This window comes from Salmo salar, chromosome 07 (genome assembly GCF_965601325.2).
Source record: "Salmo salar chromosome 07, fSalSal1, whole genome shotgun sequence".
Classification (NCBI taxonomy): domain Eukaryota; kingdom Metazoa; phylum Chordata; class Actinopteri; order Salmoniformes; family Salmonidae; genus Salmo; species Salmo salar.
In genome coordinates this window covers 73,342,731-73,403,678 of record NC_138297.1, presented here as the reverse complement: position 1 = coordinate 73,403,678, position 60,948 = coordinate 73,342,731, and the positions used below count along the sequence as shown (strand labels likewise).

The 60,948-nt window shown below is 40.2% G+C and overlaps 3 protein-coding genes and 1 long non-coding RNA gene across 8 annotated transcripts in view; 1 reads left to right on the top strand and 3 right to left on the bottom strand.

Moving 5' to 3' along the window:
- Positions 1-4,361: 4,361 nt before the first annotated feature.
- LOC145879971 (uncharacterized) lies at positions 4,362-6,822 on the bottom strand. The gene is made up of 3 exons (XR_014392844.1): positions 6,703-6,822; positions 4,979-5,050; positions 4,362-4,606 (listed from the first exon to the last, which is right to left on the bottom strand). It is a non-coding gene; the product is annotated as an uncharacterized LOC145879971 (long non-coding RNA).
- Positions 6,823-6,938: 116 nt separating this feature from the next.
- LOC145879959 (uncharacterized) lies at positions 6,939-27,191 on the bottom strand. Its single transcript, XM_082977240.1, has 11 exons — positions 27,058-27,191; positions 20,101-20,233; positions 19,673-19,734; positions 18,984-19,132; positions 18,661-18,789; positions 18,421-18,532; positions 18,274-18,340; positions 18,139-18,185; positions 13,598-13,779; positions 13,344-13,457; positions 6,939-7,220 (listed from the first exon to the last, which is right to left on the bottom strand). Exons 2-11 carry the CDS (start codon positions 20,106-20,108, stop codon positions 6,939-6,941), a joined length of 1,152 nt encoding a protein of 383 aa, XP_082833366.1. The 5' UTR covers positions 20,109-20,233; positions 27,058-27,191.
- On the bottom strand, positions 25,244-30,633 carry LOC145879958 (globoside alpha-1,3-N-acetylgalactosaminyltransferase 1-like). The gene is made up of 3 exons (XM_082977239.1): positions 30,560-30,633; positions 27,058-27,192; positions 25,244-25,934 (listed from the first exon to the last, which is right to left on the bottom strand). The coding sequence occupies exons 1-3, from the start codon at positions 30,631-30,633 to the stop codon at positions 25,244-25,246; spliced, it is 900 nt and encodes a 299-aa protein (XP_082833365.1).
- Positions 30,634-53,964: 23,331 nt separating this feature from the next.
- Positions 53,965-60,948, top strand: part of LOC123728302 (small ribosomal subunit protein mS33) — a 9,407-nt gene continuing 2,423 nt past the window's right edge. The window contains exons 1-2 of one of the 5 annotated variants that reach the window (XM_082978055.1): positions 53,965-54,081; positions 60,308-60,510. In XM_082978055.1, coding sequence (XP_082834181.1) covers positions 60,314-60,510 — 197 coding nt within the window. In that variant the 5' untranslated portion in view covers positions 53,965-54,081; positions 60,308-60,313. Of the gene's footprint in view, positions 54,249-60,307; positions 60,529-60,948 lie in introns of all 5 variants that reach the window. The other 4 variants (XM_082978054.1, XM_082978058.1, XM_082978056.1 and 1 more) reach the window with 4 other exon arrangements.

The window sequence follows — 60,948 nt, the reverse complement described above, 5'->3', positions numbered from 1 at the left end:
TAACCTTTGATGATCTTCATCAGATGACACACCTAGGACATTATGTTATACAATACATGCATGTTTTGTTCAATCAAGTTCATATTTATATAAAAAAACAGCTTTTTACATTAGCATGTGACGTTCAGAACAAGCATACCCCCCGCAAACTTCCGGAGGAATTCGCTAACAATTTACTAAATTACTCACGATAAAAGTTCACAAAAAGCATAACAATTATTTTAAGAATTATAGATACAGAACTCCTCTATGCACTCGATATGTCCGATTTTAAAATAGCTTTTTGGTGAAAGCACATTTTGCAATATTCTAAGTACATAGCCCAGCCATCACAGGCTAGCTATTTAGACACCCGGCAAGTTTAGCACTCACCAATATCAGATTTACTATTATAAAAGTTTGATTACCTTTTGTTGTCTTCGTCAGAATGCACTCCCAGGACTGCTACTTCAATAACAAATGTTGGTTTGGTCCAAAATAATCCATCGTTATATCCGAATAGCGTCGTTTTGTTCGTGCGTCCCAGACACTATCCAAAATGGTAAATCAGGGTCGTGCGCATGGCGCAATTCGTGACAAAAAAAATCTAAATATTCCATTACCGTACCTCGAAGCATGTCAACCGCTGTTTAAAATCCATTTTTATGCCATTTTTATCGTAAAAAAGCGATAATATTCCGACCGGGAATGTCCATTTAGCTAAACAGAGGAAAGTAAACAAAGCTTTCGGTCGACGCGGGCACGAGCCTGAGTCTCACAGTACTGTAACCAGCCACTACCCAAACGCGCTACTTTGTTTCAGCCAGAGCCTGCAAAGCCACGATTCATTATTTTGCTGCCTTCTGAGAGCCTATGGCAGCCGTAGGAAGTGTCACGGGACAGCTAAGATCCTCACTCTTCAATAAACAGAGACAAGAAGAACGACACCTTGTCAGACAGGCCACTTCCTGCATGAAATCTTCTCAGGTTTTTGCCTGCCATATGAGTTCTGTTATACTCACAGACACCATTCAAACAGTTTTAGAAACTTTGGAGTGTTTTCTATCCAAAGCCAATAATTATATGCATATTGTAGTTACTGGGCAGGAGTAGTAACCAGATTAAATCGGGTACGTTTTTTATCCAGCCGTGAAAATACTGCCCCCTAGCCATAACAGGTTAAGTCATACCACATATTCTCAATTGGATTGAGGTCTGGGCTTTGACTAGGCCATTCCAAGACATTTAAATGTTTCCCCTTAACTTCTATGGGCTAGGTGGGACGCTAGACCTGCGGGACACAGCCAGTGTAATATCAGGGCGGCAAATTCAAAAACAACAAAATGTCATAATTCAACTTTCTCAAACATACAACTATTTTACACCATTTTAAAGATACACTTCTCCTTGATGTAACCACATTGTCCGATTTCAAAAAGGCGTTACAGCGAAAGCAAAACATTAGATTATGTTAGGAGAGTACATAGACAAAAATAATCACAAAGCCATTTTCCAAGCAAGGACATGTGTCAATAAAACACAAAACACAGTTAAATGCAGCACTAACCTTTGATCTTCATCAGATGACACTCCTAGGACATTATGTTATACAATACATGCATGTTTTGTTCAATCAAGTTCATACTTATATCAAAAACCAGCTTTTTACATTAGCATGTGATGTTCAGAACTAGCATACCCACCGAAAACTTCCGGTGAATTTATTAAATTACTCATGATAAACGTTGACAAAAAACATAATTCTTAAAATAATTATAGATACAGAACTCCTTTATGCAATCGCGGTGTCAGATTTTAAAATAGCTTTTCGGTGAAAGCACATTTTGCAATATTCTGAGTACATAGCCCGGCCATCATGGCTAGCTAATTTGACACCCACCAAGTTTGGCCCTCACCAAACTCAGATTTACTATGAGAAATATTGGATTACCTTTGCTGTTCTTCATCAGAATGCACTCCCAGGACTTCTACTTCAACAACAAATGTTGTTTTGGTTCGAAATAATCCATAGTTATATCCAAATAGCTCCGTTTTGTTCGTGCGTTCAAGTCACTATCCGAAGGGTGACGCGCCTGCACATTTCGTGACAACATTTTTTAAAATATTCCATTACCGTATTTTGAATCATGTTAAACGCTGTTTAAAATAAATTTGTATGCTATTTTTCTCGTAAAATAGCGATAATATTCCAACCGGGCGACGTTGTATTCGTTCAAATACTGAAAGAAAAAAATGGAGTACTCTCGTGCACGCGCGCTCCATTGTCATTGTTCTCAGCAGAACCACTCACAAAAACTCCTGCTGTTTTTCGCCCTGAGACTGGAGAGCTCTCATTCCACTTTCAGGCGCCTTCTGAGAGCCAATGAAAGCCTTAGAAAATGTCACGTTACAGCAGAGATTCTGTATTTTTGATAGAGATGCCCTAGAAGGAGAACAAATTGACAGACAGGACACATCCTGTATAGAATCTTCTCAGGTTTTGGCCTGCCATATGAGTTCTGTTATACTCACAGACACCATTCAAACAGTTTTAGAAACTTTAGAATGTTTTCTATCCAAATCTACTAATTATATGCATATTCTAGTTTCTGGGCAGGAGTAGTAACCAGATTAATTCGGGTACGTTTTTTATCCGGGCGTGAAAATACTGACCCCTATACCATAACAGGTTAACATGTTTTTATGAAAAAATATTAAATCCTACTATCACCAGTCTTGGAGAGAGAGAGAGAGAGAGAGAGAGAGAGAGAGAGAGAGAGATAGGGAAACAGAGAGGACTGTCCATCTACCACTCAGTAATACAGGAGCAGGTAAGAAGTCACTGGTAGAGCCACTCACACGCACACACACACACACACACACACACACACACACACACACACACACACACGTTTGGAGGTAGTGGTTGCGCTACCAATAATTAATCATTGGAGCGAATTCGGGGCTCATGTTCTACCAACATTGACACACTCACAGACACAGACCTGGTATGGAATCCTGACATCAGCTGCTGTATTCACTCTAGAACCATTGATTTTCTGCTTATTTTTTCTTACCGTGCAAATTTTATGGGAGAAACCATCGGGCTTCTAACTATCCTCTGTCACGCCCTGACATGAGAGAGACGTTTTTCTCTGTTTGGTTAGGTCAGGGTGTGACATGGGGTGGGCATTCTATGTGTTATATTTCTATGTTGTCTTTTTCTTTGATTGGCCTAGTATGGTTTCCAATCAGAGGCAGCTGTCTATTGTTGTCTCTGATTGGGAATCATACTTAAACAGCCTTTTTCCCCACCTGTGTTTGTGGGTAGTTTTCTGTTTAGTTTTCTGTACATAACAGAACTGTTGGCTTGTTTTCTTTTTGTTCAAGTGTTTCATAGTGGAATAAATCATGAGCACTTACCAAGCTGCGCTTTGGTCCTCTCATTCTGAAGAAAGCCATGACAACAGCTTTGTGGAAGTTACTTGTGGCGCTGATGTTTAGGCCGAAGTATGTATAGTTTTTGTGTGCTCTAGAGCAACAGTGTCTAGATGGAATTTGTACTGGTTGTCTTGGCAACTGGACTTTTTTTGATCTACGTTTTGAATAGATAACTCTTCCTTTTGCTTGTTTAGTGTTTTTTTTTCCCCACAGTCAGTTGTGGGATCTTGTCTTGGTGTTGCATGTGTTTACACGCATAGCTTTTCGTTCGTTGTATTGTTTGTTTTTGCTGGTTCACATTGAAAATAAAATAATGAACCCAACTCGCGCAGCGCCTTCGTCTACCCTTAATGACGAACGTCACATCCTCGCTCCTCGCCATGTAAATCTGTCATTGTCATCCAGACCATAAATTCTGATTTAAAACCCTCTATTTTTCTCAATCCACTCGTCAGGATTGGAACTTCACACGTTATACCCAGAAGGGTGAAAGTGTTAACAGGAGTTACGTTTGGTATTTCCCAAAGAGAAAGGGTTTGATCTATTCATTTAAGAACAGGTTTACATAGAAACCATAATGTTAGCCAAGTTGTTTTGATTGTAAATCCAGGAAATAATTAAAGACACAGAAATTAGGCGTGATAAGGACAACTATTGTCTAATTGTTTGAAATCAGTGGATCCAACATGAATATAAAACATGAACACAGGAAAAATACAACAGTTTATACAATGGAGAATTCAAATATTGGCCAAGTGCCAGTCGGGCAACCTTAGCTTTTTCTGATTGGTCAATTCTTGGAAGCAATACCATCTGTTTATTGGCTAGCCAGAGCAATTCTTCTGATTGTGGAAGAGAACAGCAATGTGATTGGCTGTATAATATTCATATTGCAACACCCATAAGAAAATACCATTTTACAGTTCACACAGTTTGATTGATTTTATCTAAATGTTTTTTATTTTATTGTAGCTCCTTTGTTGACATTTATTAGATGTGTACATTCATTGTGTTATTGCATTAATACAGTTTAAACAGTAGTTGTTGGGGAGAAGTTTCAAACATAAAAGTGGAATATTGGAATATGTCTGACAAGAGGAACAGTCCTGCCCAGTGTGAAAACCAACACACACAGCCAAACACACACAGCTCCCTGTATTATACAGCTGCACTGCTACAGCTTCACCTAGAGAAGAGAGACAGAAACAACCAGATTTAAGGGACAGGACAAACAAGACCAATGAACGATAACACATCTTATCTGAAAGGCTCTCCTGACATAGCTGTCCCTAGAGTCACTATAAACCAGAAACGAACTGGCCATAAGACAGTTTGGGGCCAGATGGGCCGGTCCATCTTTAAGCACAGTGGGCTGGTCTAAATTGGGAGTTTTGCAAAGAATAACTGTTTTGGGAGGGGGGAGGGGGGGGAGGGGGGACCGTGTGTTAGAAAATAAATGTGAAAGTTAAAAAGAAAAACAGTCACATTATCAGTTGTACACAATCCTCGACTGATTTCAATACAAGATAAACATGTCATAAGTAAATACGTCACTCACGCTAACGTCAGGTCCAGACTCCACAGGTTGGGTTGGTCTTCCACTTCCTCCTCGTCACCAGTGGGAAACCAACTAGGATAATATTACACAGACGGATTAGATTACATCAGATATTCATTGATTTATAGAATTGATTTGATATTTAAAAGTATTAGGACGCTCCAGCCAGAGACAACATTATATATGACCTCAGTTATATTACGCTGCCAGCTAGTAATACAGAGATGAACATCACAGAGATATTTAACATTAATACAGAGATCACCAGGTTAATGTGATACACGTGTTCTACTGTAGTGTTTCACTGAGACCCTGAAATCCAGACCTGTTTTGTGCTAACATCCCAGCTAGCTCATAAAGTTGCGGCCCTTGTCCTATTTGTGCTTGGACTTTAAAAAAGTTAAGCCAAAAAAAGCTAAAACTTTTGTTAAAAGTATTATTGAAACATTCAGTGAACGTTTTAAGGAACAAAAAAAAATAACTCCAAATAACCAATAATTCCGTTTCTCTGAGCGTTAAAATAAAACCTCCCAGGAAAATGTTCGGGGAACCATAGTAAGACGTTCTCAGAACCTCCCTGGAACCATAGTAAGACGTTCTCAGAACCTCCTTGGAACTATAGTAAGACATTCTCAGAAACCTCCCTGGAACCATAGTAAGACGTTCTCAGAACCTCCCTAGAACCATAGTAAGACATTCTCAGAAACCTCCCTGGAACCATAGTAAGACGTTCTCAGAACCTCCCTGGAACCATAGTAAGACATTCTCAGAACCTCCCTGGAACCATAGTAAGACGTTCTCAGAACCTCCCTGGAACCATAGTAAGACATTCTCAGAACCTCCCTGGAACCATAGTAAGACGTTCTCAGAAACCTCCCTGGAACCATAGTAAGACGTTCTCAGAACCTCCCTGGAACCATAGTAAGACATTCTCAGAAACGTCACTGGAACCATAGTAAGACGTTCTCAGAAACCTCCCTGGACACCATAGTAAGACGTTCTCAGAACCTCCCTGGAACCATAGTAAGACGTTCTCAGAAACGTCACTGGAACCATAGTAAGATGTTCTCAGAAACCTCCCTGCAACCTAAAACTTAACGTTCCCAGAACAGGCTAAGTTTTCAGAATTCCGTTTTACCGTTCAGTAAAGTTATTGCTTCCTCCCCAGAACCAATGGTAAACCAAAAATGTACGTTCCCACAACTTCAACATACCAAATTCCCTGGTTGGGATTCCACTTCCTGTACTCCATGTCATATGCCAAATTATGTTGACAAGGAGTAGAATGATATCACAAATTAGACTGGCACCCAGGCTATGGAGATCCGTAGGGTTGAGAGCCTGTTTTGCGAGGGAGACCTGGCAAGACTTGTTTAGCAGGACCAAGCTAACTGTATACTTAGTAAGCAGGACCAAGCTAACTGTATACTTAGTATAGCAGGACCAAGCTAACTGTATACTTAGTAAGCAGGACCTGGCTAACTGTATACTTAGTAAGCAGGACCTGGCTAACTGTAGAATGAGAAAGCAGGACCAGGCTAACTGTAGACCTAAGTCGAGCTAACTGTAGACCTAAGTCGGGCTAACTGTAGACCTAAGTCGGGCTAACTGTAGACCTAAGTCGGGCTAACTGTAGACCTAAGTCGGGCTAACTGTAGACCTAAGTCGGGCTAACTGTAGACCTAAGTCGGGCTAACTGTAGACCTAAGTCAGGCTAACCGCACCTGGAGGTGAAGAGAGCCTTCTCGTTGATCATCTGGAGTCTGAAGATGTTGACAGCCTTATAGACATCTATCACATCCTGGTACTTCTCCAGTAGAGGCCTGGAGAGAGAAACAGGTTAGAAAAGAGTCACTCCACAATATCACCACACTTGACAAGATTAAACACAACAATGTTTTGTGAGTTGAGTTGAGACACTATAAACCTCCATAGGCTATAAACTTCAAGATACCTGTAATTATGCCCCTGACTTGTCTTTCTGGTTCCTCTGGTCTGACTTCATGTCCTCTCCCCCCCACTGGTAGCAGGGGCAGGGGAAGAGGCTTAGCCAGGGGTAGAGGCAGGGCCTGGGGCCTGGTCTGGTCCTCTCTCCCAGGGGCAGGTTCTTTGCCAGGTAAGGTCTGAGCAGGGCTCTGGGCAGCAGAGACACCAGCCAGTAGATGGGCTCCTCATTCACAATGTCATGGAAGCTCTGGAGGTACTGACGCACGGCTGCAGAGGGCTGGATGGAGGACAGGTTCTGTAGGCAGGAGGAGGAGGAGGAGGAGATGGAGGAGGAAGAGAGACAGGGAGTTTACTATGTGGTTATGGAAGGTGTGAAGGTACTGAAACACAGCTGCAGAGGGCTGGATGGAGGACCGGTTCTGTAGGCAGGCGGAGGATGAGGAAAATCGAATTACATTTATTTGTCACATGTGCTGAATACAACTGGTGTAGACTTTACTGTGAAATGCTTACGAGCCCTTCCAAACGATGCAGAGTTAAAAAATAATAACACAAATAAAAGTAACAGGAGGAATAAAATAAATGTGGAACTATATACAGGAAGTACCAGTACCAGATCAATGTGGAGCTATATACAGGAAGTAACAGTAGTAGATCAATATGGAGCTATATACAGGAAGTACCAGTACCAGATCAATGTGGAGCTATATACAGGAAGTACCAGTACCAGATCAATGTGGAGCTATATACAGGAAGTAACAGTAGTAGATCAATATGGAGCTATATACAGGAAGTACCAGTACCAGATCAATGTGGAGCTATATACAGGTAGTACCAGATCAACATTCAGCTATATACAGGGAATACCAGTACCAGATCAATGTGGAGCTATATACAGGAAGTACCAGTACCAGATCAATGTGGAGCTATATACAGGGAGTACCAGATCAATGTAGAGGTATTATCACGGAATACCAGTACCAGATCAATGTGGAGCTATATACAGGGAATACCAGTACCAGATCAATGTGGAGCTATATACAGGAAGTACCAGTACCAGATCAATGTGGAGCTATATACAGGTAGTACCAGTACCAGATCAATGTGGAGCTATATACAGGAAGTACCAGTACCAGATCAATGTGGAGCTATATACAGGAAGTACCAGTACCAGATCAATGTGGAGCTATATACAGGAAGTACCAGTACCAGATCAATGTGGAGCTATATACAGGTAGTACCAGTACCATATCAATGTAGAGGTATTATCACGGAATACCAGTACCAGATCAATGTGGAGCTATATACAGGGAATACCAGTACCAGATCAATGTGGAGCTATATACAGGAAGTACCAGTACCAGATCAATGTGGAGCTATATACAGGGAATACCAGTACCAGATCAATGTGGAGCTATATACAGGAAGTACCAGTACCAGATCAATGTGGAGCTATATACAGGGAACACCAGTATCAGATCAATGTGGAGCTATATACAGGAAGTACCAGTACCAGATCAATGTGGAGCTATATACAGGGAACAACAGTACCAGATCAATGTGGAGCTATATACAGGGAATACCAGTACCAGATCAATGTGGAGCTATATACAGGAAGTACCAGATCAATGTGGAGCTATATACAGGAAGTACCAGTACCAGATCAATGTGGAGCTATATACAGGAAGTACCAGTACCAGATCAATGTGGAGCTATATACAGGAAGTACCAGTACCAGATCAATGTGGAGCTATATACAGGGAATACCAGTACCAGATCAATGTGGAGCTATATACAGGAAGTACCAGTACCAGATCAATGTGGAGCTATATACAGGAAGTACCAGTACCAGATCAATGTGGAGCTATATACAGGGAACAACAGTACCAGATCAATGTGGAGCTATATACAGGGAACAACAGTACCAGATCAATGTGGAGCTATATACAGGAAGTACCAGATCAATGTGGAGCTATATACAGGGAATACCAGTACCAGATCAATGTGGAGCTATATACAGGAAGTACCAGTACCAGATCAATGTGGAGCTATATACAGGGAGTACCAGTACCAGATCAATGTGGAGCTATATACAGGGAGTACCAGTACCAGATCAATGTGGAGCTATATACAGGGAACACCAGTACCAGATCAATGTGGAGCTATATACAGGAAGTACCAGTACCAGATCAATGTGGAGCTATATACAGGAAGTACCAGTACCAGATCAATGTGGAGCTATATACAGGGAGTACCAGTACCAGATCAATGTGGAGCTATATACAGGAAGTACCAGTACCAGATCAATGTTCATAGTTATAAGGCATTTGATGTTGATACAGTATGTACATGAAGGCAGGGTAAAGTGACTATGCATCAGGATAGATATTAGTAAGGTATTTGAAGTAGAAGTCAGAAGTTTACATACACTTAGGTTGGAGTCATTAAAACTTGTTTTTCAACCACTCCACAAATTTCTTGTCAACAAACTATAGTTTTGTCAAGTCGGTTAGGACATCTACTTTGTACATGACACAAGTAATTTTTCCAACAATTGTTAACAGCCAGATATTTTTCACTTATATCTCACTGTATCACAATTCCAGTGGGTCAGAAGTTTACATACACTAAGTTGACTGTGCCTTTAAACAGTTGGGAAAATTCCAGAAAATGATGTCATGGCTTTGGAAGCTTCTGATAGGCTAGTAGAAAGATGAGGAAGGGAAGCGCTACTAAGGTACACAATAGTACATTTTGGTAGACAGAAGGTGCTCTTTGGCAAAAGGGGTGAATTGGTCATCAAAAAGAAAGGAGGACCAAGGCACTCTTCATATAATTAATTAAAATACCTTTATTTGTATGGCATGTTCAATAGAAAAAGTTTAAAAAATCCGACGTGTTTCGCCTGCATGGCCTTCGTCAGGGAGTACAAAGAAATAATACAATGTCCTCTTTTGAACAGCTTTTCCTATTAGCCCTAATTTGAAGAGGGAGTGGTTACAAAATTGATTGGACACACCTAGTAAGCAATACTATACACATTAAAAAGTGAAATACTGTAGCTATGTTATCATAAAAATACAACTCCAAGCTAGAAGTATCAGAACACTTAGAAAGGTAGTTCTAACCTTAAATATGACTGGGAGAAGTGTGAAGAATAAGAAAGCAATGTATTCCATAGTACACTAGACCACAGCCAAACATGAACAACAACAGTCTAAACATAGCTGAGGGCAATTGAGCAAAATGTCCACTAGATGACAGCAAATGGACCTATCACGACCCTACAGGAAGGGTGAGAAATCCATATCTTCATTTAAACCAGGGTACTTAGTGGCCTGTAGTTTATAAATCCAAAAACTTTCCCTTTAGTTTAACTGTTTTAGACGGTCCCCTTTTCTAATAGAGGCCGGAACATGATCAATACCCATAGCTTGTAGGGAGGCAGGGTTGCCATGGTGTAAGGACTTGTAGTGCCTTGCCATGGGGTAGTCTTTATTGCCTACCCGTATGGCATACTTGTGTTCCGCTAAGCAGTCTTGAAGGCGTCTCTTTGTCCATCCAATTTAGAACACCTTGCACTGTGGACATTCCAATCTATAGATGACATGAGTGGTTTTGCAGTTAATGAAATGCTTGGCGTAATACTCCATTTTGGAAGCTGTGTCAACAAAACACTTTTTCTGTGCAATATTTCTGCAATGGTTGCACTGGTTACATTTAAAAGAGCCCTTGGGTTTGTGGTCAAGCCAAGTTTTTTGAGAGTCACCCAGAAGATAACTGTGGACTGATAGGCTAATTTACATCATTTGAGTCAATTGGAGATGTACTTGTGGATGTATTTCAAGGCCTACAAACTCAGTGCCTCTTTGCTTGACATCTATCCTGATGCCTTGTCACTTTACCCTGCCTTCATGTACATGCAGTTGAAGTCAGAAGTTTACATACACCTTAGCCAAATACATTTAAACTCAGTTTTCACAATTCCTGACATTTAATCCCAGTACAAATTCCCTGTTTTAGGTCAGTTAGGATCACAACTTTATTTTAAGAATGTGAAATGTCAGAATAATAGTAGAGAGATTTATATATTTCAGCTTTTATTTCTTTCATCACATTCCCAGTGGGTCAGAAGTTTACATAAACTCAATTAGTATTTGGTAGCATTGCCTTCAAAATGTTTAACTTGGGTCAAATGTTTCGTGTAGCCTTCTACAAACTTCCCACAATAAGTTGGGTGAATTTTGGCCCTTTACTCCTGACAGAGCTGGTGTAACTGAGTCAGGTTTGTAGGCCTCCTCGCTCGCACACACTTTTTCAGTTCTGCCCACACATTTTCTATGGGATTGAGGTCAGGGATTTGTGATGGCCACTCCAATACCTTGACTTTTTTAACCTTAAGTCATTTTGCCACAACTTTGCAAGTATGCTTGGGTCATTGTCCATTTGGAAGACCCATTTGCGACCAAGGTTTAACTTCCTGACTGATGTCTTGAGATGTTGCTTCAATATATCCACATAATTTTCCTCCCTCATGATGCCATCTATTTTGTGAAGTGCACCAGTCTCTCCTGCAGCAAAGCACCCCCACAACATCATGCTGCCATTCCCGTGTTTCACGGTTGGTATGGTGTTCTTCGGCTTGCAAGCCTCCCCCTTTTTCCTCCAAACATAACGATGGTCATTATGGCCAAACAGTTCTATTTTTGTTTCATCAGACAAGAGGACATTTCTCCAAAAAGTACAATCTTTGTCCCCATGTGGAGTTGCAAACCATAGTCTGGCATTTTTTTATGGCGGTTTTGGAGCAGGGGCTTCTTTCTTGCTGAGCGGCCTTTCAGGTTATGTCGATATAGGACTCGTTTTACTATGGACATAGATACTTTTCTACCTGTTTTCTCCAGCATCTTCACTAGGTCCTTTGCTGTTGTTCTGGAATTGATTTGCACTTCTCGCACCAAATTAAATTCATCTCTAGGAGACAGAACGCATCTCCTTCCTGAGCAGTATGACGGATGCGTACCTTCAGGCGTTTGGAAATTGCTCCCAAGGATGAACCAGACTTGTGGAGGTCTACAATTTGTTTCTGAGGTCTTGACTGATTTCTCTTGATTTTCCCATGATGTCAAGCAAAGAGGCACTAAGTTTGAAGGTAGGCCTTTAAATACATCCACAGGTACACCTCCAATTGACTCAAATGATGTCAATTAGCCTATCAGAAGCTTCTAAAGCCATGACATCATTTTCTGGAATTTTCCAAGCTGTTTAAAGTCATAGTCAACTTAGTTTATGTAAACTTCTGACCCACTGGAATTGTGATACAGTGAGTTATAAGTGAAATAATCTGTCTGTAAACAATTGTTGGAAAAATGACTTGTGTCATGCCCAAAGTAGATGTCCTAACCGTCTTGCAAAAACTATAGTTTGTTAACAAGAAACCTAAGTGTATGTAAACTTCCGACTTCAACTGTATATATGTGTATATATATGCACACACACACACACCACAACAAGACAGACAACACGACACTACATAAAGAGAGACCTAAGACAACAATATAGGCTACTGGTAAATTTATCAGTTGAAAAACGTTCTGGAACGTTGCAGATAGAAATTCTATGAATATTACCACCATTATTCCTTTTTCAACAGTCAGAGAGGGATGTTTATTCTTGATCCTGCTGAACACACCCCTAGGTAGTTAACTATTGCTAGCTAATGAGGTAACATGACTGATCAAGGTGTAGCCTAAACAAATGGTTAACAGTCCACAAGTAGCCTAGTTTTAGAACGGCCCGCGATATGCTTTATGAATGTAAAATGCGGCCTGCCAAATCATGATAAAAAGAAAAAACCGTACCACCGGTGTTATGGGTCATGTCTTTTGAACAGTAGAATCAAGCCATTTTCTCTGAGAAAAAGAGGGAGACTTAGCTACAGAATTTGTATTTGAAATGCAGTGGTGAAAGTGTGAGGGTTGAGTGAGACTACAAATTCAAAGACTACCTACTTTTCTATAGTCTACGGGACAGATCTACATTTACAGGTTGGGAGGGGGGGTCCAAAATAGGGCAGGGTTGTCAATGTTTTTTTGCTTTGGGGAGGGTTGTATGGTATTTTATTGGGCACAGTGGAGGGAAGTGCATTTTTTCCCAGGTTTACATTCACTCTTCTGCTTGTATTTTCCCTATAAACAATGACTTGATTTACTTGAGATATTACCCTAATAAAGTTAAGAAACGTTTGTGAAGGTTTGGTATGGTGTGGCTATTATTAAGCTTTAGCTACTGCGTAATATACTGTATATTAAGATATATTATCTTAAATTGTATATTAAGAAATATTATCTTAAATTGTATATTAAGATATATTATCTTAAATGGTATATTAAGGGTGATTGTTATAACAGCTTCTTACCAGGTGTGGTGGAGTTTGGTTCTGGGCCTCCTTCAGAGACTCCTGGTAGCGTTGATGTGTTCTCTGGAGAAACTGCATGATGTCTGGAGGACCCTGGACTGTTCTGATCAGCACCTGGCTCACACACACGCATACACACATTTACACACACAGAGCAACTTATCTTAAGATAGCTAGGGATGACAACCACGTATCACAGTCATAGTAAGTAAAACGTTACGGTATTTGTTTTATTTAATGTATTTTCTTTTCACCTGCAGCATGGTGATGACTCTGTCCAGGTATAGCATCTCCTGGTGGCAGAAGTCAGCATAGCAGCGGGCAGGCAGACGTCTGGAATACATCCCTCTGAGGAAGGCTGAGTAGAGGGTCTCATCTGCTACTCTCTTACTGGTCTCCCACAGGACGTCATAAATACTCACCTCTTCAACCAGCTCTGGGGGAGGGAGGGAGGAGAGAGAAAGATATATATTTGTGTTTGTATTGCTTTGGTGCAGTTTTCACAAGTATGTGGTAAATTTTAGCAATGCTTTGTACAAAACTCAAAACCGTTAATCAAAAAGACAGTTGTTTCAAAACTCTAAGCACATTTTTTAATTGACTATTACAACACATACAATCATACAGTCACTTATTCACCAAACTTAATCAGTGTTTCATCTAGAAATACATGTTTCACATTGCTAGTTCTATAGCAGTTAATTCATCAGTGGGAAGTTAGCTACATTAAACTAGTTCTATAGCAGTTAATTCAACAGTGGGATGTTAGCTACATTAAACTAGTTCTATAGCAGTTAATTCAACAGTGGGAAGTTAGCTACATTAAACTAGTTCTATAGCAGTTAATTCAACAGTGGGAAGTTAGCTACATTAAACTAGTTCTATAGCAGTTAATTCAACAGTGGGAAGTTAGCTACATTAAACTAGTTCTATAGCAGTTAATTCAACAGTGGGAAGTTAGCTACATTAAACTAGTTCTATAGCAGTTAATTCAACAGTGGGAAGTTAGCTACATTAAACTAGTTCTATAGCAGTTAATTCAACAGTGGGATGTTAGCTACATTAAACTAGTTCTATAGCAGTTAATTCAACAGTGGGAAGTTAGCTACATTAAACTAGTTCTATAGCAGTTAATTCAACAGTGGGATGTTAGCTACATTAAACTAGTTGATGCAGTTAATTCAACAGTGGGATGTTAGCTACATTAAACTAGTTCTATAGCAGTTAATTCAACAGTAGGAAGTTAGCTACATTAAACTAGTTCTATAGCAGTTGATTCAACAGTGGGAAGTTAGCTACATTAAACTAGTTCTATAGCAGTTAATTCAACAGTGGGAAGTTAGCTACATTAAACTAGTTCTATAGCAGTTAATTCAACAGTGGGAAGTTAGCTACATTAAACTAGTTCTATAGCAGTTAATTCAACAGTAGGAAGTTAGCTACATTAAACTAGTTCTATAGCAGTTAATTCAACAGTGGGATGTTAGCTACATTAAACTAGTTCTATAGCAGTTAATTCAACAGTGGGAAGTTAGCTACATTAAACTAGTTCTATAGCAGTTAATTCAACAGTGGGAAGTTAGCTACATTAAACTAGTTCTATAGCAGTTAATTCAACAGTGGGAAGTTAGCTACATTAAACTAGTTCTATAGCAGTTAATTCAACAGTAGGAAGTTAGCTACATTAAACTAGTTCTATAGCAGTTAATTCAACAGTGGGAAGTTAGCTACATTAAACTAGTTCTATAGCAGTTAATTCAACAGTGGGAAGTTAGCTACATTAAACTAGTTCTATAGCAGTTAATTCAACAGTGGGAAGTTAGCTACATTAAACTAGTTCTATAGCAGTTAATTCAACAGTGGGAAGTTAGCTACATTAAACTAGTTCTATAGCAGTTAATTCAACAGTGGGAAGTTAGCTACATTAAACTAGTTCTATAGCAGTTAATTCAACAGTGGGAAGTTAGCTACATTAAACTAGTTCTATAGCAGTTAATTCAACAGTGGGAAGTTAGCTACATTAAACTAGTTCTATAGCAGTTAATTCAACAGTGGGAAGTTAGCTACATTAAACTAGTTCTATAGCAGTTAATTCAACAGTAGGAAGTTAGCTACATTAAACTAGTTCTAGAGCAGTTAATTCAACAGTAGGAAGTTAGCTACATTAAACTAGTTCTATAGCAGTTAGTTCAACAGTGGGAAGTTAGCTACATTAAACTAGTTCTATAGCAGTTAATTCAACAGTAGGAAGTTAGCTACATTAAACTAGTTCTATAGCAGTTAATTCAACAGTGGGAAGTTAGCTACATTAAACTAGTTCTATAGCAGTTAATTCAACAGTGGGAAGTTAGCTACATTAAACTAGTTCTATAGCAGTTAATTCAACAGTAGGAAGTTAGCTACATTAAACTAGTTGATGCAGTTAATTCAACAGTGGGAAGTTAGCTACATTAAACTAGCTATATAGCAGTTAATTCAACAGTGGGAAGTTAGCTACATTAAACTAGTTCTATAGCAGTTAATTCAACAGTAGGAAGTTAGCTACATTAAACTAGTTGATGCAGTTAATTCAACAGTGGGAAGTTAGCTACATTAAACTAGTTCTATAGCAGTTAATTCAACAGTGGGAAGTTAGCTACATTAAACTAGTTCTATAGCAGTTAATTCAACAGTAGGAAGTTAGCTACATTAAACTAGTTCTATAGCAGTTAATTCATCAGTGGGAAGTTAGCTACATTAAACTAGTTCTATAGCAGTTAATTCAACAGTGGGAAGTTAGCTACATTAAACTAGTTATATAGCAGTTAATTCAACAGTGGGAAGTTAGCTACATTAAACTAGTTCTATAGCAGTTAATTCAACAGTGGGAAGTTAGCTACATTAAACTAGTTCTATAGCAGTTAATTCAACAGTAGGAAGTTAGCTACATTAAACTAGTTCTATAGCAGTTAATTCAACAGTGGGAAGTTAGTTACATTAAACTAGTTCTATAGCAGTTAATTCAACAGTGGGAAGTTAGCTACATTAAACTAGTTCTATAGCAGTTAATTCAACAGTGGGAAGTTAGCTACATTAAACTAGTTCTATAGCAGTTAATTCAACAGTGGGAAGTTAGCTACATTAAACTAGTTCTATAGCAGTTAATTCAACAGTGGGAAGTTAGCTACATTAAACTAGTTCTATAGCAGTTAATTCAACAGTGGGAAGTTAGCTACATTAAACTAGTTCTATAGCAGTTAATTCAACAGTGGGATGTTAGCTACATTAAACTAGTTCTATAGCAGTTAATTCAACAGTAGGAAGTTAGCTACATTAAACTAGTTATATAGCAGTTAATTCAACAGTAGGAAGTTAGCTACATTAAACTAGTTCTATAGCAGTTAATTCAACAGTGGGAAGTTAGCTACATTAAACTAGTTCTATAGCAGTTAATTCAACAGTGGGAAGTTAGCTACATTAAACTAGTTCTATAGCAGTTAATTCAACAGTAGGAAGTTAGCTACATTAAACTAGTTGATGCAGTTAATTCAACAGTGGGAAGTTAGCTACATTAAACTAGTTGATGCAGTTAATTCAACAGTGGGAAGTTAGCTACATTAAACTAGTTCTATAGCAGTTAATTCAACAGTGGGAAGTTAGCTACATTAAACTAGTTCTATAGCAGTTAATTCAACAGTGGGAAGTTAGCTACATTAAACTAGTTCTATAGCAGTTAATTCAACAGTGGGAAGTTAGCTACATTAAACTAGTTCTATAGCAGTTAATTCAACAGTGGGAAGTTAGCTACATTAAACTAGTTCTATAGCAGTTAATTCAACAGTGGGAAGTTAGCTACATTAAACTAGTTCTATAGCAGTTAATTCAACAGTAGGAAGTTAGCTACATTAAACTAGTTCTATAGCAGTTAATTCAACAGTGGGAAGTTAGCTACATTAAACTAGTTCTATAGCAGTTAATTCAACAGTGGGAAGTTAGCTACATTAAACTAGTTATATAGCAGTTAATTCAACAGTAGGAAGTTAGCTACATTAAACTAGTTCTATAGCAGTTAATTCAACAGTGGGAAGTTAGCTACATTAAACTAGTTCTATAGCAGTTAATTCAACAGTGGGAAGTTAGCTACATTAAACTAGTTCTATAGCAGTTAATTCAACAGTAGGAAGTTAGCTACATTAAACTAGTTCTATAGCAGTTAATTCAACAGTGGGAAGTTAGCTACATTAAACTAGTTGATGCAGTTAATTCAACAGTGGGAAGTTAGCTACATTAAACTAGTTCTATAGCAGTTAATTCAACAGTAGGAAGTTAGCTACATTAAACTAGTTGATGCAGTTACCAAAACAGCTGTATAGTTTGACTGGTAAAAGTTATTTCTGTTCTAATTTTAGATTTGAATAGCAGAGTAGACTAATAATATGCTCTACGTTTTTGTCGAAGCTACTGGGTAAGGGGTCAAAATAGCTGATTCGTGTCAAAGGCACATTGTTTAGAGTGAACAGAATGTTGGAAGTCAGATTTAAAGTGGGAGATTTAAATAAAGGGAGCTTTATAATGTTGAAGATATCCCATTAAAGAGGAAGAGATTTTATAGGAGGACAAAAAGTGTCATAATTTAAAAACAATTCTAGCCAGATCAACATGTTTTAAAGTTTGAAATGGCATAGCATTCGCAAGCGTCATTAATCATCAGACAGCTGTCATCTTCTACATGTCAGAGTGCCATTCAACAAGGAACTGTACCTGTAACAAAATAAACGTTTTGTCTAGCCTAGGCAATGGGCCAAGACAATCCTACCTCTCTCGTCTGCTTCCTTCTGACTTGGCAATGCTGCTAAACTAGATCTAAAAGAAAAAATACATGAATGTAATTTAGTGTTAATATGGTCTCTGTAAGAACATGTCCAGATACAAGACAGTGTTATCCTGCTACCTTGTCTCCATAGAACACACATAGAACCTCAGCTCTCCACAGGACACGTCATTCCAACCCTGCCCACCTGTTGTCAAGGCAACAACAAATCACACTTCAGTTATTTCAATGTGCTCCGAGTGTGTGTGTGTGTGTGTGTGTGTGTACCTCCAGTGTGTAGCTCCATACAGTTCTCCCCCTGTCCAGAGTTACTGGGCTCATCCTCCTCCCAGTAAACATCGTCAACAGCTGAGCCGTCACTCCACAGCCACATCCCCTCCTTATCACAGAAAAACATTGATTGGTTGATTAATTGATTGAAACCACTTCTTTTTGTTTTTAAACCTGTAGACATTTGACAGATTGATTGACAGACTGACTGACTGATGAATTATTGACCCAGTTTACCAGAGCTGCGTCGTAGCCTCCTATCCAGACCGGCTGGTATGTGTGTCTCCTGACCAGATCCTGGACAAACATCTGTTGACCAGGGCTGTGAACCGACACCAGGTTCCCTCTGTGCTGGGAGCAGTACGACTAGAGGGACAGCCAGAAAACACTGTGTTAGCCCGCTGAACTAAAGCCCAGGCAGTACCTCAGGGAGCAAAGATCAATGCAGGCTAGAAATTGACATTTCCTGAAGTAAATGTGTGCTTGCTAGTCTTGAAGTATCAATGGTTGTGAAATAGTAGTAGTAATTAGTAATTGTCTCTCTCTATTACAAGTATTACCTCTGCAGTGGCCCAGGTGGCCCAGACGGGGTAGAAGGAGAAGCAGCGATGCTCATTCTGATGCCACCCGGCTGGGCATGGTGACTGGGAGTCCACCCCTTCCACCTCCTCCTCTGTAGTGTTCACCACCCCCGAGGCAGCATCCACCCCTGGAACAACAACACACACCTACAGTATGTACTGTTCAAGAGCTGTGGTTGACTTAGTTTACCTGGTACATTGAAGCAATTAATGGAATAATCCCAAAAGTGCAAACTAAGCTAGACCAAGTAGCACCTCAAATACTTTATAGCATTTAGAGTTGTGTTTGACCAGATACAATGCAATTTTACAGTTAACAAATTGACAACAGACTTTCAGCATGCTTATAGAGGTGGACATTGAACATGTACGACGCTTACAAAAATGGTTGATGATTGGCTGAGTGAAAATCATGATAAAAAGATTGTGGGAGCTGTTTTGTTAGACTTCAGTGTGGCCTTTGACATTATCAATCAAAGTCTGATACTGGAAAAACGTATGTGTTATGGCTTTACACCACCTGCTATATTGTGGATAAAGAGTTACCTGACCTGCCTAGTTAAATAAAGGTTACATGGTTTTACAGAACACAGAGGGTGTTCTTTATCATTGAATTAAACTATTTACACACACACTGTTTCATTTCAAGTTTCAACTTTTATATTTGCCTGTTGCGAGGTGCAGAGCCATCACTGCCCAACAAAGCAGCAGAGACATCCTACCAACCGATCTACAGAGGAAACAATGATATTATATTACATAACAACATAGCTTTACATTTAATAACCTTTAATAGTGTTAAAGGGATCATGAATACCATTTTAACGTCTCTGTGTGCATTATGAAGGAAGGTAGTGGTTGTTTCACGAGCAAATGCTATCTAGCATTAGTACAATGACTGGAAGTCTCCAGGTACGGTAGCATTGCAAATGTACCTGTAGACTTCCAGTCATTGCGCTAGAATCGTACATTATGCATTTAACATAACTTAATTTAAAATGACATTGCATAACATGACAAAACATAACACAACTTTTAAGTGACATAAGTTAACATGACATAAGAGAGCAGCTCCATCTGTAACATAGTACATTACCTGTACATAGATCAGAGAATGTTGAGAGTACCTGAGCTAGCCAGTAACACTGTGACAGTAGTAGTAGCTTGGTCCTGGTAGGATAGCTCAGAGCATCTGCTCTTTTCTACCTGCTTCTGGCTTGGATTAGTCACTGTTGAGGAGGAGGAGAAGTGAATTCAGATGACGTGAGGAGAAGAGATGAGGAAATGATATGGTACTGCAGAACAGCAACCAGCCCATATCGTCCTCTCTACACTAGTGGTTGTGTCCTAAAAGCCTCAGCCCTGCCCACTCTCATTATCAGTCAGACTAGAATCACATCAACATCCTGCTAGTTCTAACAACACATCTCCTGTTCTGACAGACTAGAATCACATCAACATCCTGCTAGTTCTAACAACACATCTCCTGTTCTGACAGACTAGAATCACATCAACATCCTGCTAGTTCTAACAACACATCTCCTGTTCTGACAGACTAGAATCACATCAACATCCTGCTAGTTCTAACAACACATCTCCTGTTCTGACAGACTAGAATCACATCAACATCCTGCTAGTTCTAACAACACATCTCCTGTTCTGACAGACTAGAATCACATCAACATCCTGCTAGTTCTAACAACACATCTCCTGTTCTGACAGAAGACACAGAGCAAACCCCTCAGACACGCACTAACCTTAAGTAAGGTCACACACTCGCTCTCTCGCTGTATCACACTTACATATTATAGTGCATGTTAATGTACAAAGAAACTTGGTTGCAAAAAAAAAACATCTTTGCATCTCAACAAATTATTATTTAGGATTGAAAAAGGACTTCGGGCTACACTTGAATGTCTAAAACCAGATGGATCGTTTGACAAATAATGATGGACCTGCAAATTGATTTTGACAAACAAATCAGTCCAAAAACGGTCTCTCTCTTTCAAAATCCCCATGTGGCCCTTAAGCCAAAATTACTATTAAACCCACCCTGATGTAAAGGGACAAGAGGAGAGAGAGAGTGAAAGTCAAATCAAATCAAATCGTATTTGTCACCTGCGCCGAATACAACAGTTGTAGTACACCTTACAGTGAAACGCTTACTTACAGGCCCTAACCAACAGTGCAGTTTTTAAGTAAAACATTGCGTGAGTGAGAGAGAGAAGAGGGAGAGAGAGAAAGAGAGGGAGAGAGAGAAATAAAGAGAGGGAGAGAGAGGGAGACTTTCTTTACTGATACATTCTCATTTCATTTCATTAAAACCTCCCCACACTCCCACCCCACTTTAAAAACAAATAGCTCATGTGCTGCATAATCACATGTACAGATGGAGGGAGAGAGAGAGTGAGAGAGTGAGAGAGTGACAGAGAGAGACAGAGAGAGACAGAGAGACAGAGAGACAGAGAGAGAGAGAGGGAGGAGAGAGAGACAGAGAGAGAGACAGAGAGACAGAGAGGGAGGAGAGAGAGACAGAGATACAGAGAGATGGAGAGAGAGAGCTAAAGGATCAGCCCCCCAGCTACACCACCTCCAGCTTAGACACAGAGCTTCTACAGGACCAGATCAACCAGTGCAGGACCCAGCTGAAGAACTCTGTCCAGGAGCTGAGAGAGAGCCTTACCACAGCGCTTGAGGAGGTAAAGGCCACCATGAGGAGAGAGCCTTACCACAGCACTTGAGGAGGCGAAGGCCACCATGAGGAGAGAGCCTTACCACAGCGCTTGAGGAGGTAAAGGCCACCATGAGGAGAGAGCCTTACCACAGCTCTTGAGGAGGTAAAGGCCACCATGAGGAGAGAGCCTTACCACAGCGCTTGAGGAGGTAAAGGCCACCATGAGGAGAGAGCCTTACCACAGCTATTGAGGAGGTAAAGGCCACCATGAGGAGAGAGCCTTACCACAGCTCTTGAGGAGGTAAAGGCCACCATGAGGAGAGAGTCTTACCACAGCTCTTGAGGAGGTAAAGGCCACCATGAGGAGAGAGCCTTACCACAGCTCTTGAGGAGGTAAAGGCCACCATGAGGAGAGAGCCTTACCACAGCTCTTGAGGAGGTAAAGGCCACCATGAGGAGAGAGCCTTACCACAGCTCTTGAGGAGGTAAAGGCCACCATGAGGAGAGAGCCTTACCACAGCGCTTGAGGAGGTAAAGGCCACCATGAGGAGAGAGCCTTACCACAGCTCTTGAGGAGGTAAAGGCCACCATGAGAAGAGAGCCTTACCACAGCGCTTGAGGAGGTAAAGGCCACCATGAGGAGAGAGTCTTACCACAGCTCTTGAGGAGGTAAAGGCCACCATGAGGAGAGAGCCTTACCACAGCTCTTGAGGAGGTAAAGGCCACCATGAGGAGAGAGCCTTACCACAGCTCTTGAGGAGGTAAAGGCCACCATGAGGAGAGAGCCTTACCACAGCGCTTGAGGAGGTAAAGGCCACCATGAGGAGAGAGCCTTACCACAGCACTTGAGGAGGCGAAGGCCACCATGAGGAGAGAGTCTTACCACAGCTCTTGAGGAGGTAAAGGCCACCATGAGGAGAGAGTCTTACCACAGCTCTTGAGGAGGTAAAGGCCACCATGAGGAGAGAGATAGTGCAGCCTTTACCTTTACCCACAACCACCACATACCGACCACCCTTTACACACACCCCAGTCAAGAAGGAGGCTCACATGGGGACACCTACTACAGAGAGAAGCTCTCTGCCCCCCCCTGACACACCCCCACACACCCCTCCTTAAACACAAGCCCTGTGTAGCCCAGCCCCAGACCGTAAACCAACTACTCTGGTAAAACCCACTGAGGTGGCCATCCTCCTTGACTCAAATGGGAAATTCATCCAAGAGGAGAAACTCTTCCCCCACCACAAGGTGTCCAAAATATGGTGCCCAAAAATGCAGGCTGCACTCCACATCCTGTCCCAGCCTGACTTTGGCACACCAGGCCACATTATTATTCACACTGGCACCAACAACCTGCGAGAGGAGAAGGAGAGAGTAGGCAGCCTGGTCAACAGAGTAGCAGAGAGGGCCTCTGAGTGGTTCCCCAACTCCCACATCACCATCTCCACTCTGCTGCCCCGCAAAGACTTTCATCCCCGTACCATTCAGAAAGTCAACGCTGACATCACCAGAGGGTGTGGCCTACTCCCGAACGTGCACGTTGCTCACCACCCAACAATCACCCCAGAGCACCTGCATGACCACTCCCACCTGAGGAAGCAGACAGTTGGGATATTTACCAAGTCTCTAAAGGACGTGGTACTTGGTAGACAAACACCCCATGACGCACTGGACAGAGGATCACCCAGAGACCCCCAACTAGACCCAGCGCACCCCACAGTCCCCACCCACCACCAGAGTATCATCACCTCCATCAGCTTAGCCAGACTGGACCGGGCCCAGCCTACTACCCTGCAGCAGACCACCACCTCTACCAGACCAGAGAGGAAGCCCCCCTGGCCCAGACCTGGCCCCTGTCCGCTCCACAAGGACCAACGCAGCTACACGGAAGTCCTCAGAGGACAGGAGAACTCTGTAGGATTGAGTGAGATTAAACAGCTCCTCCAATACATCTGCACTAAACTGCACTATGCGCACAAACACACAGCTATTGTACTACAAGTTTACTTACTATGGCCCATTTATTGCTTTACCTCCTTACTCCATTTGCACACACTGTATATAGATTTTTCTATTTTGTTATTGACAGTACTTTTGTTTATCCCATGTGTAACTGTGTTGTTGTTTTTGTCACACTGCTTTGCTTTAACTTGGCCAGGTTACAGTTGTAAATGAGAACTTGTTCTCAACTGGCCTACCTGGTTAAATAAAGGTGAAAAAAACAAACCCCCCCAAAAAACAGCATTCCACCTGCCACAATCAACAGCCTGATCAACTCTAGGTGAAGGAGATGTGTGAGGCAAATGATGGTTACACCAGATACGGACTAGTTGTCTGATCCACACCCATACCTTTTTTAAAGTTATCTTTGACCAACAGATGCATATCTGTATTTCCAGTCATGTTGAATCCATAGATAAGGGCCTAATGAATTTATTTCAGTTGACTGGTTTCCTTATAAGAACTAACTCAGTAAAATCTTTTAAATTGTTGCATGTTGAGTTGATATTTTTTGTTGAATGTAGTATTAATGAAACTATTTGTTTTCATATTATAATTTTGTGTATATATTTGGTTTTTATGTATTTTCAATTTTAACTTGTCATCTTCAATCATTTTAAATGGATTTTATACATCTGTGGTTGTATTGTGTTTTTACATTGTCAAATCTAATCCTCAAGCGGGTCACGGAAGGCACCTTCCACGTCGTTCATTATTTTCCATTGAACCCATAGCCCCTGGTTGATTATCCCTCACATAACATTGATTAGATGGTATGACTTGAATTGAAGGATTTTCCCTTTTGCCTTGACATTGGCAGGATGTTTTTACACAAGGAAGTGAATCCTCCATATTACCTTTTTAAAAGGGTATTTTTCTGTGTTTTCTTACAGTTTACAGTATATGTATTGTGGTTAGGGGTTGTTTCTGGACAGGAATGCCAGGTCCACTTTGACATTATGCTGAAGTTTTTCTTAATGGAAATTCAGTCCACCACTGTGTCTTGTCTGATGTACAAATCTATAGATGGAATCCATTTAACATTCCCTATTTCTCCACTAAACCACTGGTTTGTTACTCATACACCGCATATCGTTGTAACAGGGGAGATGTTGTTTTTAGTTAGGCTATAGAAAATATAACAAGTAGTGAAATAACACAAACATTCTGAAAGCGGTTAAATATTTATTTCAAGAAAAATACACATAATCGTATTTAAAAAAAAAACATTTTAGATTTTTCCCAGTAATCAACATACACAATAGATAATCTACAGAATACAGGATGAATAAGGTAATAAAAAATATATATTTTCCTATAAGTGAAGAACGTTATTATCCCCAAACTACAACAGTGACTGATATACAATACATTTAAAATAGTAGTTTTATGTCAGTGTATATATTTCACCAACAGAAAATGAATGGCGCCAGACATCTGTATACCCAATGTGACATTTTATGCCTTTCCCTAACCTTAACCCAAACCTCAGTGAAGCAATACCTGAAATTAACCATCATCAATAAAGTATTTTTTCGGCCGGTCAAATATCCAATTCCTAGTCCTATACATTGGGACGAATTTCAGCATAGTTTTTAACGATGGAAGAGAAGCGAATGACTTTGACCTCATTGGTTTTGGTCTTCTTGTCATCCCACTGGTACTCTGGAGACAACAGCTTGCTGGGCTTGTTGTAAAGCAGGTACCTGTTGAGGTGACTCTCCTCCTGCCAGGCAGCCTCGATGGAATTCCTCGCGTCCTCTTCAAGCTGGTTCCGACAAACCTTTGTTAGTGTGTACACATCCTCCACGGACCCTCCGAACACAGCCCCGGCGTAGTAGTAGTCTCCCTCATCCATGGGGATGTAGGCTGTCGAGGCTGGGCGCCGTTCATATGTGAAGAGGTCACGGGTCGCCTGGTAAAACCATGGGTGAATCACAGCAACCAGCCTGCCCAGAGACTCGGCCCCCCAGCGAGCGTGGAACTTGCTGTCCACGTCCAGACAGAAGATGTAGTCAGCCTCCCTGCTGATCTGACGTTCTATGGCTGTCTGAATGATCTCCATCCTCCGGGCTGATATCTCCTGCCAGCGGTTTGAACCTGGGACCTGGATCACACTCAAATGTCTCCCCTGGGACAGGTTCACTGATGGAACATCATCGGGACGATCAGTGAAAACATAGTAGCGCACGTTGAAGTCGACCATGAAGTGCTTCTCTGCTGTCTCCAGGAAATCTTGGAGAAAGCGGACGTATCTGTCAGAATTTAAAGACACACAGGTAACTGACAAAATATAGGAAACATCAACATAAAGGGTACTTAATAGAGAGTTGGGCCACCACGAGCCACCTTGGGCCACCACCAGCCACCTTGGTCCACCACCAGCCACCAGAACAGCTCTAATGCACCTTGGCAAAGATTCTACAAGTGTCTGAAACTCTATCGGAGGGATAATTTGGTGTTTTGTTGATGGTGGTGGAAACACTATCTCAGGGTCATTTGGATTGAGATCTGGTGACTGGCATATGGTTTACATCGTTTTCATGCTCATCAAACCATTAGGTGACCACTTGTGCCCTGTAAATGGGGGCATTGTTGATCTGGGGGCATAGCCACGGTAGCAAAAAGAATGACTGAAATAATGGTCAGCCCAGCCTTTTTATACATGACCGTTAGCATAATGGGATGTTCATTGCTTAATTAACTCAGAAACCACACCTGTGTGGAAGCACCTACATTCAATATACTTTGTAACCCTCATTTACTAGTGTTTTCCACTATTTTGTCAGTTACCTGTACATAACATAAGGGTTTAAGGTGCCTTGCTCAAGTGCACAATGGCAGTATCAGGCTCCTGCGATTCTGATGCCAGAAACCCTCTGTAACTGTATGGTCATTTTCATTGGACTGTATAGGACATACTCAACTGTTTCTGACCAGAAATTACAGTCTACCAAGAAATAAACAAAGTAGTACAGTTATTCAAATCTTAGCCAAGCTGTGAATCATGACATCATGATATTGTATTACCTGCCATGTGACATTAGCTGGTTATGTTCTCATACACTGAGTGGTTTTTTGTTGTCTTGCCCATTCACCATCGGAATGGCACACATACACAATCCATGTCTCAATTGTGTCGAGGCTTAACAATCCTTCTTTAACCTGTCTCCTCCCCTTCCTCTACACTGATTGAAGTGGATTTAACAAGTGACATCAATAAGGGATCATAGCTTTCACCTGGATCACCTAGTCAATCTGTTATGGAGAAAGCACGTGTTCATAATGTTTGTACACTCAGTGTAGTTTCAATGTTGTAAAAATAATGATAGTTTAACTTCCCTTTTGAATATTTGGGAAAAGTTGTAGGCTACTCACTTTCCAACGGCAAACACTGTTGTTGCTATGGTGAGGTTCATGGACTTGTAGATTATGTCGACGAGGTTAGGGTCAAAGGTTCCTTCCCAGACGATGGGTGCCAACCATGGGGTGACTGCCACCACATCAGTACGACTAAAGAAACAGAACAAGATCAAGCCTGACTGTGTTGTACTGATTATGATCTCAATGTTTACAGATATACAGATCAAACCTGACTGTGTGGTACTGATTATGATCTCAATGTTTACAGATATTCAGATCAAGCCTGACTGTGTTGTACTGATTATGATCTCAATGTTTACAGATATACAGATCAAGCCTGACTGTGTGGTACTGATTATGATCTCAATGTTTACAGATATACAGATCAAGCTGGAATGTGTTGTACTGATTATGATCTCAATGTTTACAGATATTCAGATCAAGCTGGAATGTGTTGTACTGATTATGATCTCAATGTTTACAGATATACAGATCAAGCTGGAATGTGTTGTACTGATTATGATCTCAATAGTTTTGCAATTAAAGGCCCATTTTTTTTATTTTATTTTGTTTCACCTTTATTTAACCAGGTAGGCAAGTTGAGAACAAGTTCTCATTTACAATTGCGACCTGGCCAAGATAAAGCAAAGCAGTTCGACAACATACAACAACACAGAGTTACACATGGAGTAAAACAAACATACAGTCAATAATACAGTAGGAAAATAAGTCTATATACAATGTGAGAAAATGAGGTGAGATAAGGGAGGTAAAGGCAAAAAAGGCCATGGTGGCAAAGTAAATACAATATAGCAAGTAAAACACTGGAATGGTAGATTTGTAGTAGAAGAAAGTGCAAAGTAGAAATATAAATAATTGGGTGCAAAGGAGCAAAATAAAATAAATAAAATAAATAATTACAGTAGGGGAAGGGGTAGTTGTTTGGGCTAAATTATAGATGGGCTATGTACAGGTTCAGTGATCTGTGAGCTGCTCTGACAGCTGGTGCTTAAAGCCAGTGAGGGAGATAAGTGTTTCCAGTTTCAGAGATTTTTGTAGTTCGTTCCAGTCAACCCAGTCTAATCTAGGTTGCTTTTAAAAAAAATGTATAAGGGTGGTTGCGATAATAACATTTGTATAATTTCCGTGTAGTTTTTTAATCCACGTGGTTTCACCCTTGGATGTAAACATGAGGTTTGTGGAGAACTGATTTGGGGGGTTGGTAATTAGGTAGTGGTGTGTTCTCCAGAGGCTGTGAGATTTAGTTACGTTAAGACCCTTTAAGTTAGAGTGATTGAGGTTTGTAAAGTTAACATGAGCACTCAACCCACTGCGCCTTGGTCCCTTTCATACGACGACCGTTACACCTGCATCGAAATCGCTAAGCAGTTTATTTTGAAGCAGTGTGCCGATGCTTGTATCGCTTTATCGTAAACATGTGTTCAATGACGTCCAAAGCTTCGAAAACAACCACCTGATTGGTTTGGTATTGGTTTTGGTGGAAGACAAAAAGTCTACACTACGGCGTGTGCCACGTCATTTATAATCATTTGACGATTAAACGATGAAATGTTTGTGGAGGACTGACTTGGGGTTGGTAACTTTTGAATTAGTAATTCATTTGATTAATATTACGGTGTTTTCTATTCCATGAAAAATGAAAAAACCTCTGGGTTTCTGTTAGGATGGAACGGAAAATGTGGCGCTGTACAACGTGACGGTCGGCAGTACAGTACTGGGCTATTTAGCTAAAGAAACCCTGTGTAGTGCGGACAGGAGACCGGGGTTCAATTCCCTGACGGGGAAGAAGGAGTAGGATGTCCTTGTAAATAATCATTTGTTCTTAACTGATTCCATATGTGTTATTTCATAGTTGTGATGTCTTCACTATTATTCTACAATGTAGAAAATAGTAAAAATAAAGAAAAATCCTGGAATGAGTAGGTGTGTCCAAACTGGTACTCTACGTAACTCAACATTTGTATTATGTATCTCGACAGAATAGACAGATCAGAGCAAATGGCTGTCACACTATCTAATGTCACATAAGACAATTTTTTTTATTTTTTTATTTAACCTTTATTTAACTGGGCAAGTCAGTTAAGAACAAATTGTTATTTACAATAACAGCCTAGGAACAGCCTAGGAACTGCCTTGTTCAGGGGCAGAATGACTAAACTTTACATTGTCAGCTCAGGGATTAGATCTAGCAACATTTTCGGTTACTGGCCCAACGCTCTAACCACTACCTGTCGCCACAAAATGTATGTATCTTTCCAAGATTGACGAAGTGTAACATGAAAAAGGAATTTGAAGTAAATGGCAACCAAAGTCAAAGTCAAAGTCATTGTGGAAAAAGAGGATCTTAACAGTGACCTCCAGGCTCTTCCACATCAGGGAACACATAAATATGGAGAGGTTGAAAATGTCAGTGAAGATACTTGCCAGCTGGTCAGCGCATGCTCTGAGTACATGTCGTGGTTATCCATCCCGGTCCTGCAGCCTTGTGAATGTTAACCTGTTTAAAGGTCTTACTCACATTGGCTATGGAGAGTGTAATCACACAGTTGTCCGTAACAGCTGGTGCTCTCATTCATGGTTCAGTGTTGCTTGCCTCGAAGCGAGCATAGAAGGCATTTAGCTTGGTTGTTAGGCTCGCGTCACTGGTGCAGCTTGCGTCTGGGTTTCCCTTTGTAATCCGTAATAGTTTCCAAGCCCTGACACATCTGACGAGCAACAGAGCCGGTGTAGTACGATTCAATCTTAATCCTGTATTGATGCTTTGCCTGTTTGATGGTTCGTCTGAGGGCTTTGTGAGATTTACGGATTAGTGTCCCACTCTTTGAAAGCAGTAGCTCTAGCCTTTAGCTTACTGCAGATGTTGCCTTTAATCCATGACTGTTGTTTAGGATATGTACGTACGGTCACTGTGGGGACGACGTTGTCGATGCATAATCCAATCAGTGCAAAACAGTCCTGAAACTTACTGTTTGCTATGGACAACTTCCGTATCGCTGGTACATCCTGTTTGAGTTTTTGCTTATAAACAGAAATTAAGAGGATGGTGTTATGGCCAGATTTGCCAAATGCAAGGTGAGGAAGAGCTTTGTATGTGTCTCTGTGTGTAGAATAGCGGTGATCTAGAGTTTTTTTTTTTGCATGTTGTTTGTTGATAAATGGATTTTGTCTGCTTGAGATTGGAGTCTGCGGTTTGATGGCTGGTCTGGTGGAATATTTAACTGTTTGTCTGTGTCCTTGTGTTCGGGGAGGGGAAGGGGTTGGGTCTGGGTTGGCAGTTAAATGTGCAAGAGATTTTCATCCATGTGGATAAAAAAAACTACATTTAAATTCCACTAATTGTTTTGTTCTAGAAATTGTTGCTGATGTACTCAGAGCCAGATTCATTGCGGTGAAGAAACTAACGCCCATGGGCGGGGCGTAGAGTTTGGCCAGGAGCATGGAGTTTGGGTTGCCAGCCAAATGGTGAATGATGGGACAGTAAAATACTGATACACACCTTTCTGGAGAGACGATGTTCTGTACTCTGCTCCTGAATATGGGCTTACTCAGGCTGTATGAGTAGAAAGACATAGTACAATGATTAATGACAGCTATGGCTGTACAGTATACATAATACACATACAGTATCTGTGTAGCTCTTAGTGATGGGCACCGATATGGAAACTCTATATCGATGTCAGTTGCATTTTTTTCAAACTGATATCAATGTCATATCGATTTTATGAAGTCCAGACAACTGCATGCTGATTTCCCATTAGGACAACTGGGAATTTTCTGTCGGCATAACTTTATTTCAACAAACATAATTGTTAATGGATAGTTCATGGATAGCCTACTCACAGACACAATGAGAGAACCAATACATGATGGTTTAACCTTAATACACATTGGAAACTGTTGAGCATGAAAAACCCAGCAACGTTGCAATTCTTGACACAAACCGGTGAGCCTCTCACCTACTACCAAACCCCGTTCAAAGACACTTAAATCTTTTGTTTTTTCCATTCACCCTTTGAATGGCACACATATGCAATCCATGTCTCAATTCTCTCGAGTCATAAATCCTTCTTTAACCTGTCTCCTCCCTTTCATCTACACTGATTGAAGTGGATGTAGTAAGTGACATCAGTAAGGGATCATAGCTTTCACCTGGATTCACCTGTCAGTTTATGTCATGGAAAGACAGTGTCCTTAATGTTTTGTACACTCAGTGAGTAAACGCAGCATGTAAAGTGTTGGTCCCATGTTTCATGAGCTGAAATAAAACATCTCAGAAATGTTATTTCTCTCAAATGTTGTGCACAAATGTGTTTACATCCCTGTTGGTGAGCATTTCTCATTTGCCAAGATATCCATCCACCTGACAGGTGTGTCATATCAAGAAGCTGATTAAAGATCATTACACAGGTGCACCTTCTGCTGGGGACAATAAAAGGCCACTCTAAAATGTGTAGTTTTGTCACACAACACAATGCTACAGATGTCTCATGTTTTGAGGGAGTGTGCAATTGGCATGCTGACTCCACCAGAGCTACTGCCAGAGAATTGAATGTTCATTTCTCTAACATAAGCCGCCTCCAATGTTGTTTTAAAGAATTTGGTAGTACGTCCAACAGGCTCCAAGTGTGAGCCAAGTCAGGAAGAACTGGTACTCACTAAGCAAGTAGTGTGACGTCCGATACACACATATGGTTTTGATTAAGTATTGTAGTTTGTTAAACCATTTTTTCACAAAGTGAAAACAACCAAAACAAATGGAAAAAATACTATGGAACAAATAATCAAACCTTGATTTCACTATAGCAAACAAACTGTAAGAAAATGCCCCTTTTTTATGCATGCCATTGTGATAACAACAGACTGATCCAAATTGCTAGTTGGGTCATGGGGTTGGGATTTTCTGATGGGTCTGGGTTTGTTGGAACCAAAGCTAATGGTTGTTGGTTTGCTCTTAGTGGGACTATAATTTGTTGGTTTTATCCAGTTGAACCTCTGAACCAGTTTGAAAGCAATGGGAAGCTTGTTGATGGCCCATCAGCAGGCCGTTAAGTATGCTACGTTGAAGGCCTATGAGATGGTTTTGTTCCTCCAGGAACAGTCATGTATGCTCTCTTTCATAATAGTGTAGGGTAACAGCAACTATGAACCAATATCACAATGTGACTTGTTCACATCCTTATTGGTGCTCACCATTAGTAACTGTGTACAGTACATCTCTGTTATCCTGTCTGGGCTAGGGGGCAGTATTTTCACGGCCGGATGAAAAACGTACCCAATTTAAACAGGTTACTACTCTGGCTCAGAGACTAGAATATGCATATTATTAGTAGATTTGGATAGAAAACACTCTGAAGTTTCTTATACTGTTTGAATGGTGTCTGTGAGTATAACAGAACTCATATGGCAGGCAAAAACCTGAAAAAAAATCCAACCAGGAAGTGGATTGTAGTTTTTCAAGACTGGGCCTATTCAGTATACAGTGACTTAGGGTTCAGTTTGCACTTCCTAAGGCTTCCACTAGATGTCAACAGTCTTTAGAACGTGTTTCAGGCTTTTGCAGTCAACAGAGAGCGATCAAGACCTCCTGGAGTCTGATGACCGAGAGAATGACAGGCCACAATTACGCTCATTCACGTGAGGAGGTAGCTGTGTTCCAAAACGTTTTTCAAGACACTGGAATCGTCCGGTTGGAATATTATTGAAGTTCTAAGTTAACCTCTATGGGCTAGGCGGGACGTAATCGTCCCACCTACGTAACAGCCAGTGTGAGATTTTCAAATACCTTAAAAATCCTATTACTTCAATTTCTCAAACATATGACTATTTTACAGCATTTTAAAGACAAGACTCTCTTTAATCTAACCACACTGTCCGATTTCAAAAAGGCTTTACAACGAAAGCAAAACATTAGATTATGTCAGCAGAGTACCCAGCCAGAAATAATCAGACACCCATTTTTCAAGCAAGCATTTAATGTCACAAAAACCCAGAAGACAGCTAAATGCAGCACTAACCTTTGATGATCTTCATCAGATGACAACCCTAGGACATTATGTTATACAATACATGCATGTTTTGTTCAATCAAGTTCATATTTATATCAAAAAACAGCTTTTTACATTAGCATGTGACGTTCAGAACTAGCATACCCCCCGCAAACTTCCGGGGAATTTACTAACAATTTACTAAATTACTCACGATAAACGTTCACAAAAAGCATAACAATTATTTTAAGTATTATAGATACAGAACTCCTCTATGCACTCGATATGTCCGATTTTGAAATAGCTTTTTGGTGAAAGCACATTTTGCAATATTCTAAGTACATAGCCCAGCCATCACGGGCTAGCTATTTAGACACCCGGTAAGTTTAGCCTTCACCAAAATCAGATTTACTATTACAAAAGTTTGATTACCTTTTGTTGTCTTCGTCAGAATGCACTCCCAGGACTTCTACTTCAATAGCAAATGTTGGTTTGGTCCAAAATAATCCATCGTTATATCCGAATAGCGGCGTTTTGTTCGTGCGTTCCAGAAACTATCCGAAATGGTAAATCAGGGTCGTGCGCATGGCGCATTTCGTGACAAAAAAATTCTAAATATTCCATTACCGTACTTCGAAGCATGTCAACCGCTGTTTAAAATCAATTTTTATGCAATTTATCTCGTAAAAAAGCGATAATATTCCGACCGGGAATCTCCTTTTCGGCAAACAGAGGAAAAAACACAAAGACGGGGGCGGCCAGTGCACGCGCCTAAGCCCACAGTCCCTTGATCGGCCACTTGAGAAAGGCGATAATGTGTTTCAGCCTGGGGCTGGAATGACGACATTCAGGTTTTTCCCGGGCTCTGAGAGCCTATTGGAGCCGTGGGAAGTGTCACGTTACCGCAGAGATCCTTTGTAATGGAATGAGATGTCAAAGAAAGACAATAAATGGTCAGACAGGCCACTTCCTGTGAAGGAATCTCTCAGGTTTTGACCTGCCATTTGAGTTCTGTTATACTCACAGACACCATTCAAACAGTTTTAGAAACTTTGGAGTGTTTTCTATCCAAAGCCAATAATTATATGCATATTCTAGTTACTGGGCAGGAGTAGTAACCAGATTAAATCGGGTACGTTTTTTTATCCAGCCGTGTCAATACTGCCCCCTAGCCCTAACAGGTTAAAAAGGCCCTAAAGATTGATGTTTTACAACGTTTGACATGTTTCAACGAACGTAAATATAACTTTTTGTCGTGAAATTTTCGGTGCGCTTCCTACATTTGGAATAGCTTACTGAACGCACAAACAACAAGGAGTTATTTGGACATAAATTATGGACTTTATCGAACAAAACAACATTTATTGTGGACCTGGGATTCCTGGAAGTGCCTTCTGATGAAGATCAAAGGTAAGTGAATATTTCTAATGCTATTTATGATTTTAAATGACTCCAAAATGGCGGGTATCTGTATAGCCTGGTGTATTTTTCTGAGCGCAGTACTCAGATTATTGCAAAGTGTGCTTTCCCCGTGAAGCCTTTTTGAAATCTGTCACAGCGGTTGCATAAAGGAGATGTTCATCTATAATTCTTTGAATAACAGTTTAATATTTTATCAACGTTTATGATAAGAATTTTTGTAAATTGCTGTGCTGATTCACAGGCAGTATTGGAGGCAAAATATTTTCTGAATGTCACGCGCCAATGCAAAATGCTGTTTTTTTATATAAATATGAACTTTATGGAACAAAACATACATGTATTGTGTAACATAATGTCCTAGGAGTGTCATCTGATGAGGATCGTCAAAGGTTAGTGCTTCATTTCACTGTGTTTTGGGTTTTATTGACACATGTCCTTGCTTGGAAAATGGCTGTGATTATTTTTGTCTATGTACTCTCCTAACATAATCTAATGTTTTGCTTTCGCTGTAAAGCCTTTTTGAAATCGGACAATGTGGTTACATCAAGGAGACGTGTATCTTTAAAATGGTTTAAAATAGTCGTATGTTTGAGAAAGCTGAATTATTACATTTTGTTGTTTTTCAATTTGCCGCCCTGATATTTCACTGGCTGTGTCCCGCAAGTGGGACGCTACCGTCCCACCTAGCCCATAGAAGTGATGTCATCTCTGAAAATGATCTAACGGGTAACATTAAGGAAATAGAAAGGAGTGTTTATTAAAAGTATCAAGTACCATGACTTGTTGCGAGAATTTCTCAGTTTATATCAAATCAAATTTATTTATATAGCCCTTCGTACATCAGCTGATATCTCCAAGTGCTGTACAGAAACCCAGCCTAAAACCCCAAACAGCAAGCAAAGCATGTGAAAGAAGCACGGTGGCTAGGAAAAACTCCCTAGGAAAAACTCCCTAGAAAGGCCAAAAACCTAGGAAGAAACCTAGAGAGGAACCAGGCTATGAGGGGTGGCCAGTCCTCTTCTGGCTGTGCAGGGTGGATATTATAACAGAACATGGTCAAGACGTTAAAATGTTCATAAATGACCAGCATGGTCAAATAATAATAATCATAGTAGTTGTCGAGGGTGCAACAAGCACGTCCGGTGAACGGGTCAGGGTTCCATAGCCGCAGGCAGAACAGTTGAAACTGGAGCAGCAGCACAGCCAGGTGGACTGGGGACAGCAAGGAGTCATCATACCAGGTAGTCCTGAGGCATGGTCCTAGGGCTCAGGTCCTCTGAGAGAAAGACAGAAAGAGAGAAAGATAGAATTAGAGAGAGCATATTTAAATTCACTCAGGACACCGGATAAGACAAGAGAAATACTCCAGATGTAACAGACTGACCCTAGCCCCCCGACACATAAACTACTGCAGCATAAATACTGGAGGCTGAGACAGGAGGGATCAGAAGACACTGTGGCCCCATCCGATGATACCCCCGGACAGGGCCAAACAGGCAGGATATAACCCCACCCACTTTGCCAAAGCACAGCCCCCACACCACTAGAGGGATGTCTCCAACCACCAACTTACCGTCCTAAGACAAGGCCGAGTATAGCCCACAACGATCTCCGCCATGGCACAACCCAAGACAGGAAGACCACGTCAGTGACTACACCCACTCAAGTGACGCACCCCTCCCATGGACGGCATGGAAGAACACCAGTAAGCCAGTGACTCAGCCCCTGTAAAAGGGTTAGAGGCAGAGAATCCCAGTGGAAAGAGGGGAACCGGCAAGGCAGAGACAGCAAGGGCGGTTCGTTGCTCCAGCCTTTCCGTTCACCTTCACACTCCTGGGCCAGACTATACTTAATCATAGGACCTACTGAAGAGATAAGTCTTCAGTAAAGACTTAAAGGTTGAGACTGAGTCTGCGTCTCTCACATTGGTAGGCAGACCATTCCATAAAAATGGAGCTCTATAGGAGAAAGCCCTACCTCCAGCCGTTTGCTTAGAAATTCTAGGGACAATTAGGAGGCCTGCGTCTTGTGACCGTAGCGTACGTGTAGGTATGTACGGCAGGACCAAATTGGAAAGATAGGTAGGAGCAAGCCCATGTAATGCTTTGTAGGTTAGCAGTAAAACCTTGAAATCAGCCCTTGCCTTAACAGGAAGCCAGTGTAGGGAGGCTAGCACTGGAGTAATATGATCAAATTTTTTGGTTCTAGTCAGGATTCTAGCAGCCGTATTTAGCACTAACTGAAGTTTATTTAGTGCTTTATCCGGGTAGCCGGAAAGTAGAGCATTGCAGTAGTCCAGCCTAGAAGTAACAAAAGCATGGATACATTTTTCTGTGTCATTTTTGGACAGAAAGTTTCTGATTTTTGCAATGTTACGTAGATGGAAAAAAGCTGTCCTTGAAACAGTCTTGATATGTTCTTCAAAAGAGAGATCAGGGTCCAGAGTAACGCCGAGGTCCTTCACAGTTTTATTTGAGACGACTGTACAACCATCCAGATTAATTGTCAGATTCAACAGAAGATCTCTTTGTTTCTTGGGACCTAGAACAAGCATCTCTGTTTTGTCCGAGTTTAAAAGTAGAAAGTTTGCAGCCATCCACTTCTTTATGTCTGAAACACAGGCTTCTAGCGAGGGCAATTTTGGGGCTTCACCATGTTTCATTGAAATGTACAGCTGTGTGTCGTCCGCATAGCAGTGAAATTTAACATTATGTTTTCGAATGACATCCCCACGAGGTAAAATATATAGTGAAAATAATAGTGGTCCTAAAACGGAACCTTGAGGAACACCGAAATTTACAATTGATTTGTCAGAGGACAAACCATTCACAGAGACAAACTGATATCTTTCCGACAGATAAGATCTAAACCAGGCCAGAACTTGTCCATGTAGACCAATTTGGGTTTCCAATCTCTCCAAAAGAATGTGGTGATCGATGGTATCAAAAGCGGCACTAAGATCTAGGAGCACGAGGACAGATGCAGAGCCTCGGTCTGACGTCATTAAAAGGTAATTTACCACCTTCACAAGTGCAGTCTCAGTGCTATGATGGGGTCTAAAACCAGACTGAAGCGTTTCGTATACATTGTTTGTCTTCAGGAAGGCAGTGAGTTGCTGTGCAACAGCTTTTTCAAAAAAAATTGAGAGGAATGGAAGATTCGATATAGGCCGATAGTTTTTTATAATTTATGGATCAAGATTCGGCTTTTTCAAGAGAGGCTTTATTACTGCCACTTTTAGTGAGCTTGGTACACATCCGGTGGATAGAGAGCCGTTTATTATGTTCAACATAGGAGGGCCAAGCACAGGAAGCAGCTTTTTCAGTAGTTTAGTTGGAATTGGGTCCAGTATGCAGCTTGAGGGTTTGGAGGCCATGATTATTTTCATCATTGTGTCAAGAGATATAGCACTAAAACACTTTAGTATCTCCCTTGATCCTAGGTCCTGGCAGAGTTGTGTAGACTCAGGACAATGGAGCTTTGGAGGAATACCCAGATTTAAAGAGGAGTCTGTAATTTGCTTTCTAATGATCATGATCTTTTCCTCAAAGAAGTTCATAAATGTATTACTGCTGAAGTGAAAGCCATCCTCCATTTGCGAAGGCTGCTTTTTAGTTAGCTTTGCGACAGTATCAAAAAGAAATTTCGGATTGTTCTTATTTTCCTCAATTAAGTTGGAAAAATAGGATGATCGAGCAGCAGTGAGGGCTCTTCGATACTGCACGGTACTGTCTTTCCAAGCTAGTCGGAAGACTTCCAGTTTGGTGTGGCGCCATTTCCGTTCCAATTTTCTGGAAGCTTGCTTCAGAGCTCGTGTATTTTCTGTATACCAGGGAGCTAGTTTCTTATGACAGATGTTTTTAGTTTAGGGGTGCAACTGCATCTAGGGTATTGCGCAAGGTTAAATTGAGTTCCTCAGTTAGGTGGTTAACTGATTTTTGTCCTCTGACGTCCTTGGGTAGGCAGTCTGAGAATTTATAGCATGACTTTTAATGCTCCTTGGTTGGGGTCTGAGCAGATTATTTGTTGCGATTGCAAACGCAATAAAATGGTGGTCCGATAGTCCAGGATTATGAGGAAAAACATTAAGATCCACAACATTTATTCCATGGGACAAAACTAGGTCCAGAGTATGACTGTGGCAGTGAGTAGGTCCAGAGACATGTTGGACAAAACCCACTGAGTCGATGATGGCTCCGAAAGCCTTTTGGAGTGGGTCTGTGGACTTTTCCATGTGAATGTTAAAGTCACCAAAAATTTGAATATTATCTGCTGTGACTACAAGATCTGATAGGAATTCAGGGAACTCAGTGAGGAACACTGCATATGGCCCAGGAGGCCTGTAAACAGTAGCTATAAAAAGTGAGTGAGTAGGCTGCATAGATTTCATGACTAGAAGCTCAAAAGATGAAAACGTCATTGTTTTTTTTTTGGTAAATTGAAATTTGCTATCGTAAATGTTAGCAACACCTCCGCCTTTGCCGGATGCACGGGGGGTATGGTCACTAGTGTAACCAGGGGGTGAGGCCTCATTTAACACAGTAAATTCATCAGGCTTAAGCCATGTTTCAGTCAGGCCAATCACATCAAGATTATGATCAGTGATTAGTTCATTGACTATAACTGCCTTGGAAGTGAGGGATCTAACATTAAGTAACCCAATTTTGAGATGTGAGGTATCACAATCTCTTTCAATAATGGCAGGAATGGAGGAGGTCTTTATACTAGTGAGATTGCTAAAGCGAACACCGACATTTTTAATTTTGCCCAACCTAGATCGAGGCACAGACATCAACTAACCTGGTGTTCCTCTGGTCCTCATCAACTGGGATATGTATTTTGGAAGTGTCAAACCAAACCCTGTGAATAAGAATCAATCAGAAAATCCATATCACATTATAGCTTCATTAGGGTGTAATAAATTAACAGAAACTTAAGCTTACATGTTTTGCCTTTCATTGAAGTGGTTGAAGACCATATACCTTTGGGGAGAGAGGAGAGAATCAGTTCAAGTCTGTCATGAAAACATTTCAGCCCACTACGCTATGAAACCACACGCTATTACAGAGACTGACATTATGCAAGGATTTAGGAACATCATAGTTTTCCCTAAATATTGCAAATCTTTGGAAGATACTATCTTTATTAAGACCAGAATTATGCTATTTACACTTTGTAGTCAACTTTGGCCCTTGAATCAATGTTTGACTAATATTGATGCCACAGGATGATTTCAACCAGTGAAGTTGTTTTTCTGGTTCAGATCCTCTATGAGGTGGGTATTGCAAGTATACTTTAAGGTGGGACAAATTAGCACGCAAAGTACACTTAGTTGACATGAAATAGTACAAAAACACTACTTGAATTCTACTTTAAATGTAGGTGTCCCAAAGTAACACCATTTAAGTAACATTAAATACATGCATAGTATATAAAAATACAACCATGAAAAGTATACTGACATAGTACACCAAAGCTAGATAAAGTGCACCTTTAGTATACATGGGATATGCTAGCAACATTACTATTTGCAATTATCTTTCAGTGCCACTACAAATTCACCGACTGTATATAGAGAACACTCAAATAAAATCTTTCAAGTACAGTTTAAGGTGGGTAGATAAGGTGGGTATTACAAACACTTTTAGGTGGGTCAGTATACTTTACTCAGTACACTTAGTTGACATGAAATTGTACTATAACATCACTTTAATTCAACTTCAATTTATTTAGTACAGATTTAGCTGTTCCAAAATAACACCATTTACATACACACATAGCACATGCATAGTAATTACATAAAATATAGAAAAACACATACCCCAGAAGGAAGAAGATTCCAACAATGATAAGGAGAACAAACTGCTTTACATTTGAACTGAAACGCATTGTTCCTCCAATAGTGACAGCAAATATTTAGCTTATGCTACACTAGAAGCAATGTCCAATCAAATGAAGATATCTCAAATGAAACTAGTGGATCTAATCAGCACGCCTAGTCAAATGAGGAGGAGGAGCCTCAGTCCTTTGAACTGTACCTCCATGGACATATACACACATCACCACGGTAACCCACACCCAAACCAGAAATAACCTGAAAATAGAGTCCTTTACCAACCAACCCTAACCAGTTGTACATGTAGTATCCATCCAAATAAGAAAGTAGAGTCAAATAATGTCAAATATGACCAAATAAGGTCAAATAAGGCCTCATATTTAGCATTAATTAGGATTCCTAATGATCTACTCTTCTCGGGGACCAAACAGGAAACAACACAACAAATACATAACCTACATAATATACATAGCACTAAATTTACATTACAATGTAGTCATTTAGCAGATGCTCCCATGGATTGGCAACAAGTGTAATATTAAATAACTCTTTCACCAGTAAGTAAATCCTTGGCGAGAACTTAGGTCCTAGTTAAAGTTATTTGTTGTAAGTTAAAAAGTCAGATATCAAATGTACATTCTGTCCTTTGTTTGCAAATACAGGTTTCTCTATCTGGTCATCTCTCCCTTATCCCAGTCTCAGGGGCTCTTAAAGGGGGCAGACACCCATTTAACATGAACATCACATCCCTCCTAACTTCTCAAAGACAAAAACCTTTTGGACATTTGTTCAACAGCAGTAATAATAATAATAATAATAAATAGATGGTAAAATGTACATGAGGTACAATTTATGAGACTTGCTTTAACTCTAAAAGTATTTTGTGGTAATGGTAGAAGTTTTTAAAATGTTTTAAATAACTATTTAAAGCGAAGCAGTTTTAAGTATGTTTGGTTTTGTGTCTGCAGTATTAATGCTGGTGACTGGTTATAGTTGAAAAGGTAGGTAGATTAACATTATAGTAGTATTAGTGTCTGCAGTAGTAATTCTGGTGACTGGCTATAGTTGAAAAAGTAGGTAGATGAAAAGTTAAAATAGCCGGAACATATGAAAGCTGTTTCGGTGTTTCTAGCTTGAACAGTTTAAGACTTCCTGCTGGTGAGTTATTTCATGGAAATGTATGCACATATACAGTACCAATCAAACCATTTGGACAGACCTACTCATTCCAGGTACATTTTTTATTTTTACTATTATCTTCTTTGTTGAATAATAGTGAAGTCATCAAAACTATGAAATAACACATATGGAATCATGTAGTAATTAAACAAATAGATTTTATATTTGAGATTCTTCAAAGTAGCCACCTTAGCCACCAGTAGTTTGCCTTGATGACAGCTTTGCTCACTCTTGACAAGGGAAAACCCTTGAATGAGTATACATTCATTCATACAGCCAGAAGAAGACTGGCCACCCCTCATAGCCTGGTTCCTCTCTTGGTTTCTTCCTAGGTTTTGATTTGATTTGAGTAGGTGTGTCCAAACTTGATTGGTAATGTATATAGTTATGTTTGATACAAGTTTTAAAGAATTTAAAGTTAGGATAGCCTGAACCTGTGAACGTTGTTTTAGTGTATCTAACTTGAACAGTTCAAGAGTTACAATTATTGTTGGTAGGTAATATATGCTGATTTATGCACATTTATGAACTTATAATTTATAGCGCAGACCAGAGCTAGTGTGAGCCAGACCTAGCTAGCTACACCCAGGACCAGAGCTAGTGCGAGCCAGACCCAGCTAGCTACGCCCGGGACCAGAGCTAGTGTGAGCCAAACCTAGATAGCGATGCACAGGACCAGAGCTAGTGTGAGCCAGACCCAGCTAGCTATGCCCAGGACCAGAGCTAGTGTGAGCCAAACCTAGCTAGCTTTGCCCAGGACCAGAGCTAGCACAGAACAGAGCAGTACAGTGCATTTGGGAAGTATACTGTTCAAAAAAATAAAGGGAACACTAAAATAACATCCTAGATCTGAATGAATGAAATAATCTTATTAAATACTTTTTTCTTTACATAGTTGAATGTGCTGACAACAAAATCACACAAAAATAATCAATGGAAATCCAATTTATCAACCCATGGAGGTCTGGATTTGGAGTCACACTCAAAATTAAAGTGGAAAACCACACTACAGGCTGATCCAACTTTGATGTAATGTCCTTAAAACAAGTCAAAATGAGGCTCAGTAGTGTGTGTGGCCTCCACGTGCCTGTATGACCTCCCTACAACGCCTGGGCATGCTCCTGATGAGGTGGCGGATGGTCTCCTGAGGGATCTCCTCCCAGACCTGGACTAAAGCATCCGCCAACTCCTGGACAGTCTGTGGTGCAACGTGGCGTTGGTGGATGGAGCGAGACATGATGTCCCAGATGTGCTCAATTGGATTCTGGTCTGGGGAACGGGCGGGCCAGTCCATAGCATCAATGCCTTCCTCTTGCAGGAACTGCTGACACACTCCAGCCACATGAAGTCTAGCATTGTCTTGCATTAGGAGGAACCCAGGGCCAACCACACCAGCATATGGTCTCACAAGGGGTCTGAGGATCTCATCTCGGTACCTAATGGCAGTCAGGCTACCTCTGGCGAGCACATGGAGGGCTGTGCGGCCCCCCAAAAAATGCCACCCCACACCATGACTGACCCACCGCCAAACAGGTCATGCTGGAGGATGTTGCAGGCAGCAGAAAGTTCTCCACGGCGTCTCCAGACTCTGTCACATCTGTCACGTGCTCAGTGTGAACCTGCTTTCATCGGTGAAGAGCACAGGGCGCCAGTGGCGAATTTGCCAATCTTGGTGTTCTCTGGCAAATGCCAAACGTCCTGCACGGTGTTGGGCTGTAAGCACAACCCCCACCTGTGGACGTCGGGCCCTCATACCACCCTCATGGAGTCTGTTTCTGACCGTTTGAGCAGACACGTGCACATTTGTGGCCTGCTGGAGGTCATTTTGCAGGGCTCTTGCAGTGCTCCTCCTGCTCCTCCTTGCACAAAGGCGGAGGTAGCTTTTTGTGCGTATAGAACATTTCTGGGATCTTTTATTTCAGCTCATGGAACCAACACCTTACATGTTGTGTTTATATTTTTGTTCAGTGTACAAGGGCTGCATCTCCTCATCTCTCCTTTGAGCCTACGACACACCATTCTGAGTGCACACCAGGGGGGGACATAGTCAAAAACAACACATCTTACAAGTCCTACATTCACGGACTGAAACCTATCATTGGGGTTATGTCTTACATCTAGACGTTCCGCTAGCGGAACACCTGCTCCAATATCCAATGATAGGCGTGGCGCGAATTACAAATTCCTCAAAAATACAAAAACTTCAATTTTTCAAACATATGACTATTTCACAGCATTTTAAAGACAAGACTCTCCTTTATCTAAGCACACTGTCCGATTTCAAAAAGGCTGTACAGCGAAAGCAAAACATTAGATTATGTCAGCAGAGTACCAAGCCAGAAATAATCAGACACCCATTTTTCAAGCTAGCATATAATGTCACAAAAACCCAGAAGACAGCTAAATGCAGCACTAACCTTTGATGATCTTCATCAGATGACACACCTAGGACATTATGTTATACAATACATGCATGTTTTGTTCAATCAAGTTCATATTTATATCAAAAAACAACTTTTTACATTAGCATGTGACGTTCAGAACTAGCATACCCCCCGCAAACTTCCGGGGAATTTGCTAACAATTTACTAAATTACTCACGATAAACGTTCACAAAAAGCATAACAATTATTTTAAGAATTATAGATACAGAACTCCTCTATGCACTCGATATGTCCGATTTTAAAATAGCTTTTTGGTGAAAGCACATTTTGCAATATTCTAAGTACATAGCCCAGCCATCGTGGGCTAGCTATTTAGACACCCGGCAAGTTTAGCCTTCACCAAAATCAGATTTACTATTATAAAAGTTTGATTACCTTTTGTTGTCTTCGTCAGAATGCACTCCCAGGACTGCTACTTCAATAACAAATGTTGGTTTGGTCCAAAATAATCCATCGTTATATCCGAATAGCGGCGTTGGGGCTGGGATGACGACATTCAGGTTTTCCCCGGGCTCTGAGCGCCCATGGAAGACGTAGGAAGTGTCACGTTAGAGCAGAGATCCTTTGTAAAAGATAGAGATGGCAAAGAAGTTCAAGAAATGGTCAGACAGGCCACTTCCTGTAAAGGAATCTCTCAGGTTTTGACCTGCCATTTGAGTTCTGTTATACTCAGACACCATTCAAACAGTTTTAGAAACTTTGGAGTGTTTTCTATCCAAAGCCAATAATTATATGCATATTCTAGTTACTGGGCAGGAGTAGTAACCAGATTAAATCGGGTACGTTTTTTATCCAGCCGTGAAAATACTGCCCCCTAGCCATAACAGGTTAAATGTATTATCGTGGACATAATAATCAATAAATATTTTTGTTCCTGCCACCTTTGGGCACTTTTTTCACAACGTGCTAATCTGTTCCAAGCAGAAACAGTCTCACATACATTTACACAACAGTTATATGGTTTCAGGGTGGAATACTTTAGTCATTATCTTTAAACATATAAATTCCTTTATCACATATGAGCGCTGAGACGTGTCATACGCACAGCATAGTTGGACAGGCTGGCCATAGCTAGCTGAAATACAAGAGGAAAGAGGAGCAGCAAACATCGGTCAAATAGTTAGGGTTAGTTGACAACGTCACGAAAACCAAACGCTCGCTTCAATGGGGAAATAAATCTGTATTGTCGTATTTCTGGATGGCCAGATATCGTTTCTATTGGCTTATATTGGACCTAAGCTTGTCGCCTTTGTGACAACGATTCCCAATGGTAGAGCAGAGGCATGAGCATCTCGTAATTAAAGAAGATCTCAGTTTTATCACCTACAACAGTGTAGGAACATAACATCTAATCAGTTAATTCACCAGGTCTACCCAGAACGTAATAATATTCCACCTGCTCTACCCAGAACGTAATAATATTCCACCTGCTCTACCCAGAACGTAATAATATTCCACCTGCTCTACCCAGAACGTAATAATATTCCACCTGCTCTACCCAGAGCGTAATATTCCACCTGCCCTACCCAGAACGTAATAATATTCCACCTGCCCTACCCAGAACGTAATAATATTCCACCTGCTCTACCCAGAACGTAATAATATTCCACCTGCCCTACCCAGAACGAAATAATATTCCACCTGCTCTACCCAGAATGAAATAATATTCCACCTGCTCTACCCAGAATGAAATAATATTCCGCCTGCTCTACCCAGAACGAAATAATATTCCACCTGCTCTACCCAGAACGAAATAATATTCCACCTGCTCTACCCAGAATGTAATAATATTCCACCTGCTCTACCCAGAACGTAATATAGATTCTTTCCAGACAAGGCATTTTTTCAGTTGCTTGCATCTTTTTATTCAGACCTCATTTGGAAGTACATAAAGGTCGTGACGGCAGTAATGACGATAGTTGCTCAGAGAAACTCCATTCTTTGGTAGCTAATTCCCAAATATATTTTGACAGTATTAAGCTTGAAAAGCTGGTGAATGTCAAATTGAAAGGCTGCTTCCTGGGTTTAAAGTGGAACTGACTGCGTTTTAGAAACATGAAATCATATTAAAATCTGTTCATTTACAACCCAGGAATTTCTGACAAGAGAGCACTTAGATTTGGTAATTTTCACGGTTTCATAAATTCATAGAATGTTTGGGAATTATGTATAGTAAGTCATTTGTGAAAATTCCATAGCAATATAGAGTGGGAAAGTGGACTTGCGTTTGGACAATTTATTAGACACTGCAGTAAATAAACCATATTTCTTGTCCAGGACCAGAGTCTATGCAGACTGGTGCACCATAGCCAATCAGAACTACAGTAGGACTATATACAAACATGCCATTTGCACACAGGCCTGTCATCATTCACTATGAACTGGACTGTGTTTACAGGCAGTAGGGCCTGCCATCATTCACTATGAACTGGACTGTGTGTTTACAGGAAGTAGGGCCTGTCATCATTCACTATGAACTGGACTGTGTGTTTACAGGAAGTAGCAACAGAGCGACTTTAGGTCAATAGAACACATTCACCAAAAGCCACAAAATACACCTGAATGGATTTCTGTAAATATGTAAATACCATGGGAGTCCTCTTACATTTGGGAACTTTTATAGTCCTGTTGATCAAACAATCATGACAAGGTAGGCTATCTTTTCCTATATGCACATCGACAACAAGATCAACAACTAATGCTAGTCAGAGCAAGATTATCTCAAATCTAATGGAGGAACATTAGATAAACCCTCTCAAACTGTTTCAGCGAGTTGGTCGTCAAACCTGCACTGATAAGCAACGGGGAATTGTAGCCTCCTCGTCCTTCTGCTGCTTGCCTGCCAATGCATGCTTGTCCCAACCAAGCACCCAGGCTAACTGGCTAAAGTTGGGCGGCAGGTAACCTAGTGGTTAGAGTGTTGGGCCAGTAACCGAAAGGTTGGTGGATCAAGTCCCTGAGCTGACAAGGTTAAAAATCTGTTGACAAGGTAAAAATCTGCCCCTGAACAAGGCAGTTAAAACCTGTTAGGGCTAGGGGGCAGTATTGACACAGCTGGATAAAAATCGTACCCGATTTAATCTGGTTACTACTCCTGCCCAGTAACTAGAATATGCATATAATTATTGGCTTTGCATAGAAAACACCCTAAAGTTTATAAAACTGTTTGAATGGTGTCTGTGAGTATAACAGAACTCCTATGGCAGGCCAAAACCTGAGAAGATTTCAAGCAGGAAGTGGCCTGTCTGAGAAGTAGTGTTTCATCTTGGCTCTTTTTATTGAAGACTCAGGATCTGTGCAATAACGTGACACTTCCTACGTCTTCCATAGGGTCTCAGAGCCCGGGAAAAAGTTGAACGATATCGAGGCAGGCTCTGGCTGAAACACTTTATCGCTTTTGGCAAGTGGCCACTCAGAGTACTATGGGCTTAGGCGCGCGCCCGCGTCGACCGAATGCTTTCTTTTCTTTTGTCTGTTTATTTAAACGCAGATTCCCGGTCAGAATATTATCGCTTTTTTATGAGAAAAATTGCATAAAAATTGATTTTAAACAGCGGTTGACATGCTTCGAAGTACGGTAATGTAATATTTAGAATTCTTTTGTCACGAATTGCGCAATGCTGGTCACCCTTAGTTACCCTTTAGGATAGTGTCTAGAACGCACGAACAAAACGCCGCTGTTTGGATATAACGATGGATTATTTTGAACCAAACCAACATTTGTTATTGAAGTAGAAGTCCTGGGAGTGCATTCTGACGAAGACAACAAAGGTAATAACATATTTCTTATAGTAAATCTGACTTTGATGAGTGCTAAACCTGCTAGGTGTCTAAATAGCTAGCCCTGTGATGCCGGGCTATCTACTGAGAATATTGCAAAATGTGCTTTCACCGAAAAGCTATTTTAAAATCGGACATATCGAGTGCATAGAGGAGTTCTGTATCTATAATTCTTAAAATAATTGTTATGCTTTTTGTGAACGTTTATCGTGAGTAATTTAGTAAATTCACCGGCAGTGTTCGGTGGGAATGCTAGTCACATGCTAGTCACATGCTAATGTAAAAAGCTGGTTTTTGATATAAATATGAACTTGATTGAACAAAACATGCATGTATTGTATAACATAATGTCCTAGGGTTGTCATCTGATGAAGATCAAAGGTTAGTGCTGCATTTAGCTGTGGTTTTGGTTTTTGTGACATTATATGCTAGCTTGAAAAATGGGTGTCTGATTATTTCTGGCTCGGTACTCTGCTGACATAATCTAATGTTTTACTTTCGTTGTAAAGCCTTTTTGAAATCGGACAGTGTGGTTAGATTAACGAGAGTCTTATCTTTCAAATGGTGTAAAATAGTCATATTTTTGAAAAATTGAAGTAATATCATATCTAAGGTATTTGAATAACGTGCCACAGGATTCAACTGGCTGTTGAGTAGCCCATAGAGGTTAACAGACTGTTCCTAGGCCGTCCTTGTAAAGAAGAATTTGTTCTTAACTGACTTGCCTAGTTAAATAAAGGTTAAATAAAAAATAAAAGTTGGCTAGCTAGCTACACAAATGAGAGAACACCTCACTCTGCCCATTTGACTCACCCCAGAATGCAAACACCCTTGTTAGGCTGTTTGCATGTTATTTAGCATGTTTGTGACTGACTTACTTTCATTGCCTACATTTACTGACACCAGTCTTATTCAGCAGGTGTTGCATTGGTGAATTCATCAGTTATTTTGCGCTCTGGCGAGAGTGCTCTGAAATCGAAGTAGATATTGTGAGATTTGGCCCTTCATAATGGGGCGCTAAGCTTTAAGCTATACTTTTAAGCTATTAAGTATAATGGAGTATAATAAACTGAAGAACTTGTGCTATGCATAGATATGAGCATGCGAGGGAAGTGGGGTGCGATCTAAACTGTGTTAAATGCAACAGCTTAAAGAGTGTGAAAGAACAATGGAAATACACTGAGAAAGAACATAACAGGAAACTTCAGTGCAAACAACGAGAGCGCCAACCCGAGACCCTGCTTCTGCAAAGATGACCACGGAGCTACAGCGCTAAGGGGCTGGACTAGCTTTAGCGCCAACACCAGCGATAGGCCAGTAAGTTTAAACCATGCTGAGCCTCTACTCTAATAGGCCTGTTCGCAAACAGGAACTATCTCTGTTAGAGTATAAGTCAAGGGGATGTTGGGGTGTTGGGACTTCTCTGTTTTCATCCTGCGTGATGTTACAGTGAACCCGTATATACGGAATTTGCATTTACCATTTATTAACTGATGAATAAATATTGACATTAGTATAAAATATAATTGACTCTTTGTTCCTATATCAGATTCGAACACATGCAGCCTTAACAATAGTCAAGAGTGAATTTGCAAAACGCAAGAGATATGCTAACTGGATAACAGTCGTTCAATTTCAGAATAGCTAAACGATGAACATGTCTTGCTAGCAAACCAAATGACACCTGCATCCCCATCTCTGTAGCCACCGGAAAATTCAGTCACTCACCCACTCCTCCGATGACATCCTCCTAGCAGCTAGCTAAGTTCAGTCTCTGTGTTTTAGCTTGCTACATAAATAGATACGCTAGCCTATCAGCCACATTTTAACTGACTTGTGACCACTGGCCTTGGCCTTACTAGTTTGATTGTATTGACATTCCCAGCCTTAGTTACATTCGTCAAATTCTGTCCAAAATATTGAGTCGTTGAAAGTGAAACAGTATATATCGAATGGAGGCAGGAACAATGTACCAGGGCAGCTGTAATTTACAATGTGATAGCAATATGTTTTGGCCGACCAAAAACAATGCCTTCATGTGTGTCATGGAATGTTGAGTCAAATATAACCTATTTGTAAAACCTGGTTTCTGAGCATAAACTGAGAATTTGATCTTTTTGACTGCAAAGTAGTTAAAACGCTGTCAGTTCCACTTTAAACAGTCCAAGGGACACTCACCAAAAATGTGTTGTTCTAATTGGAGACCTATTAGATTATTAAATACAGATAATAAATTGATAATTTTAGCATAAGCTAATAGACTTAAAATGGGCCAAAAACCACCTTATTAATGAAACCCAAATTGGTTTCATGAAATGTCGCCACATCAGCTGTAACGTTAGTTTAGTTTTAGACTTGATTGTTCGCGCTGATTCAGTTGACTCCGACAGTATTATAATATTCCTCAACTTTTGTAAAGCATTTTATACAATAGAACACAAGTCCCTAATACATTCGTTGCACACGTTTGGTTTCGGTACTAGCTTTTCTCTGTGATCGATCTGTTTTTATAACGATATTAATTGTGTTAAGATGAATCATAATAGAACATCTAAAATATTTAATATTCACCGTAGTGTACGCCAGGGTTGCCCTTTTTCAGCTTTCTTATTCCGTTTAGTTGTAGAATTACTATTTATTAGCATTTTAAACAACCCTTGAATTACAAGGTATTTCAATTTTTGGAAAATAAATACAAATATCTCAATTAGGAGACGATACAGCTCTGCTTCTAAAAGACAAGAATCAAGTTCCTATTGGACTTAATATTATCAAATCATTATCTTCTGCTTCTGGTCTGGAATTTAACTTAAATAAATGCGAAATATTGTCCCATAATAACTCAAATTACCAATCTGTTGAGAATATTCCAGTGAAAGGTAATGTGAAATATTTAGGGGTGCACATGGCGAAAAATCATATTGTCCGTCAACATCTCAATTTCTCTCTCTATTATTGGAAGGGTTTTACTGTCCAAAGCAGATGGTCTGTCACGGTTTGTCTACCATGCTCTATCCCTATCTGATCAAACCAGCAAGGATATCAACAAAACTTTCCTAGACTTTATATGGAAAAATAAACGACGCAAACTTAATAAGTCTGTAATATCAAACCATAGAGCTTATGGTGGGCTTGATGTACTAGAATTCATTGATATCAACAATACCTTTTTTAAAGGTAAACTGGATAAAAAGCTGTATGCTTCGCTCTGAATCTATATGGTTCTTCATTCCCTGTCATATTTTTATGAAATGGGGAGGTCTTCAATTTTTTTGTGGATGTGCAATTATTCTCCAGCAGAATTACCATCAAACTGTCCAAATTTCATGAACTGGCTCTTCTATCCTGGAAACTATGTTGTCTACAACTCTTCAACCACACAAGGCACTTCTGTGGAACAACAAAGATATTGTTGTTAAAAAACCAAGTCTTTGTTCTTAAGTGGTTTGTAATAAATATTATATTTGTGCTTGATTTTTTTGATAAAGAAGGGAATATACTATCTTATAGGAAGGTCTTAGAAACATATAACTTACCAATACATTATAAATTATTTAAATTCTATATGCAAAGCAATACCTTCAGGATTTACTCAATTAATTAAATCTGATTTGTGTTTTGGAAAACACGTCAAGATAGATGCACAATTTATGTTAGAAGGTTGCCCCCTGCTGGATAGAAAATGTAATAATACTTTTTCACTCCAACAACAAGATCCCTCCTTGATGGAAAATCTTCTGGAACGCATATATTACTGAAATTTAATGGAAGAAAGCTTGGTTGCTCCCGCACACATTTTTTTTGTTCAAATCAAATAAAGTAAAAGAAATTCACTTTAAAATCTTGCACAAAATATACCCTTGCAATATCTTGTCTACTCATGGACTTACAAGAAATATGCCTTTTCTGTGATAAAGAAGGGGAAACTGTTTTACAATTTTTTTTTTATGAGTGTGACTCTGTGAAGTTATTTTGGAGCGAGTTAAGTATGTACATTTTTTATTTAATCAATAAGACCCAGGTATTTACAATGAAAAATGTAATGTTATTATTCAAATGAAAACAAAACCACTGAATTAGTCATTCATTCCTCATTCTCTCTGGTAAATTTAATATACACAAAAACAAATATTTGAAATCTGTCCCCAAATGCAATACATTTTTTAGTTGAAATCCAATATTTAATAAAATCTCTAGAATTCATCAATAACAAAAAAAACCACTGTATTCTTACAACTCTATCATATGTTTGTACAACTGTAACCCCTGGCCTTTATTTTATTTTAGTAACTTTAATTTTTGAAAGTACATTTTTGTGTGTTTTTTTTAATTTCTTACTTTTAATGTCATTTTATGTTTCTTCAGATAAAATATACATGTATTGATGTCCTACGTTTGTATTGTAATTTGAAATGTTATAATAAAAAAATATGTATGAAAAATCTATTAAAAAAAATATATACTAAATAAAGATCTGACTGCACAATCAATCCACTGTCTCATCAACCCAGCCAGGCAATTTATAAACTTGATCTCCACTATAAAAAGCATCTAGACATTATCTCACATTTCTTTTGGACTACAATTTAGTTTTCAACAGCGGAGATTTGCGGCATGGAAATCATAGTGCATCTTGGGTTATTTCCTTAACAACGTTCCGGCGTTGTCGTTTTACCTTGGTTACTTTTGTTGCACACAGAACGATTTGTGCGTTCGGTGTCCGTCCTTGCAATACCTAAAGAAACATACGTTACCGATGTATTTGTGGCCCTTGGACTAAAATAACAATCACTATGTTGAACTTAGCCACATAGTTTCTAAACAACCAACCCGATTATCAAAAAGCTTCATTGGTCATGGTTTAATACCAATCACATTTTTATTTAAACTTTATTTAACCAGGTAGGCTAGTTGAGAACAAGTTCTCATTTACAACTGCGACCTGGCCAAGATAAAGCAAAGCAGTGCGACACAAACAACAACACAGAGTTACACATGGAATAAACAAGCGTACAGTCAATAACACAATAGGAAAAAAAAGAAAGTCTATATACAGTGGGTGCAAATGGCGTGAGGAGGTAACGCAATAAATAGGCCATAGTAGCAAGTAATTACAATTTAGTAAATTAACACTGGAGTGATAGATGTGCAGATGATAATGTGCAAGTAGAAATACTGGTGTGCAAAAGAGCATAGCCAACACATCATAAACGTTCATGATCAGTTTCAAAACATGCTCATCTGTCCTTTGGTCTGATGAGTCCAAATTTGAGATTTTTAGTTCCAACCACCTTGTCTTTGTGAGACCAGAGTAGGTGACTGGATGATCTCTGCATGTGTGGTTCCCACTGTGAAGCATGGAGGAGGAAGTGTAATTGTGTTGGGATGCTTTGCAGTCTGTGATTTATTTTGAATTCAAGGCACACTTAACCAGCATGGCTAGCATAGCATTCTGCAGTGATACGCCATCCCATCTGGTTTGGGTTTAGTGGGACTATCATTTGTTTTTCAACAGGACAATGACCCAACACACCTCCAGGCTGTGTAAGGGCTATTTGACCAAGAAGGAGAGTGATGGAGTGTTGCATCAGATGACCTGGCCTCCATAATCAACCGACCTCAACCAAATTGAGATGGTTTGGGATGAGTTGGACCGCAGAGTGAAGGAAAAGCAGCCAACAAGTGCTCAGCATATGTGGGAACTCCTTCAAGACTGTTGGAAAAGCATTCCAGGTTAAGCTGGTTGAGAGAATGCCAAGAGTGTGCAAAGCTGTCATCAAGGCATAAGGTGGCTACTTTGAAGAATCTAAAATATATTTTGATTTGTTTAACACTTTTGGTTACTAGATGATTCCATATGTGTTATTTCATAGTTTTGACGTCTTCACTATTATTCTACAATGTAGAAAATAGTACAAATAAAGAAAACCCCTTGAATGAGTAGGTGTGTCCAAACTTTTGACTGGTACAGTATGCTTCAGTAAGATTGGATTTTTAGCATTTATAGCAATGGTTATCAACTGTACTGTAGGGATGGAACGTAAGTCTCTGGATGTTGAGGTTGTGGTGGCAGCTGCAGTGAGGTATTTGAGTGTACAAGACTTTACCTCAGAAGAGTTACAGGGTGTGTTGAGTGGTGGTGTCCCGTCCTTTCAGGCTGTTGGTCTGAAGTAGAACTAGATAGATTTAAATAGTGGATTAAGGTGGTGGGTTTTTAGTGAGTGTAGGGGTATTAATGTATTTATTTGACATTTTCAAGCCAAGTATAAGGGAGTTATACTCCAGTCTAGTAGGTGGCGGTAATGCAACATGTATTGGATGCCAACCCGCCGTTAAACCTCATCGAAGAATAGCAGTGGTGGCATGCTTGAAGGTTAGCGACATATTTAACGAAATACAATAATAACTACTAGTGACACACATACTGAGTAGCAAGGTATAGCATTATCGTGTAGAACATGGTAACATATCAACATTGGATATAACAAAGCCAGTCCACACGTCGCGGTGATTCCAGGTCTGTATTTGGCTGTGGACACAGTGAGCCATTTTGTTATTCAGTATGTGCTTTCCTCTGTCTGGTGCATGTTTTCACACTGATCATCAACTTTATGATGTGTTTGTTGGCTATGATTTTTCCATTGGTTTTAAAACCATGAAGCTGTTTCATTAACGGGTTGGTTGTTTAGCTACTATGGGGGGAAATACTGGGTTTTACACAAGACGTTCAATATGGCGATTATTATTTTAATCCAAGGCCCAAAAAAGACCGGTAACATGTGTTTTCAGTTTTTATTTATTTATATATATACCGAACTCACAAATAGTTCTGTGAAATTAATAGTAACTAAGGTAAAACGGCAACGCCAGGATGTTGTTAGGGAAATAACCCAATATGCGCTGGGATTTCAATGCTAACTTTAAGTAACTTTTATAAAAAAAAAAAATTGCCACTTTTACAAGTTTTGAACCATACAGTGTTTATTTAAATGAAAAAATGCCCGAGAAGCTGGTGTTTTTGGAGGATATTGGTACGGGTGTTAGACCCGACATAACCGTTCTTCTCTCTTGTTTTGTTAGCTAGCCAACTACGGCTAACTTAGTCAGGTCAAAAACAATAACACTAGCTACATTTGGCATTTGTTTAATCAGTTTTCTAGTGACATTTTATTTGGATACGTCCATAACAATGAGCTAATGAGGTGCGGTTTCTCCTGGCATAGAAAATGTTCTCTCTGGTCAGGACCCCTGTTGTTCAGAGCAGCTAGCAGACAACACAACTACAATCACTTCAAACACTGGAGCCAGAAAGACTGCTGCAATTCCTTTAGTTGGACCTTCTTTTTATTTCATTTTAAATGTATTTTTATATATCCATAAAAATGATGCCAGCTGATTCATGATTTCGACTGGCTGAGAAACGCTGTCTGTCTGGTCGCGACTTCTACTTGTTCATTACTATGATATGGGACAGCTGGAGGTGGAATTTGAATATTGAATCAATTTAGCAAATGTCGGAGAGACAGCAAGGTTTATACAAATCTCTGCTGTTTAAAACTAATTGTTAATCTAAAAGAAATGTGAGATAATGTCTAGATGCTTTTTATAGTGGAGATCAAGTTTATAAATTGCCTGGCTGGGCTGATGAAACAGTGGATTGCGTAGTCAGACGGAAGGTCCAACACATTTTTGGTGGGTGGCACTTGGACTATTTAAAGAGGAACTACTTTGCAGATATGAAACACACAGTGGTGGAAAAAGTACCCAATTGTTATACTTGAGTAAAAGTAAAGATTCCATTTATAGAAAATGACTCAAGTGAAAGTCACCAAGTAAAATCCTACTTGAGTAAAAGTAAAAAAGGGTTTTGGATTTAAATATACTTAAGTATCAAAAGTTAAAGTATAACTCATTTCAAATTCCTTATATTAAGCAAACCAGACGGCACAATTACATTTTTATTTTTATTTTTATTGACTGATAGCCAGGGGCACACCCCAACACTCAGACATAATATACAAACAAAGCCTTTGTGTTTAGTGAGTCTGCCTGATCAGATGCAGTAGGGATGACAAGGGATTTTCTCTTTAAGTGCATGAATTAGATAATTTTCCTGTCCTGCTATGCATTCAAAATGCAACGAGTACTTTTGGTTGTCAGGGAAAATGTACCGAGTAGAAAGTACATGATTTTCTTTAGGAATGTAGTAAAGTAAAAGTTGACAAATTTAAATAGTAAAGTACAGATACCCCAAAAAACTACTTAAGTAAAAATACTTTAAAGTACTACTTAAGTACTTTACGCCACTGAAAACAGACAATCATAATATCAGTAAAAAATATCATATTCCCAGTTTTATGCTACGAAACCAACTTCATAAGAGGTTTTATAAATAGGTTATATTTGACTTAACATTCCATGCCGTACACCAAGGCACTGTTGTCAGAATAGATAGATGCAGTTCAATACATGATTTATATAATAAACCAATACATGTCTTGGTGGTCCAGAAAATATTGCTATCATGTTGTAAATCACAGCGGACCTGGTACCATTCAGAATGCACTGTTTCTGTTTCAATGGCTCGATATTTTTTGGACAAAAACGGACAAATGTAACTACGGCTGGGAATGTCAATATGATCACCGAGAGATAGAAGCTGTTTTTCAATCTCAAGGTCATCAGACTGCTAAACAGCAATCACTAACTCAGAGAGGCTTCTGCCTACACTGAGACCCAATCACTGGACACTTTAATAAATGGATCACTAGTCACTTTATACAATGCCACTTTAATATTGTTTACATATCTTACATTACTCATATCACATGTATATACTGTATTTTATACCATCTACTGCACCTTGTTGATGCTGCTCAGCCATCGCTCATCCATATACTTATATGTACATATTCTCATTCACCCCTTTAGATTTGTGTGTATTAGGTAGTTGTTGGGGAATTGTTAGATATTACTGCGCTGTTGGAGCTAGAAGAACATGCATTTTGCTACACTCGCATTAACATCTGCTAACCATGTGTATGTGACCAATAAAATTTGATTCAATCAAACTAGCAAGGCCAAGGCCGATGATCACAAGTCAGTTATAATGTAGCTGATAGGCTAGCGTAGCTATCTATGTAGCAAGCTAAAACACAGAGACTGAACTTAGCTAGATAGCTAGCTGCTAGGAGGATGTCATCGGAGGAGTGGGTGAGTGACTGAATTTTCCAGTGGCTACAGAGATAGGGATGCAGGTGTCATTTGGTTAGCTAGCAAGACATGTTAATCATTTAGCTATTCTGAAATTGAACGACTGTTATCCAGTTAGCATATCTCTTGCGTTTTGCAAATTCACTCTGATTATCTACTTCGATTTCAGAGCACTCTCGCCTGAGCGTGCCAGAGCGCTGAATAACTGATGATACCAACGTGCAACACCTGCTGAATATGACTGGTGTCAGTAAATGTAGGCAAAGAAAGGAAGTTAGTAAAAAAAATGCTGCATAACATGTAAACAACCTAACCAGGTCTGCTAGGGGGAGTCAAATGATCAGAGTGAGGTGTTCTCTCATTATGTGTCTGGAAGTAGCTAGCAAGCCAACTTTAGCTTGGGTGTTTGGTTGGGACAAGCATGCATTGTTGGAAGGCAAACTGCAGAAAGGCGAGGAGGCTACAATTCTCTATTGCTTATCAGTGCAAATTGTATTTAGTATTTATTTATTTTTCTCCCCGATTTCTTGCTGTCCAATTGGTAGTTAGTCTTGTCCCATCGCTGCAACTCCTGTACAGACTCGGGAGAGTCGAAGGTCGAGAGCCACAATGCCCGCTTAACCCGGAAGCCAGCCGCACCAAAGTGACGGAGGAAACACCGTACACCTGGTGACTGTGTCAGCGTGCACTACGCTCGCACCGCCACAGGAGTTGCTAGAGCGCGATGGGACAAGAACATCCCTGCCGGCCAAACCCTCCCCTAACCCGGCCAATTGTACGCCGCCCCATGGGTGTCCCGGTCGCGGCCGTCTGCGACAGAGCCTGGACTCGAACCCAGAATCTCTAGTGGCACATCTAGCACCGCGATGCAGTGCCATAGACCACTCAGGAGGCCCTAACAGTGCAATTTTGATGGCAAACTAGCTAAAAAAAACTTTGAGAGGGTTTTACGCTAATCTTGCTTTGTTGACTAGCATTAGATGTTGATCTTGTTGATGTGTGTGTATATAGTGAAAAGATGGCCTACCTTGTCATGATTGTTTGATCAACAGGACTGTGAAGTTCCCAAAATGTAAGAGGACTCCCTGGTATTTGCAGAAATCCATTCAGGTGTATTTTGTGGCTTTTGGGGAATGTGTTCTATTGATCTAAAGTCGCTCTGTTGCTACTTCCTGTAAACACACAATCCAGTTCATAGTGAATGATGACAGGCCCTACTTCCTGTAAACACACAGTCCAGTTCAAAGTGAATGATGGCAGGCCCTACTGCCTGTAAACACACAGTCCAGTTCAAAGTGAATGATGGCAGGCCTATGTGCAAATGGCTTGTTTGTATGAAGGCCTACTGTAGTTCTGATTGGTTATGGTGCATAGACTCTGGTCCTGGACAAGAAAGATGGTTTATTTACTGCAGTGTCTATTAAATTGTCCAAACGCAAGGCCACTTTCCCACTCTATATTGCTATGGAATTTTCGCAAATGCCCAAACATTCATGAAAATGTGAAAATGGCCATATGACCAAGCGCTCGCTTGTCAGATATTCCTGGGTTGTATATGAACAGATTTTAATAAGATTTCATGTTGCTAAAATGCAGTCAGTTCCACTTTAAACCCAGGAAACAGCCATTCACCAGCTTTTCAAGCTTAATAATGGCAAAATATATATGGGAATTAGCTACCAAAGAATGTAGTTTCGCTGAGCAACTATCATCATTACTGCCGTCACGACCTTTATGTACTTCCAAATAAGGTCTGAATAAAAAGATGCAAGCAACTGAAAAAATGCCTTGTCTGGAAAGAATCTATATTACGTTCTGGGTAGAGCAGGTGGAATATTATTACGTTCTGGGTAGAGCAGGTGGAATATTATTACGTTCTGGGTAGAGCAGGTGGAATATTATTACGTTCTGGGTAGGGCAGGTGGAATATTATTACGTTCTGGGTAGGGCAGGTGGAATATTATTACGTTCTGGGTAGAGCAGGTGGAATATTATTACGTTCTGGGTAGGGCAGGTGGAATATTATTACGTTCTGGGTAGGGCAGGTGGAATATTATTACGTTCTGGGTAGGGCAGGTGGAATATTATTACGTTCTGGGTAGAGCAGGTGGAATATTATTACGTTCTGGGTAGAGCAGGTGGAATATTATTACGTTCTGGGTAGAGCAGGTGGAATATTATTACGTTCTGTGTAGGGCAGGTGGAATATTATTACGTTCTGGGTAGAGCAGGTGGAATATTATTACGTTCTGGGTAGAGCAGGTGGAATATTATTACGTTCTGGGTAGAGCAGGTGGAATATTATTACGTTCTGGGTAGAGCAGGTGGAATATTATTACGTTCTGGGTAGAGCAGGTGGAATATTATTACGTTCTGGGTAGAGCAGGTGGAATATTATTACGTTCTGGGTAGGGCAGGTGGAATATTATTACGTTCTGGGTAGGGCAGGTGGAATATTTTTACGTTCTGGGTAGGGCAGGTGGAATGTTTTTTACGTTCTGGGTAGGGCAGGTGGAATGTTATTACGTTCTGGGTAGAACAGGTTTAAACAACCAATTTAGATTTTATGTTCCTACACTGTTGTAGGTGATAAAACTGAGATCTTCTTTAATTAGGAGATGCTCATGCCTCTGCTCTACCATTAGGAATCGTTGTCACAAAGGTCGACAAGCTTAGGGCCAATATAAGCCAATAGAAACTTATTGGGCTTTTTTTTGTTGTTGATAGATTTTGTCAAGAGTGAAACCTCTCGCTCTGTGTTTGTTCCTCTCTGGATAAAATCAATGACCTTTCCATCTGCTGAATCAGCCAATCTGCGCGTGGTAGTAAAAAGGGATTTTATTGGAGGTGCAGAAAAGGTGGATTTGATGCTTATTTCGACATTAAGTTCGACAAGCTGTTAAATGGCTGCTTCTTGGGCTTAACAGAGAATGACTGTATTCAACGTCTCCTGTAAGCCCAGATTCTTGTTCAGGTTAGAGTGTTGACAACATGTAAACTATATTTCGTCTCTGATGTTTTATTGAAAATATATACATCTGCACTTGTTGTGTCAAATACATCGTTACAGTTGTTGGCAAGGTAGCGGGTGAATTTTAGCCATATTAGCGTAGGTCGGACATCAGTCAAAACACCTCAAAACAAGACGTGGCATCGAGAAGAAGATGAAACTAGCTGAAACGAGCCACCTACGATTCCCTACATGCCAGCTTCCTGTCGTTGTTGCTAGCTATCTGGCCAACCAGAATCACAACACAGATTTCTGCCCCATTTGAAGCGATCATGTTTTGTGACGTTGTCAGCTAACCCGTCTATAGAAGTTGTTTATTTTTTGAGGACATATTTGTAACTAATATTTGCTGCTTCTCTTTCCTCTTGTATTTCAGCTAGCTATGGCCAGCCTGTCCAACTACGCTGTGCGTATGGCACGTCTCAGCGCACGTATCTTTGGGGATGTGGCGCGTCCGACGGACAACAAGTCCATGAAGGTGGTCCAGCTGTTCAAGGAGCCGCCCATGGCCCAGAAAAAGGAGGTGTACGACTGGTACCCTCAACACAAGATCTACTATGCCCTTACACAGAAGCTACGGTACATGGGACTCTTCAGGTAGACATGACGTGACGATGGGCTGAATAGATCCATAGGCCTATTCATGGGAAAGGGATCTGGGTTCTTTTGGCATGTCTGTGTTTGGCATTGTGTAATAATGTATACAGCCCTACTCTAGCCAGAACCACTTCTAGAGGCTTTAGAAGGTCCTTCTGGCTAACCACAGACAGTGAAATGACAGTCTTCTAGACCCTGTTTGTCTCTGTGTTCTAACCAGACAGTTTTCTAGAACCTGTTTGTCTCTGTGCTCTAACCAGACAGTTTTCTAGACCCTGTTTGTCTCTGTGTTCTAACCAGACATTTTTCTAGACCCTGTTTGTCTCTGTGTTCTAACCAGACAGTTTTCTAGACCCTGTTTGTCTCTGTGTTCTAACCAGACAGTTTTCTAGAACCTGTTTGTCTCTGTGTTCTAACCAG

Bases quoted from the DNA above. Each gene is read 5' to 3' on its own strand.
- LOC145879958 (XM_082977239.1), bottom strand. From the start codon at position 30,633: ATGTCTTTCTACTCATACAGCCTGAGTAAGCCCATATTCAGGAGCAGA. The intron at 27,193-30,559 runs GTGTGTATCAGT...CTGTTTCTTTAG, and splicing joins AACATCGTCTCTCCAGAAAG to TCGTACTGATGTGGTGGCAG. The intron at 25,935-27,057 runs GTGAGTAGCCTA...AAATTCTGACAG, and splicing joins ACAGTGTTTGCCGTTGGAAA to ATACGTCCGCTTTCTCCAAG.
- LOC145879959 (XM_082977240.1), bottom strand. The intron at 18,341-18,420 runs GTACACACACAC...CCTTGACAACAG, and splicing joins TATGGAGCTACACACTGGAG to GTGGGCAGGGTTGGAATGAC. The intron at 7,221-13,343 runs GTAAGAAGCTGT...TCCTGCCTACAG, and splicing joins ACCAAACTCCACCACACCTG to AACCTGTCCTCCATCCAGCC.